The sequence below is a fragment of the Solanum verrucosum genome, unplaced genomic scaffold (genome assembly GCF_900185275.1).
Source record: "Solanum verrucosum unplaced genomic scaffold, falcon-dt-bn FXZP01000196.1, whole genome shotgun sequence".
Lineage (NCBI taxonomy): Eukaryota > Viridiplantae > Streptophyta > Magnoliopsida > Solanales > Solanaceae > Solanum > Solanum verrucosum.
In genome coordinates, this window is record NW_026020420.1 from 35,962 (window position 1) to 108,050 (window position 72,089).

Here is a 72,089-nt window from a genome sequence, read left to right on the forward strand (position 1 = left end):
AACGTTGCTGCTTGATCATTTCCCAACAATTAACAAATATAGTAAAATTATAAAATTTGATTAATGGTTATTGTTTAATTATCGTGAAATATTCTTTTTGTAATAAAAACATACCATAATGCAAATTTTTTTTAAAAGAAACATACCATACCGACAACAAAATCCAATTAATCAAATAATGAAAGGTCATTACTTGATAATTACAATATTCTAAACGTGCCATAAAATAGTAAAAGTATTTGATAAATGAGATGTATATGCATCAAACTAATTGGTCACTTTTTTTTTTTTTTTTTTTAAAGTGTATGCATCAAAGTTTCTAATAAATTGCATTTGTTGCGTATTCTTTTTTAAACTATTAGAAGTATCATGTACATAATGTGTAAGTAATTTTGCGGGTCAATTAGTTTTATTAGTTCTTCGTAAATATTTTTTTTAGTTTTATATTTGTATACAAGAGTTCTTATTTTATATAAAAACAAAGAAATATACAAATTACACACATAAAAAAAATGTAGAATTATTTTTTTCAATTCAAAATATAACGTAAAAGTGTTATAATATTCACCCAATTCCAGACAAATTTATGGCTTCAATGCATATGAAATATTATTAACGATTAAAAGAATGAAATTGTTTTTAAGGGGGAAAAAAAACTCTATAGTTAGTACTATCGTACAAAAAGAAATTTCATAGCAATTTCCATTGTTAAACATGAGAATAAAAGAAAAGGTGAAATTTGAGGTTGTAACAAATAATTTGTTTTTTTTAATATATATATAATTGGCAATAAGAGAAGGAATATTCGTTGTCATAATGTGATCATTTGTTTTATTCACCTTTTTTTTTGTTTATTGTTGTTTTGTTTTGATTATAGATATAAATAAAATTTGTGTACATTATATTCTTCTCAAATCCTATTTGTTAGATTTATTTTCACTAGTATGTTATTATAATTTTTTTTAGATGACATTCTACTAATTTTATTGTTCAATTCTTTTGAATGATATAAAAACGCATAAACATTACTGAATATTTAAAATTTAAGTATTATACAATTTTGAAACTTATAATAGTTATGTATTTGTAACATATAATTTAATCAATTATCAATACAAGTTGTAACTTCTTCTTTTTTAATAACACAAGTTGTAACTTATTCAATTGAACTAAAGCTTTGTGTTCCATAGAATAATTTTATGTTGTCTTTTACTATAAATATTAAAAGAAAAAAGGGAAAATAAATAAATAGAGAAAATAGACAAAGAAGTAATAATTCCAAGGGGTGTCATATTTTGGTTGTTTCATTTAAATTAGTATCCGTTTTGTATTTTATTTTGAACAAGTACTCAATATTAAGTAAAGTGCATGCTAAAAATGTGCTTCAGTTATGTATAATTGAGCGTGTATATATATATATATGAAAATAAATTAAAATGTTGCTATTACATTTGTTAGATTTATTGTTGTATAATCATATTGACTATTAAAATTTGTTCCTTATGATATATCGAACTTATATTTTAAATTCGAATTTTTTTGGAGTAAATTTAGGTATTGAATTATTGAAATTTTAAGAATAATTTATTTATTTATCAGTAAAACAAATTTAGACACACGCGATTAAAAATAAGACAACTTTTATCTTCAGATTAAAAAACGAACATACGTTCAAATTACTTTTTAAGTGGTTAAACTTATAAAAAATAAATATAAAGCAAACATAAATTAAATGACGATTCAAGAAACAGATATTTGTGTGCTTTGCCCGACAAAGAAAGAGTGGTTCGTGTGGGCCGTAGGGTTGGTAGCCGCCTGCCCTATTTGACTTGGGCTTGCTATAAACTAGACCCAAGATGTAGAGTTAACATGTTGGCCCACTAGAGTTATTAAAGGAAGGATAAATTATCTATATACACATTTTTATTTTCCATAATTTCCACCATTCCCTACCATTTCAAAATATTTTCAAAATCCCTTTTTTTTTTTCAATTCTCAAGTCAAACGGATACATAAGTATTTCAGCCTTAACACATGATTTCCTTCCCTTTTTCACTCCTTTAGTCTCTCCCTAATTTCACTCTACAATCTTATCAGTTACAATTTTCATATCAATTTGATTTTCAAAAGGATTCTCTACAATCTTATTAGTTACAATTTTCAAAAGGATTCTCTACAATCTTATCAGTTACAATTTTCAAAAGGATTCTCTACAATCTTATCAGTTACAATTTTCATATGAATTTGATTTTCAAAAGGATTCTCTACAATCTTATTAGTTACAATTTTCATATCAATTTGATTTTTTTTCCTGATTTTTTCTTGTTCATATTTTCTAATATATATGTGTTCAGATTTTTAATGTATCTAGATGTGTTTGTTTCTTAAATTAATGTGTATGTCTTCGTTTCAACATTATGATACATTACAATTTCATTATGTACAATGTATCGTGTTCAAATTACTAAATTATCTTACGGTTATAGTTTGGTATACATTAACTAGATTTTTAATGTATCTAGTTAATTTTGTTTCTTAAATTAATGTATAATATCTTTGTTTCAACACTATGATACATTGCAATTTTATCATACACAGTGAATCGTGTTCAAATATTAATTTTGATACTTGATATAAAATTTCTACTAAATGTATCATTTATCATGTATCTAGGTGTTTTCTATGTATCGGATACACAACATTCTATTCTTGCATGAACAAATACACAATTTTTTAGACATGATACATAAATTCGAATTTACGCTAATTGTATCTGATACGTAGTAACTATCAGATACATAAATAGTAATGTATTGATAAATCTATCCATCTCGGAAATAAAATTCAGAAAACGATTACACAAAATTATAAAAGGTATGAATGATCCATCAAAGGTATGGATCTTTTTAGAGTTTATGTTTGTTGTATCAATCCATAACGGATACATTGAAAATCCAAACTCTTGATTCTTCACCTCAACGATGTATCAGATCTCCAAATTTTTCCTCAACTCATCGATCTTTAATTCAGCTGCAATGGTTGATTTGAGATTCACAAATCAATAATTTGACCAACAACCATTTCATCACTTTTGTATCATTCATACCTCACCTCACTTTCTCAGATTTCGAAAGGATTTGCTTCAGACTCCGGAAGAAAATCCTCACTTTCTTAGATTCCGGAAGGATTTCCTTCTATTATATATCATATTTTCAAGTTTTCCTCATCTCATCGATCTACTGCAATGGTGGATTTGAGATTCATAAAAGAAATTATTTGTCCAACAATTATTCATCATGTTTGCTATGTATCCGGATAACACTATTTTGAGGGATTTTTGTAAATTGAAAAAGAGTAGGGATACAATGTAATTTAGGTCTTTACACTATGGGATTTAGGTAAGTTATACTTAAAAGAATTGGATAATTACTTCTTCTTTTTTGTAATTGTGACCAAATTAACACACATATAAGTTAACAATCACGCTCTAGTCTTATAGGAAGGACATTAATAAGCAAAAAAGATTGAAGAGTCTGTCAGACGACCATTAGACCATCTCAACACCCATGATCGAGGTTAAGAACGATCATCTATTGCACCATGACCCGAGGGCCATGTAGGCTATTGATCACTCTCTAGTCTTATAGGAAGGACATTAATAAGCAAAAAAGATTGAAGAGTCTGTCAGACAGCCATTAGACCATCTTACCACCCTATAATCGAGGCTAAGAACGATCATCTATGGCACCATGACCCGAGGGCCGTGTAGGCTATTAATCACGCTCTAGTCTTATAGGAAGGACATTAATAAGCAAAAAAGATTGAAGAGTCTGTCAGACGACCATTAGACCATCTCAACACCCATGATCGAGGTTAAAAACGATCATCTATTGCACCATGACCCAAGGATCATGGAAGCTATTAATCACGCTCTGGTCTAATGGCTACGAATCATCCACCAGACTTGGTTTCCTGTCTCGTTAGAAATCAAGGATACAGTGGTACGAGCCTATAGAACAGATCCTATTCAAGTAAGGTCGTGACATGTGAACCCACTGCTTGATATTAAAAAGAGTCTTCTAATGCTAGGTTGCAGCGATGTGGGAAGATGTACTAAAATCTTTTGGAGAGAATTTAGGCCCAAAGAGATGTCTTTTGTAGATGGGTTATATTTGAAATGCGGCCCAGTAATTTGATAAAATGCCTGCAAGATAGAGATTGATATATGTTGCCACTTTTTTTTATTTATTTAAAAAACTTATAATTGCAATCAATAAGTTGCAAATTAACCAATTTTAGTTGTTAACTCCATTAGGAAAAGAGGTTCAAATGGCAAGGCAATGCCATACGATTCGCTTGGTTCTTCGTGGAGTATAACTCACATTCAAACATCAGATTGAGGGGGATGGGGCAACACATATGAAGCTCTGGTGGAAAGGAATTACCAGCCATACGTCCGTTTCATAAGTCCACGATTCTTTGAAAAAGCAGCATGTTATGACTTGACTCGGACACTTTATATCGTGGTTTAGTAATGAATGAATGAAAGAATTGACTTGTGTTGTGGTCGGCCTTTTAAAACTAGCTAAGCCTTGTTTTCCTCTCCCCTTTACTTAATAAGTGGAAAATACTCGTTGACATTCGATAAGTGACTTCAATCTAAGCTCATACATATCAATTTAATTTATCCTAAACTCAATAAGAACATAAATCTATTTTGGAAGGATAAAAGTATTCATATGTTGCCTTAAGAGTTGCCCAGAAGAATCTTTTCACTGTCTTAGCTCAACACAACCATAGAAACAATCATCAATGGTGAATATAGCAAGTAAAACTTGGGCAAAAAAGATTGAAGAGTCTGTCAGACAACCATTAGACCATCTCAACACCCATGATCGAGGTTAAGAACGATCATCTATTGCACCATGACCCGAGGATCATGGAAGCTATTAATCACGCTCTGGTCTAATGGCTACGAATCATCCACCAGACTTGGTTTCCTGTCTCGTTAGAAATCAAGGATACAGTGGTATGAGCCTATAGAACAGATCCTGTTCAAGTAAGGTCATGATATGTAAACCCACAGCTCAATATTAAAAAGAGTCTTTTAGTGCTATGTTTCAGCGATGTGGGATTATTGGACAACCCTTATTTACTTTGATTAAGTCTTTTTTTCTCTAACTTTTTTTTTAACAAACATTGATACGAATATAGAGTCTGAACGAAAGCTACTAGCTTCTGTCGAACTCGATTATACAAGACTTATAATGCAGTTGTTGATAAGGAATAAGAGACATTGTTGTTGATAAATGGTTAGTGACGTGACAAAATGGTCTTAATTTCTCTATATCTAGAACTTCTTTGTCCAAATAACAAGATATAATAATCCATTCACACTAGTCAAATGGGAAAATGGAAAAGGCAGTTATTGGTTAAATATGCCGGAAACGACTTATTACTCTCTTCCGTTTCAATTTATCTGACATATTTTTCTTCAAATTAACTTTACGTTTTTTATTTACCTTTGAATGAGACATTTTCATAACCACTATATACATATTATTATAATATATTCAAGATTGCAAAGTCTTAATGAAGCATTTTCAAAAGTTTTTCTCTTTCTGAATTCCGGCCTAATAAAATTATGTCACATTACAAATAAAAAGGAAACAACAAATACAAGGATTATAAGATATTTTGCATTATGAGGTGGGGTTCAAGCTGAAAATTCAGCTGGTTGAATTATAATATTATTATTATATATAGAATTTTCCAACATGTCCAGATACCATGAATGGATTTTTGGACCCCCCCCCCCCCCCCCCCCATAATTATCCAATGTATTAATAGTAGTACAAAAAACAATTGGTTCTTTTGCATTTTACACTTCAAGATTTTCCTAAATTAGGCTAAGAACAAATAAAGGAAAATTTGTATTGAGTGGTAATACAAAATTCTCACTAATGCCCCCAATTTTTTTTAAAAAATAATGTCTCAATCTCAAACAAGTTAATAACAGGTTCCAAATGATTTTTGAAGCAAAGAAGTATTTTCTGATACGCAATAATTTAATTTCTTTTATCTCTCTATTTTTTCATGTTATATAACAGCAAAACAAGTTGTTAAAAGCAGACAAAATATAAATCAATTCACTCATCAATCTACATGGACGTTAAAGTGTCAATTTAATTATTTTATTTTATTTTTATTTCTTTGCGTAGATTGGTCAATCTTGTAAAACTATCGTCTATAATAATACTCATTTCGTCCTAATTTTTGTTACACGATTAGAATTTTGAGAGTCAATACATTTGAAATTCATTTTCTTCTTTGTTTGGGAAAAAAATGTTCACAAAAGCCCTACACGCTACTAGATTATTACTCAATCATTTAAAACTTATGTTACATAGTATAATTTTTTGTAAAAAAATCAAAATAATTTAAAACATGTAATTAATATTTGACTATAATGATTTTTAAAAAACTATGATTTTAAATATGTCAATATTATTTGTGTAGTTATAAAACTTCTAGTTAACGTTATATTAATATATATACTGTTTCATTCTTAATAAAATAAATTAATACGAAATCAATGTCACATAAACTATAAACTGAAACAAATTTAATAATGTTTATTTAATTAGTCCACGCTAATTATTTAGATTTATCTGAATGGATGCTCATCTAGAAGATCTTAATTAAATTCGCAGTCATTTATCTAGAAATTAAAATAAGATTAAAAAGAGAGAAGAAAAGTGTACTAATATATTACCAAGTTTCTAAATTTCTCTTTCACATGATTTATCATTGAGTTTTGAGTTTTTAATTTTTGGTTTTCATTCGGTGTTCGATATTCATATTGGATTATGATTAAATTCAGATTCAAGTCGGAAAGTTTCATATTGAGGGTAAATCACTTCCTTATAAAGGTGACTCTGTACTAGGAGGACTTGAATCCGAAACCTATAATTAAGAATGAATAAATACTTACCACTCAAGTTGATATGATTGGGTTTGAGTTGATCAAATCTTGTCACAACACAAATAAGTACTAGTTTTACCATGGTGATGTTGAATTTGTAGTCTTAGTCTTCACGTTAAAAAGATTTTTATTAATAAGTGAAACACTAATTAAATTTTTTAATTTTTCTAGAATATGGTCACCAAATTCTACAAAAAATAACAAAATAATAGGAAATAAAACATTCTCTAGAAGTGGACTAATATTAATTACTCAATAGACCGTCTAGAAGATGCACATCATAATTATGTGCAACACATTATTATATGTTATAAAACAAAAAGACGCATTATTATATACTCCCAATTTGAAATAATTATGTGGGAAAATAACGGCATTTCTTTATTTTTACACAAAATCAAGATCTTGAAAAATTATGAATTTATCATGATATATATTTAAGATCATATATTTTAAAAGACAATCAACTTAACACATATTCAAAAATCATAAATTTTTGCAGTCTTCATTTCTTTATCCAATTTAATATCTAGTCAAACATCGTCATAAATACTATAGCGTATGAAAACAAGTTTTCTTGCTATAGTTGTCCTCCTCCTACAACTATATAATAAGCATAAGTTTCAAGAAAATATTATTTGCTTTCCTCTTTTATAACTCTCATGTACCCAAGATATTATTCCCTTTTGTATTTCTCATGAATTTTGGATTTGTTTTAGGTTTTTATTGTTGGGATTGGGGCTTCTTAACCGCCCTTCTACTCTTCTCCACTTCATCATAATTAATATCATTCATTTTCTTTTATTTTATTAAAACACCTTTTCTTTTTGCTTTTTAGTAACTCGAACTTATAATTTCTGTACTTATCTGAGCAGACCCTTCTCATCTAAGTTGAACGTAGTCTTTTGAATGGGGGAATTAGAGGATGAATGTGAAAGGAATTTGTTAGAGTATGTAAGGAAGGCATCAACACCACCATTCTTGCTAAAAACATACATGTTGGTGGAGGATCCGGCGACGGACGACGTCATTTCTTGGAATTCCGATGGATCGGCGTTTATAGTCCGGCAACCGGCGGAGTTTGCTAGAGATTTGCTTCCAACGCTTTTCAAACATAGCAACTTTTCTAGCTTTGTCCGGCAACTTAATACCTATGTATGTTTACTATCTCCCTCCCATCCTAAACAAAAAAGTTAACGTGTCGATAATTTATACGATCAGATCACTTATAAGATTTTTTATCTTATTTATTTGCTTGGTAAAGAGAATGAAAACAAATAGTGCTCTCCACATCTCACAATGAAATATTTATGCGTATATATAGCAGATAACTTATTTTATTTTCAAGATTCAGAAGGTGTTACACGTAAATATCTTTTAGATTACATGTTAATCGATCTTTTTTTTTAAAATGATTAGTTAACAGACTTATATACTTTGTTGTCTTTCATGCATAGTGAATTATTGATGTTGCTATTGTTATTCTATTGATTTAGAAAACCATAGTATGTAAGGATGAAATTAACTACAATATAATCATCATCCATATAATTGAAGTCTCTAAAAAGACATGCATTTGAATTTATGATTAAGCTAGAATCGCATATTTACTACGGAATGGTATATAAAGTCAACAAATCTCAATGAATACAATAGCAATTAGGGATATGTATATATCTTGATAGCATTTCTGTTATATATACATCGTCAGTATTAATAAAAAAATATTATAGTAAATCAAGTTTGAGACTAATAACATACAATATGATACAATATTTCTTAGCCTAGAACCATATGTTTAATTTTGTTGAGTATAGTTCTTGTGATCCATTGATTAATTCAATCCTAAATTATTTCATGTGTGACTAGGGTTTTCGTAAAGTTACAACAAGTCAGTGGGAGTTCAGCAACGATTTGTTTCGTAAGGGAGAGAAGGATTTACTATGTGATATTCGTCGAAAAAAAGCATGGACAAACAAGCAACAACCTCCTAACAAAAACAACAAGAAAGAAGGTGAAGATGAAGATCAAAAGTCATCATCCTCAACTTCTAATTCTTCATCATCATTTGAGTACAATAGCCTTGTTGATGAGAATAAAAGGCTCAAAATGGAAAATGGAGAACTAAGCTATGAGCTTTCTCTAGTAAATAAGAAATGCAAAGAACTTATTGATCTAGTGGGCATTTTGTCAAAAAATTCAAATGAAGAAGAAAAAAAAGAAGGGCAAAAAGGTAAAAGGCCAATGTTGTTTGGAGTGAGGCTAGAAGTTGAAGAAGAAATGGAAAGGAAGAGAAAAAGAGTTGAGTTAAATGAAATTGCTAGTGTTTTTCTCTCTCAAACTATGCAAATAAAATAGGAAAAAGGAGATATATATATATGTTATCGATAGAGTTATTCAATATTTCTGAGGTGAACACAAGTTAATTCGAACATCATCGTCAGATTGAAAAATGAATTATATGTATTTTAATTGCAAGTCTTTCATCTTTTCAAGACTTATAAAGAGTCATTATCTCTTGTAATATGATATAGAGTTAACTTAATTATATTATATATATCGATAATGTAAAACATTATCAATAAGAATGTTCAGCAATATTACTTGTCTAGTTTATAAAATTATTTAATAATTTATCATTTTGTGTCTATTTTATCCTTATTACTATTAAATACTAGTCGTTTCTCAATGTATAAATGACTTATATTTAGTAAGGATAATTTGATAAAGTTACTCCTATCATTTATTATTTTTTAATCTGTATATTAAGTCAGTAATGGACAATTATGGTTCGATTACTTCGATAGAAAAAGTAATATGCAAAAGAAAAAAGGAAGGTGACAAGAAACTGACCAAGTTTGAAGTATGCCATAGATGATGGATATGGTTACTTTAGTTTTAAGTAATAATTGAAGTGACCTTCTAGATAGGAGTACTAATTAGTAGTAATTATGTTCATATAATTTTCTCATCAAATAAAGTTTTTTAAATGGGATAATTTTTGAAACTTTCCTCCAGGTTTCGCTCTATAACACTCACATTCCCTATGATTTAAGATATTATATCTACTTCCCTTATTTTGATTTTTTGGTAACAATTCTTTAAATTTATTTAAAATAAATATAAATTAATTATTATTTGACAATTTTGCCCTTTTATATTAGTTTCTTCATATTGACACATATTATCAAAAATGACTCATTTAATATATAATTTAAAAATAAATTAATACTATTATGTATAGATACACGTATTCTTTTTACCAAACAAAGATCGAAGGTGTGGATGTAAACCATTTCATTAAAAGTAAAATAGACATTTTATAGTTAAATTGTTACTTAATATAAAAATGTGTCATTCTTTTTAGGACGGACTAAAAAGGAAAGTAGGTCACATAAATTGGACAGAGGGAGTAATTTATATTTATTTTAAATAAGTTTAAAGAATAGTTACCAAAAATCAAAGTAAGAGAGGTATACGTAATATCTTAAACCACGGAGAGGTGAGTGTTATAGAGTGAAATTTGGAGGGAGATTTCTGAAATTATCCCTTTTTAAATTAAAGAGATAGAAGTTTAAATAATTATATATAAATCATGCCAAGAAATTTGAAGGCTGCAGGAACATGAAGGTATATATGCAAAACATTCTATTTAATGGTCTCTATAACTATCAAACGGAAAATTATTTTACTTTTAAAGTTTATTTCGAAGATTTTTGAGAATATTTTTTCTATTTTTATGAAGTAAGATTAACTTTATCCCTTCTCAAACCTGATAACATGTTGTAGAAGTGTGTCGATCAACATATTATTTAGTGACTATGTAAATATATACTTGCTTTATTTTAGTTAGTTTTGTTTAAACTTCAACCATATATATAATTGAAGTTTAGTCATTTTTGTCTGACTCACCTTTCTTTTTTATTGAACTTGAGCTATATATGCACTACAACGAATGTGTCATTCTAAGAACGAGTTCAATTGAATCCATAACTTTCGACCTAGAGTATAAAATTAGTATGTAATAATTTAGTAAAATTGTAATAAATAATATACATGAACTCATAACTTTAAATATATAATGTGCTCAATATTAAGAAATAAAAATCTTAAAAAATAAACTCATAAAATTTAAATTCTTAATCTAATCTACTATCTAGTTTATTTAATAGCAATAGCCAATAACTATTTAAAGGTTCATCTTTGTTCCCACTACTTTTAAAATCTTACACATTAATACCCATAGTTTGTATAATTTAAAATTCTTCCCCCCTCCCACCGCTCTCATGTTTGCTGCCCTATTTTGCTCATTTAAAGACAATATTAGTTCATTTTCTTCCTTTTCTTTTTCTTAGAATTATAAGGTTTCCTTTTTACCTTCACACCTTTTCTTTTTCTCTTTCCCAAAAGTCCACTTTTTTTTTTCTTTTTCTTTTCCCTTTTGGCTAATTAATCATGGAAAAACAACATCTATAGGCTTTAAAAAGTCTTTTATTTTGGTCTTAAAAATGTGATCTTTGATTATAATAAAAGAGAAGTATTGAAAATGTTTTTAAATTTAATGTAAATTATTTATTTTGTTCATAAATTATTAATAACTTTAAAAATATTGTTTTACTTAATTAACCAAAATTTAGATACTCACCCTCTTATATGCGACATGATATCTCAAACTCTTGTGGGAGCGTGAGACTCTTAATAAAAAATCAAGAGAAGTGTTGAAAACATCTCTAAACTTGACGAGAATTTGGAAGTGTATTTCACTCATGTTACAAATTTAGGAGTGTATTTAAGTTCAATTAGTAAAATAAATGAGTAATTTTAAAGTTATCAATAATTCGAAGATGAAACTAATAATTTGCAGATGAGTTTGGAATATTTTCTATGATTGAGATTCATTCTCTCGACTTCAAATTTCTGTATGAAAAATCCTTTTAAAAGTACCACCACCACCACCACCACAACATACTTAATAAAATTTCACAAATAAAGTCTAGAAATGGGTAGAAAGTATATAGAACTTATTACTATCTCGTGAAAATAGAGATTGTTTCCAAAAAATCCTTGACTCAAGTGAAGAATTTGAAAACAGTGAAAAAAATATATTAAATAACAAGAAAACAATACAAAGTCTACCGAAAGAAAGATCCATTTAAAAGCACCTCTTTCAAAAACGCAATACGCAAATTTAAATTTAATTATACAAATACCAAACTCCGAGCGGAAAACAAAAAAAATATAATAACAGACTCCTCTGAACTCTCATAATCCTTCATCTTCCCCATACACATACACAGCTAAAAAGCCAAAAACAGAGTGCTGAGAAACACACATATTTATAAGCAAGAAAAAATAACCTCTCCAGTTTCTCTCCACTGTGTGTCTCTGTGTAAGAAAGAGAAAAAGTATGGGGTTTAAAGCAATGGGATTCTTCTTCATTTTATTCCCAGAAGATGAATCCACCATTATCACAAAAAACAAGCAAAAAAACAATCTTTCTCCATTAAAATCCATCAACACTCTGTTTAGAGCACAATTGATTATCTCAATTTGTGTTTTTCTCATCTTCATCACTTTTCTCCTCTTTACAATCTCAACTTTTGAACCATCTTCAAGATTCAAACTTCAAAATTCAAAATCTCCATCATTTCAACAACATGCATTGCAAGGAATGGGTACTCTGTTCAGAAAAGGAACAAGATCCATGAGTGATTTAATTGTAGCTCATGTAATTGAATCTGTCACCGTTCAAGAACTGAAATTGTTCACAAAACTCATTTACAGATCCAAAATCAGCTCAAAATCCGACATTTTGTTCGTTTTCCCGAAAAAATCCATTCTTCTTGAAAACACCATTGTTGAAGAAAACACCTCATTCTTCAAACTCATCAATGGCTACGAATACAATTCTACCACTTTCAACTCGACCCATAATAAAGCGAATGCAAGTGAAGAACCCATCTGGGGTCGCAAAAAACAGAGCAATTTCATTGATGAAGACAACAACAGTACTGAGTCAATTCAATTGAGTTATGGGTCAGTTATCGGGTTTTACGCCGATGAACTTGACCCGGAAAATTCATTATCCGGGTTTATGGATCATGTTCCAATGAATTTAAGAAGATGGGCTTGTTATCCAATGTTATTTGGTCGAATCAGAAGAAATTTCAAGCATATAATATTAGTGAATGTGAAAGAAATTTTCGTACTCGGTGATTCACCGAGTCGAATCAAGAATCTGAGTCATGACTCAGTTCTTGTTTTTCGAAGAAAAAACTTCGAAAAAACTCATAAAAAACAGGCAAGCCCAGAAATTATCATGGGTGGATTAAGAGGAATTCGAAGATTATCGAATGCAATGTTAATAAAAATCATTCAAGAATCGATGCAACACAAGAAGAAGAACTCGATTAACGAGTCAGTTCTGTTCAATCAACTCATTGGAAATGAGTTTATGCTGAAGAATGTTGAGTTGAATTTGGACGAGTCAATTGTTGAACTGAGTTCACTCAGCGAGTATGATAAAAAATCAGGTTCTTTATTAATATCGAAATTTTTGATTATTAGTCGTGGAAATAGTAATGTTGATATTAATTATGTTATTAAGAAGTATTTATGTTCATAGTGATTGTTGATTAGTAGTTAAATTAATTACAAAAAAAGGTTAATTATAGGATTATGTTTAGGCATTTTTATAGTGATTGATTGTCATGTAAATAATATTGTAATAGTAAATGCTAAATGGATTATTTGTGCAAAATTATGTATATCTAGAGGTGGGGAGGGGTTTATTTGAATTTGCTTCGTCAAATCAATAAATATATAACGTTTGGGTAAAACTAAGTGGAGCGAGGTTGGAGATTGATTTGAAAGAATCAACAGATGTTGAGGTGCAATAATTGATTAGACATTTGAGCCACGAGAGCGATATCAAATCGAGAAAAACTTCGAATAGTTATGACCATAAAGTAAATAGCAAAGACAATGTGTGATAAGCTTTATATAATGTAAATGATGAATCTCTTTGATGAATATAGCCATAAATAATGCATACTAGGGGTTGTATGTATCAATCTATGCAGTGTTATAATTAACGTGTTAACTTTTCTGCTTAAAAAGTTCAATCACAAAATGAAATTTAAAAGAAATTATTAAGAGTTTACGAAAATGATGAAGCATGTGATTTAATTCGATACAAAATCATTAATAGAGCCAGTGTCATTCTTAAAGGTGACAGCAAATAAGGTTGTGTCAATTTATGATTTTGCAATCATCAGTAGCAAAGTCAAACAAAAGGAGTTTTATTTCATCGATTTTTTCTCATGTGACAACTGTGTAACGGTCCAAGGGAAAATAACACAAAAATCGTTATAATTTATTTGTCTTACTGTTTTTACTTTATTTTAAAAAATGTTTTATATATCTAAGATTATGAGAATAAATGATATTTTGGTGTATTTTATATATTTTTAATTTAAGACTATGGAATCGAAACGTTATGTTACTTTTTAAATTTTGTATCAAATTAAAATCAGACAAATAAATTAAAACGAACAGAGTATTTAATTGGAACCATCATGTGATTTTCACCAAATTTCCACCGCGTGTTTCAACTCCTTTTGACAAACTCCATAAAAGCAGTAACGTGATCATTTCATTCTTTTGCACTTCATTTCATGATATATAATTAATTAACTATACAACTTCTTTTGCCAGCTTTTTCCCCCCAGCCAGCCAAGCATACAAGTGTTGCTTAACATTTAAGAGTAGTCCACGATAATATATTTCGTGTAATCTATTAAATTAAATTTTAGAAAGAATAGAATATACGTAGATTTCATCCTTATAACTTGAAGGTAGAGAGATTGTTTCTGATAGATCATCTCAGCTCAAAGAAAAAGAGTTTGAAGCAATATGACAAAAAAATAACGGAAATGAAAAGCCAAGAAAAAAATACGATTAAATGCATGACAAATCATTCTAAACAGTAAAATAAAAAATGCAAGAAATGATTCACTTAATATGTATTAATACTTTATCTATAATTCAAGATATTCAAAATATATATGAAAAATTACAATAAAAAAAGATTTTTTAAAATTTTAAAATTTTAAAAATGTCATATAAATTGAGATGGACGGAGTAATATCTACCTTTCAAAGCTAAGGCCAATCAATGTCTATGTTTTAAAAAAATTACAAATAGTTGACCACTTTTTTTTTTTTAATAAATAGCAGTATATAAATAACATTAATAATAGACGGATAAATCTTAGCACTGATCACGGCACGCCAATCTATAGATCTCTTTACAATAAAATATTCAAATTTGCCAAACATAAGGCGTTTTGAAGGTAATATTTAATATAAAATTAGTATAGTGAATCGCTCTAAATAGATGAATATACATATTAATCAATCATAAGTAAGTAGTAGTTAAGTTTACGTATGCATCTATTAGCTTTTAGTGTAAATGCTAAGATATTTTTTTGGATTTCAAGTCAACTATTCCTTTGTTTCAATTTATGTAGCGATATTTGACAGAGAACAAAGTTTAAAAAAGAAAAATAGAATTTTTGAAACTTGTATTATAAATCAAGCAGTAGACATTTTGTATGATTATAAATCATCTCGTAAACGATGAAATGAAAAGTTCTAGATATGCAAGTGTCACTAGTTTGACACATTAGGACCAAACACTCAATTAACTTGCAAAATCTTTCAAGTATCAACTTAGTTACAATAAATATAATGAATGTATACACCCTTTAGTTAACTTGAATCAAAGAATTAGTCTAAGACACTTTTAGCTACAACCTTGGAAGGCGAATCCACGTTCAGAATGAATCTGATCTTATTATATATGTATATGTATTCTATATCTTTTTTCATATGTATACATAGTTCAAGTTGAAAACAATATATTTCGTTCTGATGATCACCCTATATCCGTCTCTAGAATCGTGACAAATAAGCAAAAGTGGAATACTTGAAAGATGATCATTTTTTGCTCTACTCGGATCATGAAAGCAAAACTATAAGTAAATCAAGGCATCATGTACCTCAATCCACGCGAAAAATCGCGTCAACAACATACGTTGTTATGTAAGATTTTAGGAAACAGAGAGAGTGATTTCTCGTTCGTGTACTAAAAGAGATCAACCTTCTTTTTGTGCACGTCTTGCTTCCATTTTGGGACCTTGTAAAATGCTTCTTTTGTCATTCCTAGTACAGATTCAAATTCCTCGTCCGAAAGATAAGCCTGAAAAATGTTTATCATTCGAGATGAGGAAAAGAAGAATGTGCTTTCATTAGAATGAACGATACTCGAGCTACAAACCTCTCTTCGTTTAGTATCAATGCCAGTAGCAGGATTTTCCGACTTAGCCTTGAGCTGCTCATAACTGAACACCTCGTCTGGTGGTTTCAGGTCCGAGTCCTCTTCATTAGTCTCTGCTGCGTGCTCAGCTACCTCGTTCTCCTGATGTTCTGAACGTTCTTCGGATTCTTTAAATCGAGCATGCTTTGTTCTAGCTGAAAAAACATCAAAATAGTAATGTACCAAGTTGAAACTATGTTGAATTACTTCAAATGCTTGGAATAGTATTCAATTTAAGTAATCATTAACATGTTACAATCATAGACAGACAGACACAGACACATTGTAGACATCGAGATTTTGTGAGACTCTACCAGACGAGCCAAATCTCTGTTATGGTTCTTGGAGGCTACTCTACCCTAAATCCTAGCTCATGCCTATATAAAGGTAACATATTCCTTGAAGAGGCTTATCAAATGTTATAAACTCTTGTGATATTCATAAAGAGATCAAGACATCAAATATTATTTTTGTCAAAGTCATCGCCTGACATTCTCAACGATCAAGTACATCGCAAGGAGAATCAAGAGAGAAATAGAATTGTACTCACAAATATTCATCAACAAAATTTCTGTTTCATCATATTTCATTTGTGTTTGCAGTTTATTTTTCATCACTATAAAATTTGTTGCAAACACACGTAATAACCTAAGCTTGTATGTCATGAATTAATAAGTCACGAGTACAAACGCTTCCATAGTAAACACGAGATTCCTTCACAATCATAAGAATTCACACGACAAATACCAGAAAAGGTGAAGTTTTGTACCAGTTGGGCTAGCTGATGGACTTCTACTTGATTGGAGAGAAGATCCACGCGAATTTGACTGCTTCATTTCCTCTGTAAGAACATTAGACAATGCAGCTACTGCAGCTGCTCTTTGTGAACCCTGACTTGCTCCTGTAGGCTTTGGAACAGAACTAGCTTTCACAGCAGACGATGAAGTAAATGCAGAGTTTAATGCAGCTAATGCTGAGGCTCTTTGAGTTGGTCCATCTTGATTTGTTCTATGATTCTGAAATATAGATTAAAAGGTCTAAACTTCTTGAATAGCTAATGAAGTCTTGTATTATGAAACTCGGTTGATGATACGAAAAGCAACTATCAAACAACTAATATATGATATGGAAAACAATCTACCATTCTTGCACATTGTGTGATTCATAGAACTTAGATGAGATTGTAGTAATGCAAAAAGATTCCCGAATAGGCATAAAAAGATTATATGGAATGAAAGATAAATTACCTCGGAAGCATGACCAAATCCAAAGAGTATCATAACCTTCTTTTGGAATGAGTTTCCGTGTGCCTGATTAAACAGGTAAGTCAGAGTAAAAAAGTTGCTGAAATGACTAATGAGTTTCACTTATTATTGTTTCGATATGTCTCTTGTGAGGTTGACAAATGCAGCTTTTGTAGTCGCTCTACATCTTATCTTCCAAGTTTCATTCAAAATTCAAACGAGACAACGAGAGAGAGAGAGCTTTAGTCACTTACAGTAGCTTTTACAGGATCCCATGAGAAAAATGTTGTAAAGAAGCATGGTTCATTTCCTTCTGTGACTTTATACAATGGAACATCAGAGGATAACCCTTCCAAAGATGCAGCCAGCTCTACATATTTCTGTGATCAACTTCATCGATTACTCGAGCAAAAATGAAAATGGACAACTACTTTCAAGATATGAGATACATATGTGATATGACACTAATTAGTATTACCTGTCCAATTTCAAAAGCACTTTGCTTTTCTTTGGATTCTGCTGATTGACCAACCCAAACGAAAACTTCAGCATGTGTGTCGAGAACCATGACGTCCTCAGTCAATAAATCATCTTGACAAAAGTTATAGATTTCTTCAACCTGTTATTTGAATAGAAAATATTAACCTGTTTGATATACACAACCAGAAATTTATACGTTTTAACCGAATTCTCTAGGATATTACCTCGAATTTTCCTGGATATCCACGAGTTAGCATGAAATCATTTGAGAAAGTCAGTTAGCAGAAAAAAATTTCCTCATTCGGAAAAAATATTGAAGGATGAGAAGGATGCACCTCTATTAACAGAATAAGAAAACAAGTGAGGTTCCCTGGTGGCTTCAGGAGCTAATTTGTTGCTGGTATAATCTTGTTTTTCTCCAATACCAAGCCAGAAAGCTGAGCTTTCTGTTCCTTCCTTAGTGTGTTTAACGGTCACTCCGGGCTGAGTTTGTGAATAAAACACACCAAACAAAATTAGTCTAATGCAGCATAAACTAGGATGAACACAGGGTATGTTAGTTGGATAACAATGACAAAGAACGCCTTTTTTCTACTTCGATAAAAGGCTCACCTTCAAGAATTCCACAATCTTTGCTGCTAACTGCTGTTGCTCATGGGTACTTTGCTTTCCATGCCAAATGAATACTGAAGAGCTAGATTGCAGAAGAAAACACTCGTAAGTGTTCAGTGAAGTCGCCACCTGTCAGAGTTCAGAAACCGTGAGTGAAAATTAGAAATCGAGGTTGTAAAGTTTCATTTTGTCAAGTTTACAACACAGTTCATAGTAGCTTTGGACATAATGACAACAGCAACTTAGACTTTAGCGTGACAGTACGGAGTAAGTACAAAGTTAACATAAATTTTCAATGAAAAGTGTGACATTTTCATTTTCTATTAGACTGTCATTTAGACAGCTTCAAAATATATTGAAAAGAATCCTAAATTACATCCCTGGACAGATGTTTACGTAATCCATAAGAACAACTCTCTGAGACATGGAGACTCTATCAACATAAAACGGAGGCTACCTATCTATCTAGACATAGTTTGAGAACATGTTCAAGTGACGACAAGAAGGGTCTCATAACGTAGCTTTTGCAGCATGACTAAATTGGAACAGATAGTGTAGAATAAAGAACAGATTATCAGCCATAGAAAACTTAATATCCCAAAGAGGGGAAAACTTAAAAGGGTCGGTAAGCATACAACATCGACTTGAACTGCTTTGTTGTTATGACTAGAAGTTCCAGATATCCTGAAAAGGCCAACAGTATCAGAAGCATAGGTTTCATCATTCAAGCCATTTTCTGCAATATGATTTTTATAGCCAGAGCTTAATCCACCCTGGAAAAAGGAAAGAAACTTGTCATGGTTATTCTATATGTTAAAACGACGTCAATAGCCACTATCATGATATATGGAGAGATACCTTAAGGACCAGCATGGGCTGGAATATTGCAACAAATTGTGGTGGTTCTTTCCCTTGGTATACCCGACCCTGGATAACGTAAGTAGCACAATTAAGCTTCATTTTGAGTTTTTGACTGAAAAACAGTAAGAGAAAGAAGTAATACCAGCACAGGTCTCCCTTTAAGTGAATTGCACATTGTGCTAGCCAATTGTGCAGCCATTTCTCGATCCTCCTGAATCCACAACAATGATTCAATTAAGAAAATTCTATAAAGACGCGTTGGACCCTTATATGCAAGGACATCCGTACCTCGATGCTATCCTTTCCAATCCACCAACACAAGTAATAATCTTCTTTCCTTTCATGAGAATGGTATGTGTAGAGAACTATGTAGCAATCTCCACTGTAGAATTTACCAATGTCTTCTTTGGGTATCAGAGTCTTTGCACTGCCATCGATACGCCAAACCTGACAAATTTTACATTTTCAGTGAAGACTGAGCTGGCCAAATTATGACATGGAAAACATTCTGATGATCAGATTCAGACCTCTATCTTTCCACCTTCTTCAAGCAAAGGCGGTACTTCTTCATCGACAGAAGTACTTTTGCTAGCAGCTTTGACAGCAGCACCTTGTTGCTTCACCAAAGCTGAAAGGACTCAACATGGACAAAGTTAAAACTAACTCAAACCAGAAACACACAAAATCTTCACACTCTCGTAATAACTCTACCTGCTACTTTCCCTCGTCCGTCCTCAGGGGCAGGTGTTGATCCTGATGGCCAAGAGTCAAAATTGGACTTAAATGAATGTGTCTCATAGCCTTGAATAATCCGGGTTATACGTGTTGACTTGGGTCTATTTTGATTGGCAAGATATTCCTGAAAATTATTGAGTCATTCAGAAATGAGAAACTATACCACACTAGAACATGGATGAACAGCTAACATTCTACCTCTGCTGTTTGAATGGTACTTTTCCTCTCCTCGAGCTGAGTATGACGGCCTACCCACATGAAAACCTCGGAACCACAATCCAAAATATAGCATTTGTCATTTTCCAAGATGGATTTTGTAAGTTCACCATCCAAAGAATTGACCTGGCCATCAGTAATGCTGCAAAAGAGGACATAATTCACCTTTAGCACCAACAACAGCAAAACGTTGACATACAAAATTCAGTTACAAGTAACAACCCCGAGGGCTATCCATTGAAAGACGTTACGTCCAGCACTACATGGTCTCTCAAGGATATCAAGAAAACTTTGATATAGAGTATCATAAACACGAGAAACTGCTTGACACTTGGTAAAGGATTCAACATTACCTATAAAGTTGAGCAGTAGTTCTCTCAGGAACGATATCATCATCGGTAGCAACCTTTTTGCTAATTGGAGCAAAGCCACCAAACAGAACCCAAAATGATCCAGAATCTGACTCAGCTTGTAAATTTCCATCATCTGAGGTATGCAATAGAGAAAGAGTTATAAAATTCTAGGGGAAGCATTAATTCAATAAATATCACACGTCTCATAGTAGTTACATAACAATTCTGTCCAAAGCATTAGATGAATTGCACAATCTTGCATTTTACTCAATGGCTTCGACTTACCAATAATTGCAACGTCACACACCCCGTCATGATACTTCTCCTTCAATATCTGAGTAACTTCTAATGCTTTAGCCCTCTCCTGGATATTGGAGTTTGCACCATTAAACTGATATATTTTGTCTTCAGTGTCTAGAAGAAACACGTCATCATGGTTTAGCGATGACCGAGCAAAAGGGACCTGACAAAAATCTAACCTCAATATTATCTTCAATCACAGCTGAAGAAGTTACATACATTTCCAAATGAGCTCAAGTAGTAAGTGTTTTTCTTTTGCTTCTGTACCTGCTTCATCCTAACAACTCGTTTACCGTTGCAGACATACAACCTCGTTTCAAATACTTCCTCCTCCGGTTTCTTGAATCCAGATGCAACACCTCCTTCTAATGGTATGATGCATGGTTTAAAGTATGACAAGAATTTGTCTGATTCATGACCTTGGATTTCCCTATGCTGTACTGCTCGTCCTCCAAGAATCGCGTCAAGCTCAACTGTTTTGATAGCTGCAGTTCCTGCTTCATCCTAGCATAGTATCCAAACTTCTAGAAAATGAAAAAAAAGGAACAATATGGTTGAGCTACTGTTAAGACTACGAAACGATTTGTACCTGACTAGTATCCTTTCCAAGCCAGAAATGTATATCATGCCAATAAGCTCCTCCTCTGCCAGAAGTTGTCTGCGATAAGATAAAAACAGAATCGTTGTCAAAACATTTGAACTTATTTCCTCCCAAGATAAACAAGAAATAGAAGAATAACATTTTAAATTAATACGTACCTGCAAGATAATAGATGAATCACCCGAGTAGAATTTACCATGTTCAGATTTTGTCACAGGAACTGGTTGGAAATTCTCTATTCTCCAAATTTCGGTTCCTCTAAAGAGAGTTAAATCAACATTTTATGAAATTTCACCGCCAAGTACTACAGTAGAAACGGAAACAAAAACAAAAACAGAGTAACAGGATCACAGTTACTGTTATATGCTCTTTTGAGCTTCCATTCATTTAATCATTCAGTAGGATGAAGTGATGAAATATCAAACTAATCGAATATTCGGAACCAAAGGATACGGTTTCTGTCCTGCACCCTGAAATGCAGGTTCCAAATCTTTCACAGAGATAGACATTTTTGCAAAATTTCCTGTTTTACAGCTTCTCCCAACTTCAGATCAAACTTCTAAGCAAAAGCAACTGCACACAAGTATGAGAAAGTGTGACATATTATCGACTTATCCATACACCTCTGTCATAACATACAAATTTATTTGAAAAATTTCTTATTAGATGCCTCGGATCCCGAGAAAGAAGGTGTATTAGATGGAGGAAAATCACTCTTCTAGTAACTGACATTCTACATTGATTGTATCCTTCCATCCTCCAACGCACCTCATCTACGTTATATACAAATAAATATACATTTTGCTTAGGTACCATACATAAGAAAATCACATATTTATCAGGAAAACATCTTTCATTCGTATCAAACACATCCTAAAATGTTGAGTTTTCCTTGATAGAACGAAGAAAACAACTAAAATGGAGAAAATCATCAAACAGAATTGATGAACGCACCTCCTCTTGTGATCTTTCTGCAGATTTTTCTTCCTTTTTTCAATTTCCGAATTTTTTTCATCAGATTTGATAATTCATCGAACGAAAGAACGAAAAATTAAAATTATGATTATACAATACAATGTACATGTAAATTTTTTGTGTGAAAAAAAAATGATGATGGAGAAAGTATGATACAACTTCTCCCTTGTAATGTTTGTTTCACTATTTTCTTTTTCTTCGGATCATACTACATATAATTTATATCCGTGCAATTATTATTATGACATCAAACTCCTTTTATTTGGATTCTTCAAATCTAAGTCCTGATTCTCTTTTATAGGTTTGGTGACGGACCCACGTTTTGCTCACTTCGACTCATTAATTCCTGCTACCTGTCAGGTCAACTTACATGCACCTCGATTAATTTTACGGATATCGACTATTTTCCTGTCGTTAGCTGGCATATACCTCAATTAATTTCACAGATTCACAAAAAAATTTAGTAATTTTTTTGGCATAATACATAATCTTGGCGTCAACTGAGATTTATGTCTTCTAACTTTTGGTGTGCATAAGTAGATACTTAAACTTGTATAAAATTGAACAAACATATACATTCGTCTTGCGTTGCACCCTACCTAGCAATTATGTGTCCTATCTATATTATGCCACAGAGGACGCGTGTGTGTGCTTGTTCAATTTTATACAAGTTTAAGTGTTTACTCGTGTGCAGCCAAAGTTGGAGGGCATAGATATGAGTTGCCATGTTAAAAGATATAGGGAAAAAAAACAAATATACCCCCGAACTATCACAAATGGTATGTTAATACCCTTCGTTATATTTTAGGGTTGTATATCCCCTTACCGTTACTCTTATGGGTTGTGTATATCCTTAAAACTAACGGACGGACACGTGGCTTCATCTCAACCATTTACTCGATTTTATTTGTTTATTTACCTAAAATTAAACATTAGTAGTTTTGTTTGGAAAAACTTATTATTAAATATCAAATAATCTTAGATCTAACTTCTAAGTATTTTCTTGATATCATGTGTAAATTAGGTAAAACAAATTTAGAATAATTCAATGGTTTGTCTAAGTGGATAGGTGTTCCGTTCTTTTGGAAATCGGTAAAAAAAATCTTTTTCTATGACGCTCTTAATGAGAAGGTATTACTCAATCATTAGGTATCCAAATTGAAAGAAATTAAGAACGCAAACAACAATTTTGAGATAAAGAAAGTAATATATAGATATATTATTTAAAAATTACATAGAAAGTTTTATAATTCACAATAATTATATCTCCTGTATTATAGATTTGTAGTTGGAAAAGTTTCCAAAAAAGTTTTGGATTAAAATCTCACTTTCTTTTTACTACCTAATTACGCAAGAACCTTCTAGTTGCTTAGATAATTTACAAAAAACTTTGTTTCCATGTAGGATTAATTACCACACACTATTTTCTAAATATTCCATATATAAAAAAGTTACCAAAAATGTTTTTTTTCCATAAACCTATTCTACATAGAATTGCAACGCAACGTCTGTGTGTATATATATATATTAGTTATAACCATACTTCCATTATATAATTTTTACTTCCCAAAGTTTTTCAATCAACACAACAATGGCTGCATGTATTTCATCATTAGGTCATGATCAATGTTCTTCCAAAATAAAATTCGATAAATTTTTCAACTTGCCACGCTACAAGAGATATTTCGACTTCTCTTCTCATGAAATTAATAATAATCTGGAAAATCATAGTAACAAGAAACTCAAATTTAGTCATGATGATTAATTTATCAACGTCGAATTTAGTAGTAACAAATTACCATGCCTAAAAATGGTTGTTGGATCTTTATACTTACCTAAAGATAATCCAAATAAGCCTTTAGGTGAAGATGCACACTTTATACATGAATTATACCAAACTATTGGTGTTGCTGATGGTGTTGGTGGTTGGGTGAAACAGGGGATTGACGCTGGAATATACGCTAGAGAGCTTATGAAGAATTCATTTATCGCTACATATGATGAATCAATGAAAGGTCATGTAAACCCTAAAAGGGTTCTTGAAGAAGCATACAAAAACACAAATTCAAAAGGATCGTCTACGACTTGTATTATAACTCTTAACTTGGTGAAAAATACTATAGTTGTTGCTAATGTTGGTGATAGTGGATTTTTTTTAATCAGAAAGGGAAAAATTATATACAAGTCACCAATACAACAACGAGGATTTGGATGTCCATATCAATTGGGAAATTGCAATTCAGATAATCCTAGCGTTGCTCAAGAGTTGGAATTAAACGTTGAGAAAGATGATATTTTGATGGTTGGGACGGATGGAATGCTTGATAATATATTTGAAAGTGAGATAGAGGAAATTGTTCGAAGAGCGATAGACCAAAATGTAAAGGCAGAGGAGTTGGCTAGTCAAATTGGGAACATTGCTTTGTATAATTCATTTGATAGATTTGCAGATACACCATTTTCTAGAGCATCTGAGGGACGATATAAAGGAGGAAAAATTGATGATATTACTGTTATTGTTGCTTATATACAATAAAATAATTAAATTTAGATGTAGTAAAAAAAAAATAGAATGTTTTAGTTACGTTGCCTATGAAGCACAAAATGTAATATGCAAATTTTATTATTCAATGCAAATGTTATATTAAAGACAAATTGCATACTATTTTGGAAATTCAACATTTTTTAGCCTTACGAAAATTCAACCTTTTTTATAATCTTGATGTTCGAATTAATTTATGCATATCTCAATTCAACTGAGTACGTACAATGGGGCAGAAGAATATTCACCCAAACCCTTTCGATTAAAAAAAATTACACTAAGTGAACTTGTATATCCGCCACTTATTGCTCTACCATATGGTAATTAAATAGTGGTTGTATAATAGCGAAGGTTAGACTGCTAAAGTTCAACATATTCATAAGATGATGCGAATATTATGAAATGGACGGTAACAAATTAAACTATTACAGTTAAATAGGTAAAAATTAATCCTTTTGCGGATAGATTAAAAATCTTAAAACCCTTAGTCTATAAGATGGGATCGTCCAAAATTATATAAGGAAACAACTTATTCTCTTGACCAATATCAACGTGGCAGTTTTTTTCAAGAATTTGTCATATGATTGGTTGCAACTAATAATTAGTAGGGTACAGAAGAGCAGAAGAAAAGTATAACCCGAGAACCTTCTGCTAGCCCAAGATTGCTAAGTAAGATCCGAAGATTCAACTAAGAAAGAGGAAGCTAGAAAGGAGAACTTATTTATGAAAGACGACTCTTTTATTTGGGTTGTTCTTGGGTTGTGTTTAGTTGATTACAAAATGCCTAATGTCACCCCTATTTATACTTGTATAGGAATGCTTCTAGAAATTATTCTAGATACATATACAAGAAATATCTAGCTATCCTTATCTTCTAACTATGTAACAAGAATCTATTTATTTCTGTACTTTACTATAAATATCTAATTATCTAGAACATCTAGATTTTTCTTAAGTATAAATATCAAAGATATTTACTCTACCAAATTCTAAAAAGTTCTTACTAAATATCTAAGATATTTTTTGTACCTCCAAAAAATCAAACTTTAATTTTCCACAAGTAGCACTTTAAGGTTGGACTTTAAGCAATTCACATAATTAATTTTGTTTGTATACTTCTCTCAAACAATCTATACATCTTTCATACACTTCTCTTCTATGTGAATAATTGCTTGCAAGCAATAAACAGTAGCCAATGAAAAAGATGTCACATAAATGAAATCTAATACTCATCTATATATCACTAGTAGTATATATCCAAGAAATTTGTCACAATCAAGAACATATTGACATGGCCAAAAGAAGAAAGGACAAAAATGATAATATTGTCCTTTTGCTAAATATGTAACAAACTTTGGAAAATGTTGAATAGCTTTTTTCGTTTTTCATACTAGAGTCTGACTAAATTTAAATTCGTACAAAAAGTTTTACTTTGTCCGATACTTACAAGGCTCATTCAAGACCTATAAATTAAGAATGAATAAGTACTTACGCTGACGGTACACCAAACTTCACTCATTGTTGAATAATATTAGTGGTATAAAAATTGATTTCAAGTTCCAATAATCGTGTGTCTATCCATATTTCCAATAGCTGACACATATAGTCCCATATCGTTATCTAACTCAAAGTTATGGACTTTCTTACCATTTCCAATCCCAATTATTTGTTAAAAATAAACCCATACAACATGCCATAGCACTGTCAATTTATTTTATTTTATTTTTGTCATTTTTCTCTGTTGTTTCTAGGACCCTTTTGAACATTTATTTAGTTAGTATAATCAAAATTGAATCTTGAACTGAAATTCTCAATCTTTCAGTTTCTTTTTACATTGAAATGTGAACTCAGTAACCATGGGAAGTGTTTGAAATTTTTTGGTACTTTATTTTTTTTTAATTTTTCATGTTGTTTCCTAGGACCCTTTTGGACATTTATTTGTTTGGTATGATAAAAATTGAATCTTGAAGTGAAATTCTCAATCTTTTTATCTCTTTTTGAGATATTTAGTCACTATTTGAACTCTACTAGCACATGTTTTAGTGTTTAGCTCTTGATTCCATCTGATTTTGCCTAAATCTTGTGAATAGTTTTCTTCATTTTCTTAATCTTAGTAGTTGTTTACAATCACTAAGTTATGGATATAAGTAATGAGGCTAAAGTAGAGTTCATTTCCATAGGACCTTCTTCAATTGTAGGTCGAACAATAGCCTTTCGAGTCTTGTTTTGCAAATCAATATCGCAGTTGAGGCACAACATTTTTCATTTCTTGATATATTACTTGTACAAGATCAAGAATTGTCTGTCATACTACTTGACACCTTTGATCAAATGGTTTCACCCGCGTAATCCACAAGGGATATTAGCATTAGTAACACTTCTAGCCTTCTTGTTGAGGCGCTATACGAATGTAAAAATCAGGGGTGATATGGTTTATAAGAGGAAATTTTGGAGGAATATGATGAAATCTGCATTAACTTATGAGGAATGGGCTCATGCTGCGAAAATGTTGGAGAAAGAGACACCTAAAATGAATGAAGCAGAGTTTTATGATGAAGAGTTAGTTGTAAATAAACTTCAAGAACTTCAACATCGTCGTAATGAAGGATCTTTAAGAGACATTATGTTCTTTATGAGGGCTGATCTTGTGAGAAATCTTGGAAATATGTGTAATCCACAGCTTCATAAGGGTAGGCTTCATGTGCCTAAACTTATTAAGGAGTATATTGATGAGGTTTCAACTCAGTTGAAAATGGTATGTGATTATGATTCAGATGAGATTTTGTTGGAGGAGAAACTTGCTTTTATGCATGAAACAAGACATGCTTTTGGTAGGACAGCATTGCTTTTAAGCGGGGGCGCGTCTTTGGGAGCTTTTCATGTTGGTGTGGTTAAGACATTGGTTGAGCACAAGCTTATGCCAAGGATAATTGCTGGTTCGAGTGTTGGATCGATTATGTGTTCTGTAGTTGCAACTCGGTCTTGGCCTGAGCTGCAGAGTTTTTTTGAGGATTTTTGGCATGTGTTGCAGCCGTTTGAACAGATGGGTGGAATTCTTACTGTTTTCAGGAGGATCATGAGACAAGGGGCTGTACATGAGATTAGGCAGTTGCAGGTGATGTTACGCCATCTCACGAATAATCTTACTTTCCAAGAAGCTTACGATATGACTGGTCGAGTTCTAGGGATTACTGTTTGCTCCCCTAGAAAACATGAACCTCCTAGATGTTTAAACTACTTGACTTCACCTCATGTTGTTATATGGAGTGCTGTGACTGCTTCTTGCGCGTTTCCTGGTCTGTTTGAAGCACAAGAACTGATGGCAAAGGATAGAAGTGGTAATCTTGTTCCTTATCATCCACCATTTCATTTGGAACCTGATCAGGCTGCAGCTTCTGGTTCATCTGCTCGTCGATGGAGGGATGGTAGCTTGGAGATTGATTTGCCTATGATGCAGCTAAAAGAGCTATTCAACGTAAACCACTTTATTGTGAGCCAGGCGAATCCACATATCGCTCCTTTACTCAGGATCAAAGAGTTTGTAAGAGCTTATGGAGGCAACTTTGCTGCCAAGGTATGATTTTGGTTCTTGATACTCTCTGTAATCTTTCGACTTGTTTGTTCTTCATACTCCTGAGATTATGTTTGTGTCTTTAGAACTTAGAAGACAGAGAATTTATGTGGAGAAATGTAACGATAAGTATTTGGTTTATGCAGCTTGCTCATCTTACTGAGATGGAAGTGAAGCACAGATGCAATCAGGTACTGGAACTTGGTTTTCCCTTGAGGGGATTAGCCAAGCTATTTGCTCAAGATTGGGAAGGCGATGTCACCATTGTAATGCCAGCCACTCTTGCTCAGGTATGTCCATGATAGTCTAGTGGCAAAGCCAGGAATTTGGCTAAGAAGTAATTTTTGACCTGTTTATGCAGAATATCATTTTCTATATAATTTTCCGACAAAGGGTGTTTATATGCAACTGAATGATACCTGATAAACATCATGTATATAATTTGGCTTCATAACTGACCATTTCTCCAAATGTTTGTTTATGATCCAGTACTTGAAGATCATACAGAATCCCTCTACTTTGGAGGTTCAAAAAGCAGCAAATCAAGGGAGGAGATGCACTTGGGAGAAACTATCAGCCATTAAGGCAAATTGTGGAATTGAGCTTGCTCTTGATGAGTGTGTAGCAATACTCAACCATATGCGTAGACTAAAAAGAAGCGCGGAGAGAGCAGCTGTTGCTTCGCAAGGCATGTCAAGCAGCACAGTCAAACTCAATGCTTCTCGACGTATTCCTTCTTGGAATTGCATTGCAAGAGAGAACTCAGCAGGCTCCCTTGAAGAAGAATTTCACGCGGATCCTGCTTCCTCTCTTCATCATCACAATGCTGGTCGAAACTGGCGTTGTAATAACAAGAATGCTGCACATGATCATCATGGTAGTGATAGTGAGTCTGAAAACGCGGATAATAATTCTTGGACAAGATCAGGTGGTCCATTGATGAGGACAACATCAGCTGATAAGTTTATCGACTATGTACAAAACTTGGAAATGCATCCTTCACAACGATCGAACAGAGGACTGAGTATTGACCTCAACAATGTTGTAGTCAGGGAGCCCCTTTCTCCGAGTCCACGAGTGACAACACCTGATAGGAGATCAGATACAGAATTTGATCAAAGAGACATCAGAACTATCGTTGCTGAAGGTGATTTGCTACAGACTGAAAGGACTAACAATGGGATTGTATTCAATGTGGTAAGGAGAGGAGACTTAACTCCATCAAACAGGAGTCTTGATTCAGAAAACAACAGTTGCTTTCATAATCCAGTGGCCGAATGCGTGCAACTCGAAAATCCTGAGAAGGATATAGATATAAGTTCAGCATCAGAAGATGGAGAAACAGAAAATGCAGTACTAGATGAAGTAACAAAAAATCAGATCATATAAGATATGACATGTTGTGTAAAGAATCCTTATACTATCAGTGCAGTTTAACTAGTTATAACCGGTTAATTATTACTCTATTTTTATCAGGTTATTATATCAAGTCTCATATGTAGAGTTATCTGTTGTTGTAGGTCAATTTAACCTGATAACGTAATAGTTCTTTCCACATGATCTAACTCATAAAGCTTTTTCTAACAACTACTTTGACATGTTTTTTTTTTTTTTTTTGGGAATAATATGTAGTTGGATTTGTGGTTGTCTTTTTAGGGTATTATGTTGACATATATGCTTGTGGATGTTAGAACTAGACAATGTATTTAAAGCTATGAGAAGGTATATAGTCCACTTATTGTGATGTTATGCATATACTTTCTCATTGGAAAAGTGGTTTGGCTAGTGCTGTCGTTGGAAGTAATTGCATGTGTTTATTGTCTGCCATTCAATGGTTTGTGACTACTCTTTAAATCCTGGCCAAAAGAATTTCAAAAGTAAAGCATTTTTCAAAGATTCAATACGGGTATAATAACATTTTGAAGAGTCTAAGTAACATTGAAGAACATCGGTGGACTTGTTACATATATATAAAGTAAAGTAACTAAACAAAATCATAGTAACTATGTTGTATAAAGATGATTGCACATATTAGAGTTCTAGAAATGCCAAAAGTTGGGAAATATTATATTTTAAACTTAGTTACTTTCTTCTCTATTCACATTATAAAGGGTTATGTTCACTCATTTCCTCATTTAAGAAAAGATATTAGAAATTCTTTTGGTATGTGACATTTAAATTCTGGTCCACGTGTAATTGATTTAAAATTCTGAATCGATTTTTGAATATAGATTTATAATGACTCTCGAGTTAGTAACAAATTAGATTACCCAAAGTCATAAAAGAGATAAATTTATTGTAAAAAAAAATGGAATTTTCAATACTTTGTGCATCCAAAATGGACTAGGTAATTAACAAACAATTTCAAGAAAGTTGAATTCCAACAAAAGGCAAGGCAAAAAATTGTGGTCTAATAATTAAGAGAGGAAAATCCAACATCCTCAGCACACAAAACAGGAATCTCCACATAAAAATTGTATAATTCTCTTATTAATGTCTCATAAACATAATATATAGTATTGTAGTACTTAATTAATCAACATGGGTTCTAGTGGGGCATTTGGCCTTCTAGATACCCATGGACTTTTGATTGGACTGTTAACAAAGAATACTATTGTAACTTGTAAGCTACAATAATAATGCAAAATCGTTCCTATCATAGTTGCCGAGTCAAAATTTTCATTAAAAGACAAATAATATAAATCAAAGTTAGTAGTAATTAATCCTTAATCGTTAAATAAAGAGTCTACCATCAAGCTAGGAATATGGTGGGATGATCTCCGAGCTCTCCTTAGGGACGACAAATGGACGGATTCATTAATTGAGTCTATACGTAACCTAAGTTATTCCAATCCACTTAAAATTTGGGTGTGTTACACATTTTTGAGTCAAAATTGACACATCTAGTCAAAGCACAGATTTCTATTTAAATAAATTAGTTAATTATGAACGTTAGTTACGGAATTTTCGATAAAATAAAACTGCAAAATCCAATTATCCATATTAAAACGCATAACTAATATCCTTATTTGCTGCCAGAAAACATTCACTTCTGAACAAATTAAATACAATTTCAAGTAAATTTCTTAATTGCAAGTAGCAATGGTCCACGTTTGTTAAGCGTATAATACTAGTGCACAAAGTATCTCACATTTATGCAGAATTTAGAAAAAAAATTATACCTCAAAAAATATAATGTAAATCATATACGTTAATCCAAATATTAATGATTATTTTCACGATTCGAAGAGATAATGCTCAAAGCTCCCTTTATGTCTCCGTTCATTGTACTAATGTTTTAAAAAATGAAATTATATTATGAAAGCTAGAAAAAGTAGAAATATCTTTGTTTAATTGTAATGAATTTATATTTTCAAGTTCAATTTAGGACCACATAATTATTTCATTAGAAAAAGATACACTTTGTATATCACGTTAATATATAGTTCCAAAATTTCGACATGCTGTTAACAGTGAGCTAAAGCCTTTTTCTCTGTGTGCCAATTATATCTGTTGGCCAAAAATTAACAAAAGAAAAAAAAGATTAAAAAAAATGAAGTTGCATGTGATAGCAGAACTTGGACTATTTTTTTATTTAATCTTTCACATGCACTCTTCTTTTCCAAAATTAAATAATAAAAAATTAGTAAATAAACTCAAAAGGGATTAGTGAACACTTAATCTAGATATTAAAAGATTGTGGTTTGTTGATTATCTTAATTATAACTATAATGTAGAGATTAAGAAGTTGGTGCACTGTACCTAGCTAGAAGAAAAGTTTATGAAATTTGTATTTGATAAGACCATTTTTTATGTAGGATAAAGTCTGTATATATCACTTTTTTCGAATCGAAAGTATATTAGGTATCTTGGTTTTATATATTGTGTTTCTTTTATGTAAGTCACAATTTAGATTGATCAAAAGTTATAACAACTCTTCTTTTTTCCTTCCCGATTTAGATTATAGGTGTGTCAAGATCATTAACCATGAATATTTGCATCAAATAAATGTACTAGAGGATAAAATAGTTCATATCATAAAGTTTTTTTAATTCTCAGAGTTTAAATTTTAAATTTATATTCAAAGATAACCGAATTATTTGATCTCATCAACATCCGAGACACGACACTAGAATTTGCTCTTTTTAACTTTGAATGAAATTCTAATACAGAGATACTATACTCCATAATCAAGCATTGAGGATAAAGTTAAGATTTTTCTATCATTATCAAATAAGTTTTGAATTTCGAACAAATTGCTAGTGATAAGTCAAATGAAAGTGAAAATGACATCACATTATAATGTCTTTTATATTTATAATGATCGAGACAAAATGTCACAATCCCTCGAATATGAGCTAACCCCAAATTTAGACTTTTTTCTAACCATGTACACATTAGAGTACTCATCCAATTCACATTGAGTTTCTTTGATGGAAAATAGATAATACACAAATAAATTTTGAATTCTCCTAAAATAAAATAGAAAAACCAACATATAATTGTCACGCCCCAAACTAGGCATGGCTTGCAGACTCCCTAGGATACGACGTTGCTCTGATACCAAGTTTTGTCACGCCCCAAACTCGAGGGGCGCAACTGGCTCCTAATGCCAAAACTCAGACCCGAGCCGACCCTGCCGAACCATTTGCTACTAGCGCATGGCAGCCACACGCAATCAAGAAATCAAACAAGTATATCTCGGCTTAAAACTAAGTCATCGGCCGGCAAGGTCCCTGTCAACTGATCTATAAAAGAAATAGCTACTTCCAGGAGATCATATAAATAAATAGTCAACTAGCACAGAAGTCCTGATTGGGCCGCCGAGGCCACCATGATATATATACCAAAACTAAAAGCAGGTATATATCAATACAATACAACAAACAGCTCACAAGCTTCCGCAAACCAACAACATAGGCCAGCATTTCCATAACGTAGCTATAAACCCCATACACTAGTCTGCAAGCCTCTAAGAGTAGTAAAGATTGGTGGGACAGGGCCCCAACCTACCCATAAAGATATATACAACAAAAGGTAACAAACTTCCCAACTCTGGCAGCTCCGGAGGAAAAGGGCTAGCCAACCGGATAAAAGTCAATCCTGCTGCTGAGGAGGTCTACTCAGTCGTCTGTCAGGACCTACATGCATGAATGCAGCACCCCCAAGGCTATGGGGTGTCAGTACAAAATAATGTACAGAGTATGAAAGGCTAGACTATGATGAGGTATCCTGATATACTGGAATAATTCAATAAATAAATTAAGGCTAAGATAAGTGTGATATGCTACGCAATCGATAAAATAAATAATACCAATCCCCCATAAGCTCGGCAGGTATAAACAGCACACAAGACCACCTACTCAGGCCCCCATAAGCCCGGAAGGTGCCAATCAGCCTATATACCCCTATTAGTAGTCCCCTAGCCCCGTAGGCAGTCACATAGCCCTCTTAGGCATTAATATAGCCCCGTAGGTAGCACATAGCTATCTTAGGCATCAACGTAGCTTATAGACAACTCATAGCCCTCTTAGGCAACAACATGGCCCTGTAGGAAGCACATAGCCTTCTTAGGCGTCAATATAGCCATTTAGGCAACTCATAGCCCTGTAGGTTGAACATAGCCCTTCTAGGCATAGATCACATTCCTGCAGCTAACCACAATAGCCCCAACGACAATAATAACAATCCAATCGCTAAAAGCGAGCAATTTAGTTATAAGCATCCTCTACAAATAGCCTCTAAGTCGTGTCCAATATAGGGACGCTACTAACTGAATAAGAATCCCGACAAGGGAGGATTATATCAACTCGAGCAGCCAACAATCAACAATCACGGCTACAAGTATATCAAGGATAACAACCCAAATACATTGCTTCTAAGCTTTAAGGAAACATGTCGTAAGTAGGGAATAGTCTTAACATACCTTTTTCGCTAAATTCACGTGGCCTAATGACTTTTACTCAATACTCCCTCGATACTACAACAAGGTAGGACCATAATCAACACACAAAAATAAAAGATACTATGACAATACAATAAAATATATGTATTTCCGTCGCAAATTGCTATTTGCTGCTTATAAAAGCTAGAGTCGATAAAAGAAGGGTCTTACCTCGATCTTAAGGTTGTAATACGCTTCAAAACCTTCAAATATATCCAAACCCTTGTTGTCCCAACACTAAAGTGTGATATGCTACGCAATCGATAAAATAAATTATACCACGATGATGAGCCCAACGCGTAGAACAACTTTCGTCAAGGACTTAAGTCGAGAAAATCTATATTTCACTTGATCCTAGAAATGGGTTTCTCTAATTTCTCTGTTTTTTTAGCTTAAAAATGGTGAAAAAGGTTGAAGGAGAAGATATATGTAACATTCCACCGACTTAGGGCCCCACCTCACGTGTCTGCTTGCGCAGTCCCACGAAAATGTGAATATCTCTCTATTCTAAAGTCGTATGAACGAACGGTTTGATGTGTTGGAAACTAGACTCGTAGACCTTCGATTTCATAGCTCGCGAGGACCATAACTCTTAATAGATTGGGAAAAAATGTCCGAGACATTTGACTCAAATTTCAGACAAATCTTTAAAAAGGAATTTACGGTAACTTTCGCCAACTTTTATTTTGTCACTTACCTAACTTCAAAACTTGAGATACCACACTTGAACACTTAAAATATCACATAACATATCATTTTAAATTTATTACTCACCCTCATTGTCTTTCCACGAAGATACGAGTTAATTTAGACGTTTTTAAAAGTCGGGGTGTTACAATAATAATTGAAATAAACGAAAGAAAATATCCACAAGAATTGTGGCGGAATATAGCAAATACTTCTTCATTCTTTATTTAGACATCTCAAATTCAAATTTTACTAGATATAAAAATCACCTTTATTAAAATTTTTTTTTATCTATAATATAATTTTTTTCTACACATATCAAGATAAAAGATGAAAATAGAAAGAAAAAAAACAACATAAATGGAATAGACTAAAAGAAAATAATCACACCAACTTATTTAGTGGAGTTTGGTAAACTATTCACTCTTAATTAATCAAAGGTTTTGATTGAAGTTTTATTGGATTTCATTTAAAAGAAAGCTTTTTTTTTTTTTTATAATAGTGGTGTTTGCGTCAATTTTTGCATATCTTGACTAATGTCAAGTGATATGTATCACCTTCCATCAATAAAATATATTATAAGATAACTATGTTCATCAAGGCTATAACTGATGAAAAGAACCACCTTTTATTTCCACTTGGATTTTGAATCTAAAATCTCGAACTTCTCAAGCACTTCATTTAACCACTAGAGTTTTTTTTATCACAAATTCATATTTAACTAGACTTTAATACGAGTATCGGACATCGAGTGACGGGTAACTAAAGGAACCAAATAAATAGAGCCTTATTTTCTGTTATCATTCACTCTAGGAAATTTCCTGGAAGCTCACTATGGCATGCTATTTCCTCCTCCCATTTAACCTCCTCTCCTTCCTCTCTCCTTCTTCACCATTCTCTCTTCTCTTCCTTTTTACTCTCCAAATTCATCACCATGAAGCTCATCACCAATCTCCCCAAAAAGCTCTTCAAATCCAAAAAAAAACGATCTATTTCCAGATCCGAAAACCCCTCATTCGGGTCCGTAACCACCTCTTCCTCCTCCTCCGGGTCCGTAACCACTCCGACCAGTGTATTACCCAGTACTACTACTCAATGGCCGTCTGAAATCCCTACCGAAGTTTACTCCGAACTCGTACAAGCCTTTCAAATGATCGACGTAGACGGCGACGGGAAGATACATAAGGAGGAAATCTCGGCGATTTTGACTCGAGTTGGATCGGATCCTCCAACCGAGGAGGAACTAGTACAATTGCTTAATGAAGTAGATGTAAACGGAGATGGATGTATTAGTTTACAGGAATTCGGAGCTATAAGCTCGGCGTTCGGTCCTCCGTCGTGTGATTCCGAGATGAGAGATACGTTTGAGTTTTTCGACGCTAATCACGACGGGAAGATCACGGCGGAGGAGCTTTTTAACGTGTTTAGAACGATAGGAGATGGACGGTGCACATTAGAAGAGTGCCGGCGTATGATAAGAGGTGTGGATAAAAATGGAGATGGATTCGTATGCTTCGAGGACTTTAGTCTTATGATGGAACAGCAGAGATGAATCGTTTGATCAAAATCTTTGCTTGTGATTCCTGAAAAAATAAGTCCTTTAATTTTTTTTTTGGGAAAAAAAAATGATGATTATTCAATAATTTGGATTAATTAGAAGAATAATCATGCCAATATTGTGTATAAAAAATTTATGGACCCCGTTAAATGAAATGGGACATAATATATATGGACTCAGATTCTATCTAATTTCAGTGTAGTATTTTCATTATTTTGGATTGAGTCAGTATTTTTATTTTATCCATAAGATTCAAAATATAAATAAAGAAAAGTAAAACTATGAAGTAATTAAAAGAATTTCAATCATACAATTAAAGATATATCATATACTAATAAGTAGGGGTGTTCACGGTTTGGATAAAAACCGATTCAAACCGAATCAAACCGATTAAATAAAATTGATTTTATTTGGATTTGGTTTGGTTTGGTTTGAGTTTAGATTTTTGAAAATCGATAGTATTTGGTTTGATTATGATTTTATTTGAAAAAATCGAAGAAATAATCGAATCGAATCGATGAATTATATATATATATTTAATTAATATACATACTTAATATATTATTTTTATAAACAATTTTAAAGATCTTATACATATTTTCATTAAAATTTCTTTATAATTTACTTATTGAAAGCAAAAATGTCCAAGATGAAACATTTATCTTATTGATTTTATGTATATGTGTCTATGACAATTCTTTGTGGGACTGAAAATGTTATTGTCTCTTCCTTCTATGCCAATATAGTGAATTTTAAAGCTTTATTGATAGTAAATTTAGTAATTGAAAGTTCAATAATTTAAGTCATTCTAACTATTTTTCATTTTGAATAGATTGTTGTCACTTTTTTAACATTTTGAATGAATTGTATCTTTTATTTTTGTGTATGGTTAATAACCGAATAACCGAACCAAACCAAACCGAAACCGATAACCACCAAACGATAATTTTAAAACCGATTAAGTTGGTTTGATTTTGATTTTGACCAATAACTGATCCAAACCGACTCGTGAACACCCCTACTAATAAGTAAGCATTTCTTTCGTTTTGAAATAGCCAAATAGGTGTTGTTTTAGCAATTAAAAGAAAATGATTACCGCTTTAGAAATTCAAGATAATAATTAGAATTTCTTTCGTCTTAATTTAAGTGAAACAATTGAAATTTTGAGAGTCAATCAAAATTTTTTTATCGAAGTTTGTTTATGTTTTAAAAATATTTTAAGTCGTTATTATTGTAATTTATAACACTTTTTATGTATTTTTTTTAAAAAAAGAACATAAATTTAATTTTTAAAAACTTAAAGGTTCTACTTTTGGATTCACGATTTGCTACATAAATCGAGACATAGAGAGAGTAATTGTTTTCAATTATACCAATGTGGGAGGGAGTCGCCTTTGTTACGGATCATTAGGATTTTTCGACTGAAATTTAAATTTAATCAAACTCTAATATGGATACAGAATTCTGAATATAAATAATACTTTGTATTTATTATTTTTTCTTCATTGAACGTGAAAAAAGCTAAAACAATACTTAGTACTTATTTTGAGACCAAAAAAAAAGTATTTAAACTTTAGTACTATTGAGTCACGTAATTAGCACTTCCAAAAACGCTTGTAAAATTGTCGTGTGCCATAATACTATTTTCTCTGTTCATACAGCCAATAGAAAATTCAATACAATAAATAATAATTGATTTTAGTTACAAATTGACATCTAACCTACCAATGTCCTTTTTCTCTAAAAACGACAATAAAGTAATGTGGAAATTTTTCCATTTTGTGTTCTATTCTTAAACTTCCTCGAAATTTCTCAATGCAAATGGCAATAAAAAACGATAGCTTTTCATTTGTATTTATTTTTTTCATATAATTTAGGTATATCTCCCCAACCTATTCCTCATGTAGGTTAGGTAGAGCGAAATCAAGTGGGAGCAAGAAGTTTCATCTGAATTTTCGTTGATTATATCAATCAATAATTCCATGATCTAAGGATATATATATTACTCCATTCATTCTGTGTGAATGTTTAGTCGATTGCGAAAATCATAAAAAATAAAAAGTTGGTTCTTTGTTACTGTGAAGTAATAGTTAACTTTAAATGATCTTCTAGTCTAGGATATAATTTGCAAAATTCAATTTTCGTCGAAAAATAAATTGATTTTTCCTTTGTTTTGATATGAAAATATAAAAAGATATATATTACTATGAATATTTTGACCAAAAAACTAGTCATTTCATACTCTTGGAGAGTATTTTTTCGTGCTTTTGACAAAAAAAAAAAGATATTTCACTTTCGAACAGTGTTTTTTAGTGTTAGATCACTGACATATGTATATATTGTATTATTTTATTTTTATAAGAAACTATTTCAGATTAATTTTTTTCTTTTCTTTTCAACTATAAAACAAATTACTTTTCTTTTCATTTAATTCTTCCACTATATTTTCTTCTTCTTCTTGTGGGCTGAAACTTGGCATTTAGCAAGAGATCTTCCAATTAAAAATAATCACATCCACTTGAAATAGTAGTAAACAAGTATGTATATATATTCCCATAATGGATTTATGGAAAAGTATATATTCCCATAATGGATTTATGGAAAAGTTTGGTTGAATAACAACTAATAAGAGTTTTGGCGCAATGATAAGAATTATCAATTATGTGACTAGTAAAACTCGTGTTCAAACTATTGAAGTTTTTATAATATAGAATTTTATAAAATACTAATTAAACATGATATTCTTTTTAGAAAGAACAAATCTAAAGTATTCGTTATAATATTGAACAAGTAGGTATAACTATCCACAAGACAAACATTTTATTTAAGCCAACATAGATATAAATCTTAAGAGTCTTGTAAGCGCATCTACGTACATAGATTTTATCCCTTATCTCTATAAGATCGTAGATTTTGATACAATTAAGATATACAAAATTTCAAGTTTCATCTTCCATGAAACTTCTTGGAAAGTTGGTATATCAATATATACATTATTGGACAAAAAAAAAGACAGAAAAGATGTGGCCCTTTGGGACTTTTCTTCAACTTATCACTTCAAAACAAACTAAGTAGAGAATGAACCGACGAGGATGGTGGTGGAACAACAAGTATTAATAACTTATTAATCAGAGTTCTCAAGTTTGAGTTTCTCTTAGTATGAAATTGTTTTTGTTAGGAAGTGTTTTACCTTTTAATATAACTTTTCTATGTGAGTTCAAATTCAATCGGATATCAATATAAGTTCAAACATCGATGGAAAACAATATAAGAATCAAATACAGGAAGGGATTAGAGAGTCGAGAGTACTATATCGAGCTTTGATAAACCCATAGCCGAAAATCGAAATTCTAGTCATATTGCTCATTTAATGAAAACTCGTGGAGTAAAACACCCTTATCTATGACCTAATTTCACTAGACATAAGTTTAGAAAATGATTGTCTTAATTGGCATAAGTTCTATGGTAATAGTAATTAAGTAATTATGTCTTTTACGACATAACTTAAGAGTTCTGAAACTAAAGTTTTACCTCTCTCAACATAAGCTATGTATGAACTAAATTATGTCTTTTACAACTAAATTGAACTTTTGCCTCTATCGACACAAGTTCTAGGGGATCTAAGCGGCATAACTTGTGTTATATTATGCTACAAACATATGAACTTATCCAAAACAAAAATTGATTGTTATTTCGATGTCAAGAGTATTTTCAACCACTTTTCTTTAAAAAAAAAAGAAGTTAAAATGCCGAAGCACAAAATAAAATGACATCCCCAAAATAAGCCATTTGTGCAAATGGTCCTTATAAAATCACCAAAGAATATTCTTTGAGTTGAGTTGGTTATATATTAAAGGTAAAAATGAAAAATAATCAACTTAAGCAAAATACTTTGGTCCAAACCTCATTTAGCCCATCTCAAATTCTAAAGCCCTTCCTCAACTTAGTAACGGGTCAAAAAAAGGCCCAAATCCTAAAACCCTGCAATTGTACCAAACCCTTAATCTTCTTCTTCTTCCTGTAGATTTGCTTTTTGCTGTCTGTGAAGAAAGGTGAAATTTTTTGAAGAATTTTCGTTGTTGTTGCTTTCAGTGAATTAATCAATTGTAAAATGTCGTCGTTCAAGAATGCAATTCCTAGACGAGCTCATAAGGAGCGAGCTCAACCGTAAGTGATTCTGTAATATTTCACATATTATACTGATTGTTTGTGTTTTTGAGTTGATTTGGTTTAATGTTGTTGTAATTTTTTTTATCAGACAAGCAAGGAAAAAATTCGGGTTGCTTGAGAAACACAAAGATTATGTGGTACGGGCGACAGCATTCCACAAAAAGGAGCAGGCTTTACAGGTAAAATTTAGCTTTTTTTGTTTTGTTTTGTTTTGTTGTTCTACGAGGAATTGAAAGGTTTACAAGTTAAAAGAAAACGTAGATGCGGAATTATTTGAATTCAGAGTGTTCTATAGCTCAATATGTTAGCTGACATGAGCTTAGATATGAAGATTTAGATATGGAATTAGTTGAATTCAAAGTATTCTATAGCTTGATACGTTAAATCTTCAGCTTACAGAAGAGAACATGACCTTAGATAAGAAGGTTTGGAGGTGGAGAATAGGGTAGCATGGTAGTAGGCAGTCCGTGTGTTTGAGTACTTTTATGAGGAAGAGGCTCGGAGCTAGTCTCATCTTTCTCTTTTTTTAGTATTCTTAACTAGTATTCGTGTAGTATCTGATTCTTCATTATTATTTTTTTTGAGAAATTCTATATGTTGTCATTATTATCTTGTCTATCCTGTTTCTATTACACCTCTTTTGAGCCAAGTGTCTTATCGGAAAAAAGCCTATCTACCCCACAAAGGTAGGGGGTAAAGTCCTGTGTACATCCTACCTTCCCAGACCATACAAGCGGGATTATGCTGGGTATGTTGTTGTTGCTGCTAAATCTTGATATGTGGTTGAGACATGAATATAAGTTTAGCGCTGTGTGATATTTGCTGCAAGGCCCAAATTTTTTTCCACTGAGTAAAAGAATGAAAGATTGGAAGAAGGAAAGAAGGTCAGCTTCCCACAATGGGGCTTTTACAGCTCATTTGTATTAAAAAATAAAACCCTTGTGCCCCCGGATTAGCTCAATTGGCAAAGGTTGAGGAACTTGTTCTTTGGTCACATGTTCAAGAATTAAGTTGAGTATTTAAGTGGAGTAGGGTTGAGGGGTGGGTCCATCGTCCCCAGTTTCGAAGGCTGCAGTTGGCTGATTTCTCGTTCTTACAAAAAGATCAAAACCCTTGATTGTGTTTTGTTAGTAGTCTTTTGAAGGGATTCCTACATATACTTTTGGTTTTTTATTTGGTGGGACCTTTATCTTTGCCTTGAATGATCATTTACATTTTGTATGATTGGATATGTGAGTGATATTTGTTATTTGCCTCACAGAAACTCAAGGAAAAAGCAGCATTTCGAAATCCAGATGAGTTCTACTTCAAGATGGTTAAAACAAAAACTGTTGATGGAGTGCACAAATTGGAGTAAGATACAAATATTCTATCTTTTGGTTAAGCTGATTTCTTCCTCAGTCGTGATTGACCTGACTTGTTGGACACTGTTCCTTGTTTCCAGGAGCCAAGCAAATAAATACACTCCAGAGGAACTCATGTTAATGAAGACTCAGGATATAGGCTATATTTTGCAGAAAGTTCAGAGTGAGAAAAAGGTTTACTGTTGCTTATTGTGGTTCACGTTGTAATTACTTTCTTTTCTTTCTCTCTCTTTGTTGATCCCTTGAATTGAGAAGTTTCTTCAGCTTCCTTCTTGTCAATAACTCTTATTGTATTGGTCATCAACAAATAACTCTTATTGTATGCAGAAAATCGAGAAGTTAACCGCCATGCTGCACTCGCTTGATAATCAGCCATCAAACAAACGTGTCTATTATGCTGAAGACAGGTTAGAAATACCTCTTTAATTCTTTATCCATTGTTACACATTCAGCATACATGATTGAAATAACTTTCTTGTGTTTACGTGTGTACACTGTCAAATTATAGTCACGTTTGGAAACATCTATTTGAATGTAATTTACCTGACAATTCTCGTTCAATTTTTAATTATCCTCATGGGTTGATATATCATTCAACTTCAGAAAATAGTTCACTATTACCATACAACTAAAGCCTCATTTGAAGCCCTCTACTTGATGGTAATTCATTGGCCTGACATATTGCATCCAATATTTAGCTTTCTTCATGAGCTGAAACCTCATTACTTGATCTCGGTTGACTTTTACCATATGACTGAACCAGAAGGACCAACGATTCCCTCCTTTATGGTATATCATTATCTCTTATGGATACCCAAACTTTGTTCACAAATTATCTCCAAATATTACCTAACTCTAGTTCCATTGGTCCTAATAAAATAGCCAAGCAGGTTTTCCTGATTAAATTTAGTGCCACTCATGACTGATCTTTCAGGAGACTGAATTGTTGAAATTAACTGATGTTGGGCTCTTTGGAAAGAAATAAAAAATAAAATACTGAATCATCGAAACTGTGCAAGTATCTCAGTGCAAGCTTGAATTCTGATGTGGGATTTCAGCCTCTCGGGACTTGTCTTTCTCAGTATCTTTTCCTTTTTTCCTGTTTTTAGCTTTGTTTATTTAGGCCTCAAACAATCATGCAATGCCATTTTCTTTTATCATTCTTTTGATTCTCTCTCCTCTGTATCCTACATGTTTGAGAAGAGGATGACATGATTATATATAAGGATTCCTAAGAGCTTTATTTAAGTCTATTATAATCATTTTGGACAGCAAGCAAATGAAATTCCTTGTGTTGCAGTGCCACCCAAATATCACTTTGAATTTTCTGTTTTTTGTCAAGATATTTCTGTGTTGCAGTGCCATATTCAAATTTCTTGCTTTCTATGTTTTGTCAGGGAAGAAGCAGAAGAGCTAGCGTCTAAAGCTTCAGAACGTAGTAATCTGGCTGCTTCTGGGAACTTGCCTAGCAGTATTAGAAGGTAATTGCAGCCTTTTCTTATTTATGTTGTACAACAGATTATATCATGTTTTGAACTTGAATTTAATCTAACCGTTTGGCAATCTATTTAAAATCTGTCAAGCATATCCCTCACGAGATATGTCAACATTGTAACTGCTGAAAGGAAGGAAGGAATGCAATTAAAAGAAACAGTATCCACTGTGGATACATGTGCACTTTCATATATATGTATACTAATTTTCGTTTGGTTTCAAAGCAAAGTTTGTCAACTTTTTCATTATTGGAATCTCCTGCGCAGGAAGACAGCTACATCTTATAGAGAGTTGGAAGCAAGAAAGAGCAGAGTGAGAGATTTAGAGAAAGTATACATGGATATGACAATGCAGAAAGAATTACAGGTATATTTAAGGTTATATCTTTTCTGTATTCAAAGATTGTAAACGGTGATCTTAGAATAATTCCTTTTATGTTAACCAGAAATCAGGAAGGAAACGTAAACTTCGTGAAGAAGAGCTTGTTAACCCAACAACCAAACCTGTCTACAAGTGGAGACAAGAACGTAAACGATGAGAATTTCTATGTTATAATACAAGCATAAGTTTTTTGAATGGTCATATCAAGAACTCAGGTGAAAGTTGGTAGAACAGCTGCCTAGTTGGCTTCATCACATATTGAAGCTCTACAATATTACGAGTTGCTTTTGTCGGGGTGAAATCTTAGAATGGAACTCATGCATCATTCCCTTCGAGGAATCAGAAGTGGATGGCTGTTTTTATCATGAACCATATTGTTGAACATGTTAAAAATTTCTATAGAATGTTAAAGATTATTTGCAATTCCAGCTGATGCTTAAGAGGCTCTGGATGTGTTGTGTACTGACAATCAATTGTTAGAATGGAAAACATTTAAACAGTGAAACAATGACTATTTAAGTTTCTTGTTTTGGGTACAAACAGAATTCAGTTGCCCACAACTCTCTTCTTACTGCTTAAAGTCACCAGTCACTCGCAACTCGTAAGTACAATATATCCCTTGTTAGATGGTGAAATTTCAATGATAATACATTTTTATGTCTATAGAGTTCTCCAACTTAACAGCTGACTGAAACTACTGCAACATAAAAATATCACTTCAGCGCGAGCAGAAGAAATCTCATATCATTTCAGTAGTTTAGCAGCAACATGTTCTGCAATAGCCATACTGGAAGTTAGGCCTGGTGATTCAATCCCAAACAGGTTTACTAAACCAGATATACCATGAATGTCCTCTCCCTGCAAAACATGTGTTTTAGAGACCATCAGATTTAGCAGATGGAAGGGAAAGGTAACCAAAAATGTCTCTGCTTCAGGTAATTCCGATCATTCTTGTCTGATAACTTCAGGTGTAAGACCCGATCAGAGTACTAATCGTTAACCTTGTAGGGATTAGTTAATTTTCTGTCCGTTGGATCATCTGTGCTTAATTTTGGCAAACTTAAAGAATTGCATGTGATTAGAAACTCGGAATAAGTTTGATATTACCTGAACTACAAAATCGGTAGGACCTTCTTCTGGACCAGAAAGTTTTGGTCTGATGCCTGCATAACCTGGCTCCAAAGATCCATCCTTTAGACTAGGGTAGTATTTTCTTATTGCTGGGTAGAATTGATTTGCACGGTCTTCACGCACAGAGTAATCAAACCTAAAATATCATAAGCAAATCATGTCGGAGATTAGAATTCTTTTGCTCCTGTTAGTTTCGTAATGCAAGAAGAGTAACCATTTCCAGCATTAAGGAATTTTTTGACTGTTCTGCAATTCTATTTTCCATTTTAAGTGTAAAGAATGTAGTAGGCTGAAGTACTCAAAAGGAGAACATGCTTTACAACCTTCAATATGCAAAAATTTACATTATCAATGAGAACTTACATGTTGAGGAAGCTCGGAATATCATCAATTCCTTTTATCCATTCGACATCAGGACCAAACTTGACTTGGCCATTCAAATCCAAGGTAACATGCACTCCAAGGCCACCAACCTCAGGTATAGGATAAATCAAATGCTTGAAAGGGGATTTAGTGTTTGAAAGTGTGAAGTAGCAACCACGAGCATAATGAGAAGCAGGTATAATACCGTCAGGTAGACCTTTCATTCGTTTTGCAATGGCTGGAGCGCTTAAGCCTGCAGAATTCACTACAAACTTTGGAATAAGAATAAGTTCAGAGTCCAATTCAGAGCTCCCATTCCAGTTTGCAATGGCATTGCTCCCAGAAACATGAATTTGAATTTGATTTCCTTCAATATGACCACCAATAACAGCAGTATTGTAAGAGAAAGTCGTCCCATGACTTTCAGCTTCGCCCTAAACCCATGGTATGGTCATAGTCCTGTCAATATTACATCAATGATTCTAAAAAGGTAAACAAATAATGATAAATTGAGATCTTCTAAGTAGAGAGAATTTTTTCCCCGAAGTTCTAAAGAATAAGCTCGTTGGATGTTGATTAGCAAGCAGTCAACATGACATAATATATTTGGAGACTGAATGATGAGAAGCATTACCACCAATGATAGCATCAAGGAATGACTATCCACTATTCCTGAGGAAGGCGACCATAAAGCTTTAACACATTGCAACTCAGGCTCCAGTGTAGTAGCTTCATACCCCTCCATCATTCGCAGATCCTCAACCCCATTTTGAATTCCTCGAGTCATGAGAGCGCTCAACCTTGGAACCTCTGATAATCCAGTAGCAACTATTAGCTTGCCTATCTGCTTGTGTGGAATTTCATGGTCTTTGCAATACTTGTAGAGCAATTCTTTCCCTCTGACACAGAAAGATGCCTGCGATTAAATTTGAAAGTTAAAAGCTCATGTGTGGCATGTGGGAGTTCCTTGCAGTAGAACTACTTATGATAGTTTTTGAACCTTCACAACTATTACATTCCACATCCCAGTAATGACACTTACTCCTATATAATTTCTAGAAAAGAGATCCATACGTGTAAATAAGAGTTTGCATTGAAGTGAGTAAAGATAAGAATAGCTATCGCTAATTTGCATAGTATTGTACATTTAGCATCGCTAGAGCATATGCAGTTGATATGCATAGTATTGTAAATCAAGGTTTTTAAAATTGAATCCAGGGTGAACTCAGAGTTTAACACTGAAATTGTAGTCATGATAATCAGCTACTAGATTGTGCTTGAACTCAACTTGAAATTCAAACATCAGGTAAATGTACTCTAATCAAGCTATGATAACTAGTTTCTCCATGCTGCATTCAATTGTAGTCAGTTAGACACTCAACTTTCAAGACACCACTATTTTCTCATCTTCCAAATAGCAGGGAATATTCACTTGATTTATTAACTGTATCAAAATTCAAAATTCCCATTCATGCTTACTCGGTAACTATAGAAGCAAGACCACAGACAGACACAGACAAGAAACCCGAACAATTAGCAGAACCAGATTGAAACTTTCAGTTCATGCTTAATTGGAAATATTCAGACTTCTAAAACAAGATTACCTATGACATACATTATGGAGGTATCTAGATGATCATTGTGTAAGTTGGAATGTTACAACTTGCACAATGGAGACAAGCTGAGGTAACTAAACACTTTAACTCGTCCTCACTATGTCTCATGGACACCCAATGCTAATGTGATACATAAATTATGGAGGTATCTAGATGATCATTTTGTAAGTTGAAACCTTACTGGCACAATGGAGACAAGCTGAGGTAACTAAACACTTCAACTCATCCTCGCTGTCTCGGGAACACCCGATGCTAACATGACACATAACTTCCGGAGGTATCGAGACGATCATTTTATAAGTTCTAGTGTTCAACTGACACAATGGAGACAAGTTGACTTGTCTAGAGTGATTATTAGCTAGCTGAGCTCAAGTTTAAGTGTCTGTTCACATATCATGCCTAAAAACAAAATCCAGACTTCCAGTAACACTTAATCACAAATCTTTATCAGCTAAAAAGGGAAAACTCAACCAATAAGCTACCCCAAGATTCAATTTTTAACTAAATCCTTAAATGGGTATGCCCTAAAAAACAACAAGATTCACAGTAGAACTTAGACAAAATGAAAACAAGAAAGAACCTTGAGAGAATTAGTAGGGTAATAGATGCCAGCATGAATAACTTCACTATTACGAGAACTTGTACCAGTTCCAAAAATTGGGGCAGAATCCACAACCAGAACTTGTCTATCATGATTTACGCTAAGCTCTTTAGCTACTGCAATGCCCACTATACCTGCTCCAATCACCAAATAATCAACTTTCTCCCTTGGAACTGATTCCAAAATTGATGATGATGAAAATGGGGGTTTTCTGGGATTACTGACATTCTTGAATATTTGGAATATTGTTTTTGCGATTGAGTTTCTGGGTTTCATCATCTCGGGGAAAAAAATGGATCTGAGATCGATCTGCGATGATTAATATAGGATAGCTCCATGCACTAAAGCTGATGATGCTCGAGTTTGATATGGGTTGAACCATAAGTATCTATTATAATCCGTCAAAGGTGCACTCAAAGCTGTGATGCTCGAGTTCGAAAAGAGTCTGATCATAAGTATCTATTATAATCCATTAAAAGATTATTTTCATAATTTGAACTCGCAATATTAATCACATGACAATGATTTTATCAGTTACGTCAAGATTTCTCGATAACATCTTTGAGGCAATTGTCTGTTAGAGAAAAATATTTATGTTACGACAATTTAATATAAAATATTACAAATAACAATAAAAGTAATTGTGTAGCTTCACAAAAATTTATTAAAACGTGAAGTGTACCATAGAAAGACTGTTTTCAATAGCATTATAATACTCCCTCTGTCCCTAATTATTTGTCTATTTTTCTTTTTAGTTGTCCCTAATTACTTGTTCATTTGGACAAATTAAGAAATGACAATTTTTTTAACCTATTATACCCTCAATTAATTATTTTGAAAAATGTAGCATTTCTTGAAAATCTTAAGTTTTTAATTCATTAACTTCATAATTAATAGGGGTAAAATGGTAAACTCACTATGTCAATAATTGTTTTCTTAATAGGTGTGCCAATTCAATTCAAAGTGGACAAATAATTAGAAACAGATGGAGTATATTTTAAGTACTAATTAATAAGCTATGTAACATAATATTTTATGTTAGACAGTGTTATCTTTTAAGTTTTTCCAAAATGGTTCACCTCTCTTATTATATTAGTAGAATTTGTAGTTGAGATTATCTACAAATTAAGGAATTTTTTGTAATTGCGGGTTCGATAATTACTACGTATTTATTTACCCTAAATCCTAATTATGGATAAGCTGCGTACAAAATATAGGATGAAGTTTTATGTATAGAAATACTATTTGTCAACGATATTATTCTAATTGGCAAAACAAACAACAGTATCAATCAAAAACTTGAATTGTAGAGAAAAATTATAGTGATCAAGAAGTTTAGGTTAAGTTAAAGTAAAATTGAGTATATATCAAAAACTTTATAAATGTCTTGATTATAAAGGTATTATATATGTATAACTCTGTTAATACAAATGTGTTGATATATATATATATATATATATATATATATATATATTCTGCTTCTATGTTTTGCTTGAAATTTTTTAAAAATTTATTGCATCATAATTGAGTCATTTCGGTGCTTGAATTCAAACTCTTCAATGGATCTAATTTCTTCATTCACTCAAGATTTAACAACATATATTTCAATATCTTTGAATGCTTGAGTTAGACCCAACGAAAATCATAGTGGATCATCAACAAATTTGACACGTAATGATATACCTCTAGTAATCCAAGTTCCTTCATCCATTTTTTCAGAAAAATCTGAAATTTAAAGTCTAGGGAAAGATTTTTGAGAAAAAAAAAGAAGACAAGCATAAATCATATACAAACGAAAAACCAAAAAAAGAAGAGTTGAAACATGTTTTGGATGATTACCTTGAATTGTGATGCCACAATTATGAGAAAGAAAGTAGATTTCGAAATTCAAAATCAATGTGTATGAGTGATTTTAGGATAGAATTAGAGAATGGAGAGAAGAGACATAAAATGAGATGTCACGATTATGAGGGAGAAAGTAGATTTCGAAATTCAAAAATCAATGTGTATAAGTGATTTTAGGAGAGAATTAGAGGATGTAGAGAGGAGAGATAAAATCAAATTTGTATAAATGAGTATACAAATAAGGGAATAACTATTTTTCTTTCTGTATACAATTTGTTGTGGGTCCCTGTTACACCCATAAATTTCTAAGTTAAGACGCGAACTATTCTTCATTTACGTATAAGGTCGTATCGTGTGATTATTAAATTATGCTTAGGTATTAGGGTCAATTCTTTAGTGTGAGAATAAATTTGGAGAAGAATTAAGATCGCAAGACGGGGGACTTCTTACCTGCCTCAAGAAGGCTTTTTAGTGGATCTATCAGTTCAGCTGCGTTCTATACTCCGGCAAGGTATATGGTGGCTTTGGCAACGTAGGTAAGACGTTGTATCATCACAAGGCTCATAGTGATGATTGTCGGTTAGAGAAACTCCCAAGTAAAGTAAAGTATATTTTTATATATACATTTCAGTTTAGTGTTTACTATTATTGCATTCCCACATTACGAGCTTAAATGATTTTTTTCATCATGATTTATACTATATTTCAGTTGAGTTACTTTCAGTATTTCAATTCAGTTATTTGTGTTATTCAGCCCCATTACATACTCACATATTCAATGTACTGATGTCATTCGACCTACATTATGATTTAAAACTTTATGATTTATGATTTGTTAGTAGTAACACTTTGAGGTGTCGTGAGTCCTTTTTCCGACACCTATCTTTATACAGTGGAGGCTTCATGGATAGACAATCTTAGTCAGTCTAGTAGTATTCAATTTCAGATATTTTATTTAAAACTTTATGTCTAATACTCAATATTTTTAGGTAACTTTGAGATTTAATAAACTATTTTCAATCAATTCTTCACTTTTGATGCGTGTGTATGCTTGAGTTAGTCTTCCTCTTAGTAGTCAACCAGGATAAGAATTCACTTGGGGACGACCAACAATGGTTCTCGAGTGTCGGTCATGTCTAGAATGTATGCTCGGATCGTGACAATCTCATAATTAATAGAAAATTATATTAAAATATAACCACACATAGTAATTAATTGAAACTATAACCTTATTGAGTAATAAACTAGTAATGTTTGTCAACTCGCCTTAAAATAAATAATATAGTAATTTAGAACATATTTGCAAATTTGGATTTATATATATATATATATATATATATATATATATATATATATATATATATATATATATATATATATATATATATATATATGATTGTATCTCGCAAGGTACCTATAGGCATACTCCTAGTTGAATATTTGCTTAAACTTTTATACTAAAAAATATATTAACTTACATACCGAAAAAAAAACTCACTTATTTTTCTATAAAATATTTTACTTTGTACCGAACAGACCTTACGTAGCTACATATCTTCAAATTACAAATATTTGTGGAACGACGATAACAAGTACGCAATAAAGTTGTTTTCTAAAGAAACAATAATTTCCCTTATATTTTTGTTTATATCATGAATTATTTCTTTTATATCTAAGTATGTAAATTTATGACATCATAATGGAAGACATAACTCATATTATATTTTTGTTCCATGCAAATTTAATAAAAGGGACAATTAATAGATAAAGTTTGTTATATAATTAATTGGTACATAAAATGTGAATTTTCATGTGTTTGTTCTATTAATACTCCCTCCGTTCATTTTTACTTGTCACTTATTCCTAAAATATATATTTATTTTTACTTGTCATGTTTGACATATCAAGGAAAGACAATAATTTTTTTTCATGTTTACCCTTAACATTAAATACATATTTTTCAAATCATTTTTTAAGACATCATTTAATAGGGAAAAGTTTGGTAAAATACCTAATTAATAATCACTTTCTTAATAGGTGTGTCAAGTCAAAGTGTGACAAGTAAAAGTGAACGGTTGGAATATTAACTTGAATTATTTGACTTAATAGACAATCAAGGAATGCCAACATAATCATAAATAGGGATAATTAAAACGTATTTCTTTGTTGACCACTCTATTAAACTTATTTTATATTTAATGTAAAAATTAATATTTGACTAATTTATCTTACTAGTTTGATTGGAATTAATGAGACATTACTGACACTGGTTTTTGAATATATAAAATTGTTCACAGAATTTAGTTTTAAAGAGAGTATATACATCACAAAAGGCAAATTAGTCACGTACTATATTTTATATTCAAAATAGATATGCATTTGTTCAATTGCTAATTGAAACAAATTATAATCTGAGTGTCTAAATGAATTTCGTTGATAAGTTTGAGGGGTCATAGAGATATTAACCAAAAAAATTGATAAATAATTATGTTCCTTATATTTCTTCCGTATCTTGAAAATTCAAATTTATTATGAAAATCTAAGTTTATATGAAACTAGGACGATGGATTTTCTATAAATACCAAAGGCACATTTTATTTCAACACACTTTGAACATCACTTCACCCAGGTTAGTTTCATTAGTGCTTAATTAACTTCAAAATCCACTCATCTATTGGGTATATATACACATTCAAATCTCTCTATAATTATTGTCTCAGAGATAACAATTGGTAGAGAAGTTTTATTGTGATAACTAATTTTTTCTCATTTTTTGTCCAGTGATTAATTAGCTATAAAAATGGCAGCACCAGGTAATAATAACAGGAATCGAATCCTCGAGATTTGCGCGGAGCTGGGGAATGTGAGGCATCATTTGAGTGAAATTGATCGTCAAATGCAAGATGTGAGGTTAGGAGGCACAATTGAAGAGTTGTTTTATCTGATAAGTAGATATTCTACTTACTTGCAAAGAGAATTTGAGCTTGAATATGAACTTAGGACTGATTATAACTTCGTTTATCCTAGATATCATTGATTAAGTTTTATTTTTCTTTCCTATATATAGGAAGATTATGTGAACTGTTATAATGGTTGATTGTTGGGAGAAAAACTGAAAAAGATAATATATATGAAAGATTTTATTTTCTATGGATTGAAAATTTTATATCTAAATGATGTATTTATATTAAAGTATATCTAAATGATGTGTTTATATCTGAAAAAGGTGTGAACACAAAAGTCACTTAACTATCATTTTTAGCACGAATATACTAATTAACGCAAAAATCACACAACTTGAAATTACTAATAATGCCATGATTAACTTATTTTTAAAATTTGATAAATAAAATTTCAATGAAATGTTATTGACATGACCTGATCCAAAACTCATATGAAAAAATAATATTAAAGAACAAAATCAATGTATAGAGCCACACTTCCCCAGAAGAAATTGTAGAAAATTAGGGAGGCAACAAAGTTTCAACCTGATTTTTCTAGAGGTCCATTTGTTCTTTTAATGTTTTACTTTCTTCATTTGAGTTTTAGGTCAGACTAAAGCTTTTTAATTGATTTTTTATTTATTATATTTTTAAAAAATTGATCCTTCATAAAGTTAGTATTTTCAGGTTGTTTGATTTTCGTGTTAGTATACTTCAAAGTGTAGTGATTTTCATGGTAGAAATGGTAGATAAGTGACTCTTATGAAGAAAAAAATATTTACGTTACCAGCCATATAATTTTCCCCATCCTCAAATCTCATTTATAAAATTATATTAAATATGTTATTATTGTTATTGTTTTCGTCTTTTTTTTTTCTTACTTTATGTTATTCTTGAAGAGAATATCTAACAACTAATATACGAGCATTAATCTAAGTAGCATTACATAGTCAAGGGGTTTGTTAATGTAATGTGTTGTAATTAAGACATGTAATCTTACTCTTTGCAATTATAATTACAATGGTCGATATTATTAATTACGAATATAACTATATATATGTAGTATATATTTATTTTTTTACTTAGAAATTACATATTTCATATATAATACGTATGCACATAAAATCGTTATTCTCTACAATAAGTGTTTTTAAAATTTAAAATAAATTCTTTTTATCTTTCAAAAAGTTGACTAAGAAAATTATTCCAAAAAAACATTTACACGTAAATTCTGCAAATGCTATCACCCCATTCTGGATCCAATTTCACTTGTGGGATAATATAATAAAGTGGGTATTTGGACATATAAAGTGACCCCTCTCTCTCTCTATCTATATATATATATATATATATATATATATATATATAATTTTCAGAATTAGAGTTGGAGTTCTGCTTGACCATATTTTTTCAAATATCTTTTAGAATTTGAATGAATTTTTCTTAAATAAGATTCAATTCTCCAACATTTAAAGACCTAGAAAATCATCAACTTGACTAATTTACCTCAAACATACTATCAAATTTGATCTATAAGAGTAATATCTCAAAATAGATAACCAAATAATGCCGTAGATTAAATCACATACACGAGCTACTACAAATAATGTTTGTATGAGGAAAGTGTCTGAAGTAAGTGACGTTATCCCATATAACAAAAATATTTTATAACATACCATAACACCACAGTTTTTTCCTTCCTAAATAAGAGTGTGTTCGATATGGAGAAATATTTATTAGTCTTTTCATGTTCAATTGGCTAAATGTTTAGAAAAATTATTAATCGATAATATGAGTAAGCATAGACAAATATTTACGCACACAAATATCGTTGTTGATTGTATCTCCCTAGAGATGTACTCCTTAGAGTTTGTTTTGTTTACCTCGAGTCATATATATTATATAGTTTAAATATTTCTTTAGATTTGATACTCACATAAAATATTTGAATTAATTGTCGATATAAATGTACTAAGTGTAGTGATTTTCAAATATTATCACAATTGGTGGTCCTAATTAATTGTTGTTTTAGAGAGGTGTGACCGTAAAAAATAATCTTTTTCTTACTTTTTTATTTATTTTTTATCTAGTAATTAATTCGTGGAAATGACGTTGTCAAATGATGATGGCGATAAAAGGCGGGAGCTTTGCAGGGAGTTGGAGAGTTTGAGACATCATTTGAGAGACATCAATGCTATGATACAAGATGCTAGATTACGCGGCAAGACTGGAATGGTGGATTTACTGATAACAAGATGTAATGCTTATTTGAGGAGAGAAACTGAGTTGGAAAATGAACTGGAGACTTTTTATAACACATTTTATCGTAGATACCTTTGATAATTTATTTTATTTCCTGTTGGAATATTATAAGAATTGTTATGTAGTTGGTTGATTGTTGTTGGGAGATTTTTTTTTATAATATATGCAAAAGAATAAATTTTATTGTCTCTAAATTTGAAATCCTAAACCTATATGATGTGTTGAAGCATATGTATATTTTTCGTTTTTTCTAATAATTGTCTTCATAAGATAGATGTAAGATTTCTGTACACACCATCGTACTCCGAGATTCCATTTTCTTAAGAAGTTAGGGGTAAGAGAAGGGGAAATTCATGAGGAGGGAATTACAAGGTGAACATTTTACTATTTGATTATTTGAGTATAGATTTGTAACTTAATTATTTGAAAAATATAAACAGGTTTACTTGTTTGGGAGGCACTTTATGTGGGGTTGGTAAATCAAAAATACTTTTAATATAATATAATATCAATTGCTTTAGTTGAGTTCGCACGTTTTTTCTTAAAGTGACCCTAGATTATTGAAAATATTTTTACAATATGATAATATGTATGTTTTTTTTTTACTTTTACGAATATAGAATAATATACTAGTACCTAACCATCTCTCTTTCGAACTAATTAAGTTCTACATATACATGAGTACTCATCACTTTATAGACTTATATAGAGATTAATAAATTGTGTGTCATCCAAATCATATAAGTATTTAAGATTACCAAAGCACACTGCATAATTCTTTTTGTTTATGCATCTCCAAAACTATTGGTAAAGATAAACCGATATGTAGATGAGAAAAGGCACTAAGATGGGCCCCACATTGTCGTCTCCACAATCTTCTTATTCATCTTGTCAAATCGTTAGTTGTGATATCAATTATTGGGCTAAAAGAATATAAAAATACTCTTAACAAGGCATAATATTATTATTTATTTTGGGTCGAGCTACCTACACAATTTCTCAAAAAAGTTTCACAGTATCGATTGATTCAGTTTGATTTTATGTATTATCGATTTGATCTATCAATTTTCAATTTTTAAATTTGCTAAATCAATAAGATATTCTCTATCGATTTTTTATTTATAACTTCTTTTATCGTAGATATCATTGATTAATTGTTATTTTCTTCCCTATATAGAGGAAGATTATGTGAATTGTTATAATGGTTGATTGTTGTGAGAAAAAGAGAATATATATATGAGATATTTTATTTTCTATAGATTGGAAATTATATTTTGTATCTAAATGATGTGTTTGTATTAAAGTATATGTATGTTTTTCGTTTTATTTATTTATTGTCTTCACAAGATAGATGTGAGGTGTGTGCACATGTCAAATCATATACATTCATGTAACCATCCACCCCCCCCCACCCCCCCCCCCCCCCCAAAAAAAAATAAAATCACTTAACTATCATTTTTAGCATATGTATACTGAATACTAACGCAAGAATCACACAACCTGAAAATACTAATAATCCCATGAATCACTTATTTTTAAAATTTGGTAATTAAAAATTCAATTCAAAGTTACAGACACGACCTGATCCAAAACTCATATGAAAAAAATAAAATATCGAAGAACAATATAAAAGTATAAACCAACGCTTCCCCAGAAATTTTTTTGTTGAAAATTAGGGAGGCAACAAAGTTCCACTGATATTTCTAGAGGTCCATTTGTTCTTTTAATATTTTACTTTCTTCATTTAAGTGTTAGGTCAGACTTAAGCTTTTTGATTGATTTTTTATTTATTATATTCAAGAAAAAAAATTGACCTTCATAAAGTTAGAATTTTCATGCTGTTTGATTTTTGTGTTAGTATACTTCAAAGTGTAGTGATTTTGATGGTAGAAATGATAACTAAGTGACTTTTAAGAAGAAAAAAATGTTTTACTTTACCATCCATAAAATTTACTCCATCCTCAAATTTCATTTATAAAATTATATTGAATATGTTCTTATTGTATTGTTACGTTATTGTTTTTGTCTTTTTTTTCTTACTTTGTGTTATTCTTGAAGAGAATATCTAACAAGTAATATACGTGCATTAATCTAAATAGCATTACATAATCAAGAGGTTTGTTGATGTAATGTGTTGTAATTAAGACATGTAATCTTACTCTTTGCAATTATAATTATAATGGTTGATATTATTAATTACGAATATACCTATATATATGTAGTATATTTTTTTTTTATGACTTGGAACATACATATTACATATATAATAGGTATGCACATATATTAAATCGTTATTCTCTACACTAAGTGTTTTTTAAAATGTGAAATAAATACTTTCTATCTTTCAAAAAGTTTACTAAGAAAATTATAAGTTCACTACAAGAAAATAGAGATATGACGACACTATATAAATGTCGTATTAAGCTGTTTAAATGTCGTAAATTCATTTTCCGACATTTAGTTTACATTTACCTCAAATGTCAGAAATTTGAGTGTCGTAAATTATTCAACACTTAAAGAAAATGTCGGTAATTATTAAGCGACGTTTAGTTACGACATATACAAAAATGTCGATAATAAATGAACGACATTTATTTATGACATGCACAAAAAATGCCGAGAATAAATTAACATTTATTTACAACATATACCAAAAATGTCACTCAATTTCCAAATATTTAGGTTAATGACGGTATTAAATAAATGACATATAAAAAATATCATTTAAATTTTTTTGACAATTAGATTAATGTTGGTAAAAAAGTTTTTCTGACATTTATAAATGTCACGTTAGAATTTTGTAAAATTTCAATTAGCGTTGATTTCAAATTTATTAAAATATTAATCTATTCAATTTTTTACATAACACAAATAGTCATATTCAATTTGTATATTCATAAATGCCAAACTTTACAAACATGGAAGTGATGTAAACACATTTTAAATCTAAACTAAAGAAAAAAAGTAATAATATTACAAGTACTTTGAACAAATTAAATAATAAATCAAAGAATTTGTTATGTGTAAACTAAAATTCAAGTCTATCCAGCTTAAAAATAAAAGAAGAACAATTCCAATATCTATCTAAATTAAAATTACTCTATCGAATTAATTCCTTAGCTTGTTGAATAATTTCCGCAACAAAACTTTATGGAATCATCTCTTTACAAGCCAAGCATTTGTTGTAAATAATAGATCTGACTTTCTACAAAAATCCTACACAAAAAGTTCACATTAATAATATTAGAACTATATAATATAATAAAGAAACAGAGTGTCTAATGATTTGTTTAAAATTTATATAACTTCTCTTTGGCCAACTACCAATCTTTTTTATTATGTTAACCTGGAAAAAAAAATATAATTATTAGATTGTTAGCCGAAAAATTTATATAATTCAAAAGTCGTAATACATAAATACATATACAAACACTAAAACTTTGATTCAGAAAAAATTAAAACCAAAAATTCAAAAAGCATAAAGAAAAAGAAACTAGAAATCTTTTTCCTTTCTTTTCATTGTTTTCTGTAAGGATCAAGAACAATAATGAGTTCATCACATAAAAATGAAAGGAAAGAAAGAAGATTTATAGTTTAAAACTATTTTCTCATTCGGAAGTTGATGGGGGAAATGGGAGAGGAGTATTGCGGCTCCTGTGGAAAATAATGTAAATAGGGCTAGGTTTTGGGGATCTTAATTGTCTTCCTTAATTTTATTGTTTTATAAATATCTTGTACTTTGTTTTACTTGTATTACAAATTCTATAAATGTAACTAATAATTATGGCTAAAACATTACCTATTATAAATAATGTAAAAAACAAAATAAAATTACGTAGCTCTTTAATTTATATTTAAGCTTACAAGTAAGACTTATTTAATAGTTAATTAGTAAAAGATAGAGAGTTTATTATAATTATTTACATTATATTTATGCATCAAATTTTATTTTCTAGAGTTAAATTCAAAGAGTGAGAAATTTCTTAAAAAGATTTAGATTTTAATATTAGGTGCAAATGTCAATATTAGCAACTAAATCTTTGACATTTGTGTCATAACTTTTTAAAGTTATTTTACCAAATGTCATTGTTTTTACGATATTTGTATATAATGTTGTTGTTTTTACTACATTTAGATCAAATGTCATAATTTTTATGACATTTTGCCCAAATGTCACTAATTTTACGATATTTTACGTAAAATATCGTTGTTTATACGACATTTTATGGTAAATGTCATTGTTTATATGACATTTTATGGTAAATGTCGTTGTTTTTATGATATTTAAATTAAATATCATTATTTTTGTGACATTTTTTCATAATTGTCAAGAAAATCTCTATTTCTTGATATTTTTTTCAAATGTCACTAAATAAATGTCGTCATATCTCTACTTTCTTGTAGTGGTTAGAGCCTTTTTTCTCGAAGAGTTTCAATGGCGGGAGTCAACATTTTCATTAAAGGAATTCAGATATAAAAAAGTAAACACACGAAGAAGTCGAATAAGGTTCAACATCTAGTATATATAGGTGACAAAAGTCTTCTTTATTTTTTTAAAACTCTATATTAAATCAAAATCAATCAAATAAATTATATCAGAGAAAATAACCCATATGAAATTAGAACCACAAACCCCGTATAAACATCCAAGGCCTTAACATTTCATTCTTGACATATCATATTCACTAGTTGAACATTACTTCAATGAGATTAGTTTAATTATTTCTTCAAATATAATACAGTAAAATTTCTATATAATTGCAATGTTTGTCAATTTCTTGTTTTTTGGTTGTTACAGAAAATGTGAAAATTCTATTCTGAAAAAAAAAATCTGGTCATTTTCGTGAATTCATGATATCATAGAATGATTTGACTGTAACAATTATTTTATTTCTTTCACCTCATATATTAAGTGTGTATATATACAATCAACCCTCTCTATGGCAATGTCATTTGCCCGAATATTCTTTTGATCACTATAGAAAAAGTGAAAAATTTATTCCAAATATTGTTAACATAATTCATGTTGTTATAAAGAGTTCTGACTCTGATAGGTAAAGATTTTCTCCATTTTTCAACTAGTGATTAATTTAGCTGCAGAAATAACATTGTCTGTTGATGATTACGGTGATCGAAATGCTTGATTTGTACGAAGTTGAAGGATTAGAGACACCATTTGAGAAAAAATGATGTCAAAATCCTTCATGCTTTTAAAGTAATATCAATATAGATTAGTCAAAATTAAATTCGTGCATGATTTTCTAAAATTTATTTTAAAGAAAGAGTATATCACTAAAGGAAAATCAGTTAAATAACATGTTTTTATATTAAAAATAGTTTGTTATGAAATATTAATATGGAGGACTATTAATCTTCTTCCTGATGTTTAGTTAATCCTTCACTACTCCACACACCATTATTGATATAACTCTCACATCCTTTAACATTCTTGATGAACTTATTGTTAATGCTATATTATGACAATTTTTTGTATTCCTTTATGAACACTATAAACAGAGGCATAAAAGCTTGTATTCGGTAAACTTAAAAATTGAAATACTCCTGAAAAATGAGAAAATCTCTAAGCATTTTCTTCTTGACTCTCTTTGTTTGCTTTGCTTATGTTTCTTATTTACTTTTGTACTAACTATTTTTAGGTTGATTTTACAACATAATTATGCTAAAAGAATTGTTACAAAAAGATTAATAGGAAAGTAAACTTAATATCGCAAACCGCATTGAGTGTTAGGTTATATAATCGAATCTAAGGTTTGTGGATGAAATGGACCCATATAACAAAAGTACTTTATGATATGCACTAGCACCACTTGTTTTTCTTCCTGATTGAGGGTGTGTTAGGTATGGATGATTTTTTTCTAGATTTTCTTATGTTCAATTAGCTTCAATATTTTGAAAAATATTTTTCAAATTAATCTTTCTTCCTCCAATTTAAGAAAAATATTGACTTCTTAAATTTTGTTTAAACTTCACCACCCCTACCACCTAATCCACCTAAACACCCTAACCTCTGTCCCCACAACCTACCACCTTGTAACACGATCAATATCCCACCCTTGACCAATTTGGAGCTCGATCCAAGATTGCTCGATTCGAGACATAGCTGGCAATTGAGAAACTGACTCGAGATTCCACCCAGCATAATCCTTATTTGGGATCTAACACCTGATTTGAGACCTTCCCGACATGGGACCTGAACTTGACCCATAATTCAACCCTGTACCATGATCCCATCCTCAGCCCACGACCTGTGATTCAATTCCAACTTAGAGACTTGACCAAATAATGGAAAACTGTTGGGTCTCAAGGTTAGGGTTAGTTTTTAAGTCATTTTTAGGAACATGGGTTGGGTACTTCATTGGGACGGGCCTCAACTGTTGGGACATGGATACAGATCTAGGGTTATAGTATTTGCATAGTTTAAATCTAAATAAATTAAGGATAATATTTACTACTTACTTACCAAACATAAAAAATAAGTAATCTAGAAAAATATTTTTCTTCATACCTAACACACTCTTAAGTCTTCTTCATATAATTTATCTTTGCTATCTCGTTTCTTCTACTTCTATAAGCCAAAAAAAGATAAATAATTAAGTACCTTCCATATCTTATATGTCCAACTTCATATAATTTGTCTTCACAATCTTGTTCCTTCTGCTTCTATAAGCAAAAACAGATAAATAATTAAGTTCCTTCCATATCTTAAATTTCCAAGTTTTTTTATGGCAAACTTTTTAATTCTATAAGCAAAAAAGGATAAATAATTAAGTACCTTTCATTTCTTAAATGTCTACTAACTTTATATAATGTGTCTTCACAATCTTGTTCCTTCTACTTTAACAAGCCAAAAAAAGATAAATAATTAAGTTCCTTCCATATCTTAAATTTTCAATTTTTTTATGGCAAACTTTTTAATTCTATATGCAAAAAAGGATAAATAATTAAGTTCCTTCCATATCTTAACTTTCCATGTTTTTTTATGGCAAATTTTTTAACAAATCATACGAAATTAGGATCACAATCCTCTATAAATATCCAAGTTCCATTTCATTTTGATCACATTTCACATAAAGTAGCATCACCCCATTCAAGGTCTTAACATTTTATTTTCATCACATTTTACATAGAGTAGCATCACCCCCACTGAGGTAATAAGATTAATTATTTCCTTTTTCTAATTATATTTATTCACATTAATGTTTCTATATAGGTCAGTAAAATCTCTCTATATTTGCATTGTTTGTCTGCTCTTTTTGGGGGGCTATTATAGAAAACATAAAAAATCTACTCCGATTTTTTTTAGAGTTATTGTGAATTGTTGTTATAAAAATGATTGTTATAGATATATCTAACTATATTAAATAAAGAAAAAATTATTTTCTTGGTCCAATTATTAAATAACAACGAAAGTTGTGCCATTTTCTGATGATGATGATGATAGGAGGCGAGATATTTGTATGAAGTTGAAGAATGTGAGACACTATCTGAGAAAATTTGATGCTCAAATGCGAGATGCTTGATTACGAGGCAAGGATGTATAATCTAGCATCTCACATTTAATTTGAGCATCAAATCCTCATATGTGGTGCCTTACATCCTCCAGCTTCGTGCAGATCTCTCGCTCTTGTCAATGTCATCATCAGACAATGACGTCATTTTTGCTTTTATTTTAATCACATGACCAAAAAAAGTTGAGCTTTCTTTAGTTAATATAGTAAGACCTCTATATAACACTCATTATTCCAAGAAACATTTACACATAAATTCTGCAAATGCTATCACCCCATTCCGGATCCAATTTCACTTGTGGGACAATATAAAGTGGATATTTGGACATATATCCAGTAGCAACTATTAGCTTGCCTATCTGCTTGTGTGGAATTTCATGGTCTTTGCAATACTTGTAGAGCAATTCTTTCCCTCTAACACAGAAAGATGCCTGCGATTAAATTTGAAAGTTAAATCTCATGTGTGGCACGTGGGAGCTCCTTGCAGTAGAACTACTTATGATAGTTTTTGAACCTTCACAACTATTACATTCCACATCCCAATAATGACACTTAGGGTGTGTTTGGTATGAAGGAAAATAAGTTGATTTTTGACTTGTTTTCTCATGTTTGGTTGGTGAGTAGAAAATATTTTTCGGAAAAGATTTTTAGTGTTTGATTTATGAATGATTTTTTTTTTTTAGAAATATCTTTTATTTTTACTAGGGTAGAGAATAATTTTTGAAATTGAAAATATTTTTTTAAAACAAACTTAATTTTTTTTGGGGGTGGGGGGGGGTGGTAGGGGGTGGGTTGAGGGTAGGGGTGAAAAATTGAATTTTTGAAGTTGAAAATATTTTTTAAAAACAAACTTAAAATTTTTTTTGGGGGATGGGGGCTGGTAGGGGTAGGGGTGAGGGTGGGTAAAAAAATTGAATTTAAAAATAAGCTTTAAATTATTATTTTTTTGGGAGGGGGGTTGGTTGGGGGGCTGGTTTGAGGGTAGGAACAAAATAAATTGATTTTTTCAATAATTTTTTTTTTTATTGGAAGTTAGAAGAGAGTTTTGGAAAATGTTTTCCTAAGTTTTGAAGGGAAGTCAGTTTCCTTAAATTTGAGGAAAATGAGTTGATTTGGAAAACATTTAACCCAACCAAACATGAGAAAATTGGACATACCAAACACACCCTTACTCCTATATAATTTCTAGAAAAGAGATCCATACGTGTAAATAAGAGTTTTCATTGAAGTGAGAAAAGATAAGAATAGCTATCGCTAATTTGCATAGTATTGTACATTTAGCATCGCTAGAGCATATGCAGTTGATATGCATAGTATTGTAAATCAAGGTTTTTAAAATTGAATTTAACACTGAAATTGTAGTCATGATAATCAGCTACTAGATTGTGCTTGAACTCAACTTGAAATTCAAACATCAGGTAAATGTACTCTAATCAAGCTATGATAACTAGTTTCTCCATGCTGCATTCAATTGTATTCCTAGTTGTAGATGTAAAGAGGAAGAGCATAACCAGTCAATTAGACACTCAACTTTCAAGACACCACTATTTTCTCATCTTCCAAATAGCAGGGAATATTCACTTGATTTATTAACTGTATCAAAATTCAAACTTCCCGTTCATGCTTACTTGGTAACTATAGAAGCAAGACCGCAGACATAGACAAGAAACCCGAACAATTAGCAGAACCAGATCGAAACTTTCAGTTCATGCTTAATTGGAAATGTTCTGACTCCTAAAACAAGATTACCGATGCTAACGTGACATAAATCATGGAGGTATCTAGATGATCATTGTGTAAGTTGGAATGTTCAACTTGCACAATGGAGACGAGCTGAGGTAACTAAACTCTTCAACTCATCCTCACTATGTCTCATGGACACCCGATGCTAATGTGACACATTACTATGAAAGTGTCTTAGATGATCATTTTGTAAGTTGAAATCTTATTGTCACAATGGAGATGAGCTGAGGTAACTAAACACTTCAACTCATCCTCACTCTGTCACGGCAACACCCGACACTAGCACAACACATAACTTTTGGAGGTATCTAGATGATCATTTTATAAGTTCTAGTGTTCAACTAACACAATGGAAACAAGTTGAATTGTCTAAAGTGATTACTTAGCTAGCTGAGCTCAAGTTTAACTGTCTGTTTACATATCATTCCTAAAAACAAAATCCAAACTTCCAGTAACACTTAATCACAAATCTTTATCAGCTAAAAAGGGAAAACTCAACCAATAAGCTACCCTAAGATTCAATTTTTAACTAAATCCTTAAATGGGTATGCCCTAAAAAACAACAAGATTCACAGTAGAACTTAGAAAAAATGAAAACAAGAAAGAACCTTGAGAGAATTAGTAGGGTAATAGATGCCAGCATGAATAACTTCACTATTACGAGAACTTGTACCAGTTCCAAAAATTGGGGCAGAATCCAAAACCAAAACTTGTCTACCATGATTTACGCTAAGCTCTTTAGCTACTGCAATGCCCACTATACCAGCCCAATCACCAAGCAATCAACTTTCTCCCTTGGAATTGATTCCAAAATTGTTGATGATGAAAATGGGGGTTTTCTGGGATTACTGACATTCTTAAATTTTTGGAATATTGTTTTTGTGATTGAGTTTCTGGTTTCATCATCTCGGAAAAAAAAAAAGTTGATCTGAGATCGATCTGCGATGATAAATATACGGCAGCTCGTTGCACTAAAGCTGATGATGCTTGAGTTTGATATGGGTTGAACCATAAGTATCTATTATAATCAGTTAAAGGTGCACTAAAAGCTGTGATGCTCGAGTTCGAAAAGGGTCTGATTATAAGTATCTATTATAATCCGTTAAAAGGTTATTTCCATAGTTTAAATTCGTGATATTTTAACTATATGATAATGATCTTATCAGTTAAGTTAAAGTTTCTCGATAAATCTTTGAGATAATTGTCTATTAGAGAAAATATTTATATTACGATGATTAAATATAAAATATTACAAATAACAATAAAGTAATTGTGTAGCTTCACAAGAATTTATTAAAATGTGAACTGTACCATAGAAAGACGGTTTCCAATAGCATTATAATACCCCTCTGCCCCTAATTACTTGTCTATTTTTCTTCTTAGTTGTCCCTAATTACTTGTCCATTGGACAAATCAAGAAATGACAAATTTCTTTTTTACCTATTATACCTTCAATTACTTATTTTGAAAAATATAGCATTTCTTGAAAATCTTAAGTTTTTCCAAAATCGTTCATCTCTCTTATTATATTAGTAGAATTTGTAGTTGAGATTAACTATAAATTAAGGAATTTTTTGTAATTGCGGGTTCGATAATTACTACTTATTTATTTATCCTAAATCCTAATTATGGATAAGCTGCGTACAAAATATAGGATGAAGTTTTATGTATAGAAATACTATTTGTCAACGATATTATTCTAATTGATAAAACAAACAACAGTATCAATCAAAAACTTGAATTGTAGAGAAAAATTATAGTGACCAAGAAGTTTAGGTTAAGTTAAAGTAAAATTGAGTTTATATCAAAAACTCTATAAATGTCTTGATTATAAAGGTACTAGTAAAATAATCTGCGCTTCGCGCGAGAATTTAATGTTACGGAATTTATAAAATAATACATAAAATCTATCAGACATTAAAGCTAAAACACTATATTTATCTTACGTACAAGATTACATAGTAACAAACATTAATAATGTAAAGGAAAATGAAAATTATTATATTTTATCATTTATCCTTAATAACATAAACATAAATTAATGATTGTAAAAATGCATACCAGGATCTGTAACATAAGCAATGGTGTCAGTGAGCCACTCAACATGAGCAAAGTACGCAAATATTTAATTGTGAAGAAGAAGAAGAAGAAGAGGTTCAGAGTTTTTGTTATTTTAAAATGACAAGAAATTCCTTTATTTATAGACAACAACGGGTAGTGTGAACAAATGTTTATTTTGCCTTATCAGAAAGATTATAAAAATTTGAAAAAGTTGCAACCCTTCGGAAAGGTCACAACATTTAATAAAAGTCACAATTCTTCATTAAAGTCGCTACTTTTCATAAAAGTCATAACTTCTCATAAAGTCACAACTTTTCATAAAAGTCGCAACTCTTCATTATAGTCGCAACTTTTCATAAAAGTCGCAACTTTTCATGAAAGGGGAAGGCCAGTTTTGGAAATAAATAGATTAACAGGGAATTCTGATTTCTGGTGGCTCCACGTAGGCGGGCCTAAGGTTCTCTTTTATATATATATATATATATATATATATGATATGATATATGATACATGATATATGATACATGATATATGATTGTATATGTATAACTTTGTTAATATACACATGTGTTGATTTATATATATATATATATATATATATATATATATATATATATATATTCTGCTTCTATGTTTTGCTTGAAAATTTTCAAAATTTATTGAATTATAATTGAGTCATTTCGGTGCTTGAATTCAAACTCTTCAATGGCTCTAATTTCTTCATTCAGTCAAGATTTAGCAACATATATTTCAATATCTTAGAATGCTTGAGTTAGACCCAACGAAAATCATAGTGGATCATCAACAAATTTGACACGTAATGATATACCTCTAGTAATCCAAGTTCCTTCATCCATTTTTTCAGAAAAATCTGAAATTTGAAGTTTAGGGAATTTTTTTTTGAGAAAAAAACAAAAAGATAAAAATAAATCATATACAAACAAAATACAAAAAAAAAGAGTTGAAACACGTTTTAGACGATTACCTTGAATTGTGATGCCACAATTATGAGAAAGAAAGTAGATTTCGAAATTCAAAATCAATGTATATGAGTCATTTTAGGATAGAATTAGAGAATGGAGAGAAGAGACATAAAATGAGATGTCACGATTATGAGGGAGAAAGTAGATTTTGAAATTCAAAAATCAATGTGTATAAGTGATTTTAGGAGAGAATTAGAGGATGGAGAGAGGAGAGATAAGGGAATGACTCTTTTTCTTTCTGTATACAATTTGTTGTGGGTCCCTGTTACACCCATAAATTTTTAAGTTAAGACGCAAACTATTCTTCATTTATGTATAAGGTCGTATCATGTGATTATTAAATTATAATTAGGTATTAAGGTCAATTCTTTAGTGTGAGAATAAATTTGGAGAAGAATTAAGGTCGCAAGACAGGCGACTTCTCACTTGCCTCAAGAAGGCTTTTTAGTGGATCTATCAGTTCAGTTGCGTTCTATACTCCGGCAATGTATAAAGTGGCTTTGGCAACTTGGGTAAGACATTGTATCATCACAAGGCTCATAGTAATGATTGTCGATTAGAGAAACTCTCAAGTAAAGTAAAGTATATTTTTATATATACATTTCAGTTCAGTATTTACTATTATTGCATTCCCACAATAAGAGCTTAAATGATTTTTTTCATCATGATTTATATTATATTTTAGTTGAGTTACTTTCCGCATTTCAATTCAGTTATTTGTGTTATTCAGCCCCATTACATACTTGTACATTCAATGTACTGATGTCATCGACCTACATCGTTTCATGGTGAAGATTCAAGTACGTAGGATCATCAACATACGATCCGTTGATATTACATCATTCGCTTATCAGCTTTTGGTGATACCTCTTTGCTTTCGGATGACCCTAGTTTTATGATTTGTTAGTAGTAACACTTTGAGGTGTCGTGAGTCTTTTTTCGACACCTATCTTTATACAGTAGAGGCTTCATAGATAGACAATCTTGGTCAGTCTAGTAGTATTCAATTTTAGATATTTTATTTAAAACTTTATGTCTAATACTCAATATTTTTAGGCAACTTTGAGATTTAAAACTATTTTCAATCAATTCTTCACTTTTGATGCGTGTGTATGCTTGAGTTAGTCTTCCGCTTAGTAGTCAATCAGGATAAGAATTCTCTTGGGGACGACCAACAATAATTCTCGAGTGTCGGCCATGTCTAGGATGTATGCTCGAATCGTGTCAGTCTCATAATTAATAGAAAATTATATTAAAATATAAACATGCATAGTAATTTATTGAAACTATAACCTTATTGAGTAATAAACTAGTAATGTTTGTCAACTCGCCTTAAAATAATTAATATAGTAGTTTAGAACATATTTGCAAATTGTGAGTTTTTTATTTGTAATATATATATATATGATTGTATCTCGCAAGGTACCTATAGACATACTCCTTGTTGAATATTTGCTTAAACTTTTATACTAAAAAATATATTTACTTACATACCGAAAAAAAAACTCACTTATTTTTCTATAAAATATTTTACTTTGTACATATATCTCCAAATTAAAAATATTTGTGGAATGACGATAACAAGTACGCAATAAAGTTATTTTCTAAAGAAACAATAATTTCCCTTATATTTTTGTTTATATCATGAATTATTTCTTTTATATCTAAGTATGTAAATTTATGACATCATAATGGAAGACATAACTCATATTATATTTTTGTTCCATGCAAATTTAATAAAAGGGACAATTAATAGATAAAGTTTGTTATATAATTAATTGGTACATAAAATGTGATAATATCTAAATTGGTGATTTTCATGTGTTTGTTCTATTAATACTCCCTCCGTTCATTTTTACTTGTCATTTTTGGCATATCAAAAAAAGACAATAATTTTTTTTTCATGTTACCATTAGCATTAAATACATATTTTTTAAATCATTTTTTAAGACATCATTTAATAGGGAAAAGTTTGATAAAATACCTATTTAATAATCACTTTTTTAATGAATGTGTCAAGTCAAAGTGAACGGTGGAAATATTAACTTGAATTATTTGACTTAATATACAATCAAGGAATGCCAACAGAATCATAAATAGGGATAATTAAAAAGTATATCTTTGTTGACCACTCTATTAAACTTATTTTATATTTAATGTAAAAATTAATATTTGACTAATTTATCTTACTGATTTGATTGGAATTAATGAGACATTACTGACAGTGATTTTTGAATATATAAAATTGTTCACAGAATTTAGTTTTAAAGAGAGTATATCACAAAAGGCAAATCAGTCACGTACTATATTTTAGATTCAAAATATATTTGCATTTGTTCAATTGCTATTTGAAACAAATTATAATCTAAGTGTCTAAATGAATTTCGTTGATAAGTTTGAGGGACCATAGAGATATTAACCAAAAAAATTGATAAATAATTATGTTCCTTCTATTTCCTCCGTAACTTGAAAATTCAAATTTATTATGAAAATCTAAGTTTATATGAAACTAGGACGATGGATTTTCTATAAATACCGAAGGAACATTTTATTTCAACACACTTTGAACATCACTTCACCCAGGTTTGTTTCATTAGTGCTTAATTAACTTTAAAATCTACTCATCTATTGTGCATATATACACATTCAAATCTCTCTATAATTATTGTCTTAGAGTAACAGTTGGTAGAGAAGTTTTATTGCGATAACTAAATTTTTTCTCATTTTTTTGTCCAGTGATTAATTAGCTATAAAAATGGCAGCACCAGGTAATAATAACAGGAATCGAATCCTCGAGATTTGCGCGGAGCTGGGGAATGTGAGGCATCATTTGAGTGAAATTGATCGTCAAATGCAAGATGTGAGGTTAGGAGGCACAATTGAAGAGTTGTTTTATCTGATAAGTAGATATTCTACTTACTTGCAAAGAGAATTTGAGCTTGAATATGAACTTAGGACTGATTATAACTTCGTTTATCCTAGATATCATTGATTAATTTTTATTTTTCTTTCCTATATATAGGAAGATTATGCGAACTGTTATAATGGTTGATTGTTGGGAGAAAAACTGAAAAAGATAATATATATGAGAGATTTTATTTTCTATGGATTGAAAATTTTATATCTAAATGATGTGTTTGTATTAAAGTATATGTATGTTTTTCGCTTCATTTATTTATTGTCTTCACAAGGTAGATGTAAAGTGTGTGCGCATATCAATTTCATATACACTTAACTATCATTTTTAGCACGAGTATACTAATTAACGCAAAAATCACACAACCTGAAAATACTAATAATCCCATGATTAACTTATATTTAAAATTTGATAAATAAAAATTCAATTAAAAGTTATTGACATGACCTGATCCAAAACTCATATGAAAAAATAATATTAAAGAACCAAATAAATGTATAGAGCCACACTTCCCCAGAAGAAATTGTAGAAAATTAGGGAGGCAACAAAGTTTCAACCTGATTTTTCTAGAGGTCCATTTGTTCTTTTAATATTTTACTTTCATCATATGAGTTTTAGGTCAGACTAAACCTTTTTGATTGATTTTTTATTTATTATATATATTTTTTTAAAAGATCGACCTTCATAAGTTAGTAATTTCAGGTTGTTTGATTTTCGTGTTAGTATACTTCAAAGTGTAGTGATTTTCATGGTAGAAATGGTAGATAAGTGACTCTTATGAAGAAAAAATGTTCTACGTTACCATCCATAAAATTTTCCCCATCCTCAAATCTCATTTATAAAATTATATTAAATATGTTATTATTGTTATTATTTTCGTCTTTTTTTTTCTTACTTTATGTTATTCTTGAAGAGAATATCTAACAACAAATATACGAGCATTAATCTAAGTAGCATCACATAGTCAAGGGATTTGTTAATGTAATGTGTTGTAATTAAGACATGTAATCTTACTCTTTGCAATTATAATTACAATGGTCAATATTATTAATTACGAATATACCTATATATATGTAGTATATATATTTTTTTTACTTAGAAATTACATATTTCATATATAATACGTATGCACATAAAATCGTTATTCTCTACAATAAGTGTTTTTTAAAATTTAAAATAAATTCTTTTTATCTTTCAAAAAGTTGACTAAGAAAATTATAAGTTAGGGCATTTTTTCTCGAAGAGTGTTAGTGGTGGAAGTCAGGATTTTCATTAAAGGGTTCAAATATAAAAGAGTAAACATACGAAGAAGTCGAATTGGGTTCAACATCTAGTATATATAAGTGGCAAAAGTCTTCTTTATTTTTTAAACTTTATATTAAATCAAAACCAAACAAATAAATTAAATCGGCGAAAATAACTCATATGAAATTAGGACCACAAAAACCCCGTATAAATATCCAAGGCCTTAAAATTTTGTTCTTCACATTTTATATTCACTAGTTGAACATTACTTCAATGAGATTAGTTGATTATTTATTTTGCCTATTGTATTTCTTCAAATATAATACGCTCAAATTTCTATATAATTGTAACACCCCAGAAATTTTTTGAACTAAGACTTGAACCATCCTTCGTTGTGAGT

The 72,089-nt window shown here is 31.1% G+C and overlaps 8 protein-coding genes and 2 non-coding genes across 10 annotated transcripts; 6 read left to right on the forward strand and 4 right to left on the reverse strand.

The window, feature by feature from the left end:
- Positions 1-3,827: 3,827 nt before the first annotated feature.
- LOC125807157 (small nucleolar RNA U3) lies at positions 3,828-4,041 on the reverse strand. Its single transcript, XR_007441651.1, has one exon. It is a non-coding gene; the product is annotated as a small nucleolar RNA U3 (small nucleolar RNA).
- Positions 4,042-4,855: 814 nt separating this feature from the next.
- On the reverse strand, positions 4,856-5,069 carry LOC125807156 (small nucleolar RNA U3). The gene has a single exon (XR_007441650.1). It is a non-coding gene; the product is annotated as a small nucleolar RNA U3 (small nucleolar RNA).
- Positions 5,070-7,648: 2,579 nt separating this feature from the next.
- On the forward strand, positions 7,649-9,624 carry LOC125806809 (heat stress transcription factor B-3-like). The gene is made up of 2 exons (XM_049486560.1): positions 7,649-8,140; positions 8,855-9,624. Exons 1-2 carry the CDS (start codon positions 7,895-7,897, stop codon positions 9,341-9,343), a joined length of 735 nt encoding a protein of 244 aa, XP_049342517.1. The 5' UTR covers positions 7,649-7,894; the 3' UTR covers positions 9,344-9,624.
- Positions 9,625-12,407: 2,783 nt separating this feature from the next.
- On the forward strand, positions 12,408-13,610 carry LOC125806886 (uncharacterized). The gene has a single exon (XM_049486643.1). It carries the CDS (start codon positions 12,408-12,410, stop codon positions 13,608-13,610), a length of 1,203 nt encoding a protein of 400 aa, XP_049342600.1.
- A 2,496-nt stretch (positions 13,611-16,106) lies between these two features.
- On the reverse strand, positions 16,107-22,281 carry LOC125841073 (villin-2-like). Its single transcript, XM_049520079.1, has 22 exons — positions 22,219-22,281; positions 21,924-22,023; positions 21,754-21,822; positions 21,432-21,668; positions 21,150-21,327; positions 20,865-20,997; positions 20,494-20,653; positions 20,272-20,419; positions 20,088-20,188; positions 19,849-20,007; positions 19,703-19,771; positions 19,558-19,626; positions 19,335-19,472; positions 18,700-18,828; positions 18,423-18,570; positions 18,312-18,322; positions 18,086-18,226; positions 17,862-17,987; positions 17,611-17,673; positions 17,133-17,379; positions 16,325-16,518; positions 16,107-16,246 (listed from the first exon to the last, which is right to left on the reverse strand). The coding sequence occupies exons 1-22, from the start codon at positions 22,272-22,274 to the stop codon at positions 16,133-16,135; spliced, it is 2,790 nt and encodes a 929-aa protein (XP_049376036.1). The 5' UTR covers positions 22,275-22,281; the 3' UTR covers positions 16,107-16,132.
- A 1,570-nt stretch (positions 22,282-23,851) lies between these two features.
- LOC125806888 (probable protein phosphatase 2C 55) lies at positions 23,852-25,276 on the forward strand. The gene is made up of 2 exons (XM_049486645.1): positions 23,852-23,871; positions 24,526-25,276. The coding sequence occupies exons 1-2, from the start codon at positions 23,852-23,854 to the stop codon at positions 25,274-25,276; spliced, it is 771 nt and encodes a 256-aa protein (XP_049342602.1).
- Positions 25,277-27,264: 1,988 nt separating this feature from the next.
- LOC125807032 (triacylglycerol lipase SDP1-like) lies at positions 27,265-30,251 on the forward strand. Its single transcript, XM_049486783.1, has 3 exons — positions 27,265-28,856; positions 29,000-29,143; positions 29,343-30,251. Exons 1-3 carry the CDS (start codon positions 27,420-27,422, stop codon positions 30,240-30,242), a joined length of 2,481 nt encoding a protein of 826 aa, XP_049342740.1. The 5' UTR covers positions 27,265-27,419; the 3' UTR covers positions 30,243-30,251.
- Positions 30,252-36,312: 6,061 nt separating this feature from the next.
- On the forward strand, positions 36,313-37,255 carry LOC125806880 (probable calcium-binding protein CML36). The gene has a single exon (XM_049486637.1). The coding sequence runs from the start codon at positions 36,419-36,421 to the stop codon at positions 37,034-37,036; it is 618 nt and encodes a 205-aa protein (XP_049342594.1). The 5' UTR covers positions 36,313-36,418; the 3' UTR covers positions 37,037-37,255.
- A 3,803-nt stretch (positions 37,256-41,058) lies between these two features.
- Positions 41,059-44,977, forward strand: LOC125806819 (probable U3 small nucleolar RNA-associated protein 11). Its single transcript, XM_049486569.1, has 8 exons — positions 41,059-41,209; positions 41,301-41,391; positions 42,474-42,565; positions 42,657-42,750; positions 42,904-42,983; positions 43,974-44,057; positions 44,337-44,436; positions 44,516-44,977. Exons 1-8 carry the CDS (start codon positions 41,154-41,156, stop codon positions 44,606-44,608), a joined length of 690 nt encoding a protein of 229 aa, XP_049342526.1. The 5' UTR covers positions 41,059-41,153; the 3' UTR covers positions 44,609-44,977.
- Positions 44,925-48,441, reverse strand: LOC125806818 (L-2-hydroxyglutarate dehydrogenase, mitochondrial). The gene is made up of 5 exons (XM_049486568.1): positions 48,142-48,441; positions 46,580-46,861; positions 45,946-46,379; positions 45,559-45,718; positions 44,925-45,309 (listed from the first exon to the last, which is right to left on the reverse strand). The coding sequence occupies exons 1-5, from the start codon at positions 48,439-48,441 to the stop codon at positions 45,196-45,198; spliced, it is 1,290 nt and encodes a 429-aa protein (XP_049342525.1). The 3' UTR covers positions 44,925-45,195.
- Positions 48,442-72,089: the final 23,648 nt, after the last annotated feature.

Bases quoted from the DNA above. Each gene is read 5' to 3' on its own strand.
- LOC125806809 (XM_049486560.1), top strand. From the start codon at position 7,895: ATGGGGGAATTAGAGGATGAATGTGAAAGGAATTTGTTAGAGTATGTA. The intron at 8,141-8,854 runs GTATGTTTACTA...ATGTGTGACTAG, and splicing joins TCCGGCAACTTAATACCTAT to GGTTTTCGTAAAGTTACAAC.
- LOC125806886 (XM_049486643.1), top strand. From the start codon at position 12,408: ATGGGATTCTTCTTCATTTTATTCCCAGAAGATGAATCCACCATTATC.
- LOC125841073 (XM_049520079.1), bottom strand. From the start codon at position 22,274: ATGTCTATCTCTGTGAAAGATTTGGAACCTGCATTTCAGGGTGCAGGA. The intron at 20,189-20,271 runs GTAGAGTTATTA...GAGTCCTTTCAG, and splicing joins CGGACGAGGGAAAGTAGCAG to CTTTGGTGAAGCAACAAGGT. The intron at 17,988-18,085 runs GTAATACTAATT...AGTTGATCACAG, and splicing joins GTGCTTTTGAAATTGGACAG to AAATATGTAGAGCTGGCTGC.
- LOC125806888 (XM_049486645.1), top strand. From the start codon at position 23,852: ATGACGCTCTTAATGAGAAG. The intron at 23,872-24,525 runs GTATTACTCAAT...CGTCGAATTTAG, and splicing joins ATGACGCTCTTAATGAGAAG to TAGTAACAAATTACCATGCC.
- LOC125807032 (XM_049486783.1), top strand. From the start codon at position 27,420: ATGGATATAAGTAATGAGGCTAAAGTAGAGTTCATTTCCATAGGACCT. The intron at 28,857-28,999 runs GTATGATTTTGG...TGGTTTATGCAG, and splicing joins GAGGCAACTTTGCTGCCAAG to CTTGCTCATCTTACTGAGAT. The intron at 29,144-29,342 runs GTATGTCCATGA...TTTATGATCCAG, and splicing joins TGCCAGCCACTCTTGCTCAG to TACTTGAAGATCATACAGAA.
- LOC125806880 (XM_049486637.1), top strand. From the start codon at position 36,419: ATGAAGCTCATCACCAATCTCCCCAAAAAGCTCTTCAAATCCAAAAAA.
- LOC125806819 (XM_049486569.1), top strand. From the start codon at position 41,154: ATGTCGTCGTTCAAGAATGCAATTCCTAGACGAGCTCATAAGGAGCGA. The intron at 41,210-41,300 runs GTAAGTGATTCT...TTTTTTTATCAG, and splicing joins CATAAGGAGCGAGCTCAACC to ACAAGCAAGGAAAAAATTCG. The intron at 42,566-42,656 runs GTAAGATACAAA...CCTTGTTTCCAG, and splicing joins GATGGAGTGCACAAATTGGA to GAGCCAAGCAAATAAATACA.
- LOC125806818 (XM_049486568.1), bottom strand. From the start codon at position 48,441: ATGATGAAACCCAGAAACTCAATCGCAAAAACAATATTCCAAATATTC. The intron at 45,719-45,945 runs GTAAGTTCTCAT...ATGATATTTTAG, and splicing joins ATTCCGAGCTTCCTCAACAT to GTTTGATTACTCTGTGCGTG. The intron at 45,310-45,558 runs GTAATATCAAAC...CATGTTTTGCAG, and splicing joins CTACCGATTTTGTAGTTCAG to GGAGAGGACATTCATGGTAT.